Genomic DNA, 57,082 nt, shown 5'->3' with positions numbered 1-57,082 from the left:
CTTGGAGGCAGTCAGTAGGAGTCCACTTAACATGCGGTAACGCCAGTCTTTGACTTTGGATTATATGGACTCGAATAATATGAGGATATTTATGTTGAATACGTTGCATTATATTATGAATTGATAAAAATTAAAAATTTGGACATGTAAATAAAGACTAGGTTGTCCAATAGCATAGTCCTTGTTATGAGATCTGAATATAATGACCTCTATAAACCTTGGGGGTGCAAGTGAACACCATTAACCAGTTCCTCACTCAGACGAAATAACTGTCCAGTACTTACAAATTTTCAATTTAAAACAGTCTGTATCGAACCTATATTGTTCCCGACCGTAGCTGCTACCTTGACGTGGTGGTCAGGCTTGCCTATCGTGATGAACCAACCGAGATACATTGGCTGGAACATATGTTCTTGTAGGTTCTACCATGCCAGGCAGGTCGATTGGAGAACAGTAAAACTAAAAGCAGCAATTCAAAGTCTGAGGGCGAAGTCGTACTGCTGACTGTAGAGAGGTGTGACAGCAGTAAGGTGTTTCTCTCGGACAACCATCATCTGCAGCTATGCTGCCTTCTCACAAGGAAGGAAGAGGTTAGAAAAGGTCGACCCTGATGCCACACCTCACCTTACCTCACGGATTTTCGTCTCCGGCGGTAAGGCCCTTTGAAGAACGGAGCTAACACATTAAAAACCTCCCACAAAAAGGCCGTGCGCGACCGGCCTCAAGCGGTTGTCCCTTGGGCTCTGCGGTCACGCTCTCAGGTCGTTAAGACCAACATTAATCCGAATTCTTTTTCAGGTTCCTCAAGAAATACCCTTCCACGGTGTGGGAAGCCGGGAATTACACCAACCCTCATACCCGTAACAGCACACGAGGCCAAGTCGGTCACATTCAAATCCCTCCTACACCTCCAAATAAATCCCTTATCTCCACGACTAACATTTCTCACGTCCCTTTATCATCCCGCACCGCTAGGGTATACGATTAGAGTACGCGGAACGTTATTTCTGGTCTCCTGAAACCACGCTCTAAACTACACGTAGGAGCTTCCAACGTCCGAACACAGTGCCAAATAGGACAACAGGCTTCCTTAGCTAGGACTTTAGAATCTCGCGTCATCGATGTGTGCTGCGTCTCCGAAACGCGCATACAGGATCCGAGTAGCTTCACTCATTTGACATCACCATGTCAAAGCAACGAACCACCTCGATTTACGCTCCGTGTATCTGGTAGCCCTGATGCTGCTTCCCGTGGCCTCGTTGGCATAGGTATAGCATTGAGTCCTAGGGCTGAACTAGTCCTCTTAGACTGGGTCCCAGTTGACAGTCGTCTGTGCGCTGTCCGACTAAACGGAACAGTAAGGATCCGGAAAGATAGGGACACTCGTCATTGCCTCTTTATCGTCTCTGCCTATTCTCCCGCTGACTGCAGCTCAGATGATGTAAAAGACGAGTTTCACAGAAAGCTTTCCGACCTTCTCCGAAAAGCTAGGCGCTCTGATGTAGTAATAGTGGCTGGTGACTTTAATGCTCAAGTAGGTAAACTAAGCGAAAGGGAAAGACACCTAGGTGGATCTTATGGTGTCGTGGCTCAAAGAACAGATAATGGCGACCGCCTGTTGCAGCTATGCTCAGATAACCGCTTGTTCCTTGCAAATACTAACTTTAATCATAAGGAAAAACATCTTTTGACATGGCGACCCCCTAATTCGTCCCAACGTTGGACTGAAATTCACCATATCGCTATCAGTCACCGATGAACGGCCTCTATAGAAGACTGTCGCTCATTCTGGAGCACATGCTTAGACTCAGATCATGCTCTAGTGCGAGCGCGTATTTGCCTGCGTCTTACTGGACGTAGGAAAGACGCCGCAAAGAAACCTCTTAGGGTCCTGTTTAATGACAGTCAAACTAAGAGTATATTTCAGGAACAACTAGGAAAACAGTTAGGCAGCCATGTAGGTGGTGCCCACCCCGAGGTAGAGTGGAATGATATCCGAAAAGCTGTGGAGACAGCAGTGATGTCCGCAAGCACGGTAAACCATAATGTTGGGGAAAAACACTGGATTTCAGCAGCATCTACCGCACTAATAGCTGCTCGAAAACTCACTCCGTCCGGCTCTGAACATAACGAAGGGCGGAGTCAGCTTAGGCGCAAGCTCACAAGAAGTCTACGCAATGATCGTGAACAGTGGTGGGTAGCGAAAGCAAGAGAGATGGAAAAGGCAGCGGCAATAGGTAATAGCAGAAAACTGTTCAGACTTTTTAAGGAAACTGGCATTAGGAACCCAACTGTTGGCGAAACTATCTCAGAAAAAGATGGACATATTATTCATTCTCAATCCAGGAGATTGAATCGTTGGGCAGAACACTTTAGGGATCAGTTCAACTGGCCTTCAGCCACACTTCGGTTTCCCACGATCTCTAGTCTACCTGAATGGCAAGTCAATGTAAGTCCTCCAACTCTTTACGAAGTTGAAAAAGCCATAGGAAATCCGAAGGGTGGGAGAGCACCAGGCCTTGACAGGTTTACCCCTGATATTTTTAAGGATGGTGGTCCAGTATTAGCAGTGAGACTAACTGAGGTCTTAGGTAGAATTTGGGAACTGGACGCAATCCCATATGACTGGTCTCAATTACTGATTGTGCCAGTCTATAAGAAAGGACAAAAGTCCTCTTGTGACAATCACAGAGGAATCAGTTTGACTAATATAGTGTCCAAAATATTAGCTTCAATAATACTTCGACACCTAACCAAAGCTCGTGAAGAACAGACTAGAGAAAATCAGGCTGGTTTTCGACCTGGACGTGGTTGTATAGACCAGATTTTCACACTACGTCAGGTCCTAGAAAATAGACACACATTCAGACGCCCCATAATGGTATTATTTCTCGACCTTAAGGCAGCATTCGACTCTGTTGATTGTGAGGTTCTATGGCAGTGTTTGTCACTGAAAGGAGCACCAGAAAAGTACATCAACTTTATAAAGGTTCTCTACTCGAACACAGCTGGTCGAGTGAAGGCTTATCAGAATTGATTACCTCAAGTGGTGTTCGTCAGGGCTGCCCACTCTCTCCGTTCTTGTTTAACTTTGTCGTTGACATGCTTTTAGAGATAACACTTTCCACATCTGACTTTCCAGGGGTTGAACTTCTACCGGGAGATTCACTTTCTGACCTAGAATATGCCGGTGACATAGTTCTATTTGGTGAAGACGCTGACAAAATGCAGAGTCGGTTGACCACTCTAGGCAACAATGCAGGCATGTTCGGGATGCGATTCTCCCACTTGAAACGCAAAATGTTGCTTCAGGATTGGGTTGCATCGACACCCAAACTAGTGATGAGGAGTGAAGTAGTTGAGTGTATCGACCGTTTCACTTATCTTGGAAGTCTCATCAGCCCTCGTGGTCTGGTGTGTGACGAAATCTCAGCACGGATACAGAAGGCTCGACTAGCTTTTGCCAGCTTGCGTTATTTGTGGCGTAGGCGAGATATCCGTCTACTAAACAAAGGACGGGTTACTGCGCAGCAGTTCGTTACGTCCTACTTTATGGCAATGAGACACGGCCGGTAAGAATAGAAGATGTAGTAGGTTACTAGCATTCGAGCAGAGGTGTCCTCGAAGCATTGCTCGTATATCCTGTCATCACCGAGTAAGTAATGCAGTTCTTAGGAAACGGATACTAGGTAAGGATGACAAATCAATTGATGAAGTAGTGAAACCTCATCAGTTGAGATGGCTGGGACACGTGTTACCTATGCACAAACACCGACTGCCTCGACGTGCGATGTTCAGTGGTATACGAGTAGGTTGGAAGAAAGCTAGGGGTGGCCAGACCAAAACATGGCACAAATACATGAAGTCACCGACAAGTGGACTGAGCCATGTTGGTAGGTGTAGACTACCTGGTCGGGGTCCACGAGATGATAGCAACCAATGGTTAGAGATCTTGAATGACATGGCTCAGAATCGTTTGCAATGGCGCAGGTGCATCCACTCTTTGTGTTCTCTCAAATTCTAATCTTCTGAATTCTTCATGTCCTTTTTTTTCTTTCCAAATTTATTTCACTGGATTATACTCCTTGAATAACATCTTCAAACCCTAATGTTCCCGATTACTGCTTATACTTTCACTGCATCTCTGTGCTAATGTGGTTTGGCAACTCGAACTGATGTACGTACGTACGAAGTTCCACGTTGTTACTGACTGACTGACTGACCTATATTGTTGATTAGAATTAAATTTGGGTTTCGTCAGATGAACTTTCCTACATCTCTGTGTGCATATTCACACTGAAATTTCAACACAATACCTTCATTTTCAAAGGTCAGCGTAACTTGATCTATGTCATTTAATATGTTGCTTATGGTTGATATACCTCAATAGAAATTCTATTCAGGTATCTGAAAATATTTTCAGATCTCGTAATCACCGAGTACTAAGAATATTTATGAAATATTATGGTCAATTTATTTCATGATTATTTATAATCAGCAAAATACATTCAGTTAGTTTCCGCTTAAAGAACTCAATGTTTCAGCTTATGAATTGTTAACTTAACCACACAAATTCAAACATTTTCAGAGGGAGAATGTATGGAAATACAAATTACTTGTAGTTTACATTAGTCAAAGAAACAAACAGGGTTGAAATTAAAATAATAGTAATAATAGTGAGTAACTGGAAACAAATGTGCTTGTTGTGTCTACATTATATTTTACATAATACGCACATCAATAATTCTGTTCATTGTTCATTGTGGTAGGTATCCTATTCCCAATAGTTTGTTCAAGTAAAATCATCACAACTAGATATATGATTTAATAGTATATACCGAAGAAGAAGAAGAAGAAGAAATGAATAATATTTAGTTGTGTCTCAGATCTAATATGAGATATGAAATTAGAATGTACACGTATATTTGTCTGCAGAACTAGCTGACTTTAGAAAAAATATGTTTTTATTACATTTTTGAAATATCACAGTTTAGATATGTGTCAAAGTAGAATTTAAGTCAATGATGCAGCAGTGAATGAAGTAATTGTTATTATTTGAACGTAGTTACATCCATGTTGAGGATCATAACGCGATTTGTACCCAATAATCATCATTCTAAACTCCAGAGCACTTCCATTGGGATGTTGATCACACTTAATTTATGAAATCAACAAAGAAGAAACACAAATTTTTGTAATTAATAGTCCTCAAAATTTTCAATGAACAAATGGTTGACCATGGAATTTATTTGACTAATGATTTACTTTAAAGAAAGAGTAGTTCAGTGGATTACATACTCGACTTTTACAAACCATGCCAGAAATGCCGACCATTCATCGTCGAATTTAACCTGACTAACCGGGCAGTAACTTTAGCCTTTATACAAAGCTATTCGATTTGAAATTGGAACCTGAACTGATGTTTTAATTCTGAAATTCCGCAAATAGGAGGAAATGTTTATCACACGAATGATGGTTGTACGATGGAGTAAAGATGCATTATGATTTAGAGTAGAATAGATCGGTTCAACGGAGATTTCTTATTTTGCCGAACTCATTTTCAAAGATTTACGTTGGCAAATACGTTCTCGTTTGTTCAACATAATAACATTTACGCTGCCAACAACATTATTGTTAGTTTCCTTGATAAAAATAACATTTTTATACCGTCATCCATTTTAGTTCACTGTTACCATGGTTAGCGAGATTTTTCTCATCACCATTATTGTTATTATTATCATTTTGAAAAAATAAGTAAATGTTTGCAATTGTACAGCTTTGTAAATGAATTCGGCAACAAGAGAACTCTTCGCTTGACCAGTATTTCTTGTTTTGTGTCTCAATAGGTATATCTCGTCTACTTAGAAATTATAATTTAGGGAATTCTGTTCAACACTCGGTAAATTAAAAATCAAGTTTCCATGACATGCGAAGTATCGGAAATGTTATGTCACTTTGAAATTAGTATATGCTGCTTAGAAGTTAAGAAAATAATAACCAATAAATGTTTACACACTAGTTGTCGATATTCATCGGAATTATTCGAATATATTAGTGAATATTCAATACTAGTTCACTGTCTACTTTACTAACAACTCCATCCTGTTCTGTCTAGAAAATTTTATTATGGTTTATTTACTGATATGGTGCTTTCATATGATCTATTGAGGTCAACCCGAAAATAATGTTATTATTAATGCTATTCAAATAATCACTTGTACGTGCCAAACTGTACCATGTTTGGAAAATCATAAATCGCGCTTCTCGTTGCCCTCTTCGTCTTTTTGTTATTTAAGCTCTATTGTATTTTTCTCATTAATTATTAATATTATTATCCTAGAATCAAAACAAGTGAATTTCACCATGAAAGTTAGCTTTCCTATGAATGCGGTCTTAACTCCATTTCATGGTCAAAGGTACTATCTACTTACTTATTAATATTTTTAATAAAAGTCCACAATTCTATATAATTCTAAATAAATCAACAAAATTAACATGTCATGTTTACTTAAGTTGTATTCGGGTAAATTGTGTATATTGTGCATGTTGTCCAAAGATTATTTCATCAAAATTATGTTTTTTGTTATTAGTACAATTATTATTTATGAATGTTCAACATTCCATTGATAAGTAAGTTTCCGATCGGATTAATTAGCCGAGAAAAATGACTGTCGAATTTTCTATTGTACACTTCTGAATGAAAATCCATGAGAAAAATAATCGAGATGATGGAAAAGATTTGTAGCTCAAGTGGAGTATTTTGGTGGAGTTTCGTTCTCTGGGCTGGATGGGCTGGTCGTGAAGCTTTCATAGTTCTTCTGAACAACATCGCCACCTACATATAACTTGGAAAAAACGACCTCTGTGTGTAAGGATGGTCGAGTGATGTACAGGACCTTATACAGTTTAAGATATCGTGATGAAACGTTTGTGCACCGAAGACTATCTGTCAATTTAACAGCATGTGTACACACTTCTAATATCGTGTGATGGGTGGATCGTTCGAAGAACTGTTTACTTAGACTATACCAAGGATCTGAAGAATATAATTCAATGGGAAGAAAAAATAACAGATTGCGTATTTAGGGAAATTAGTCAAAAGCATAGGAGCGAAATGGTTAGTGTCATCAGTTTTTTTATGGTATATTCCTCGATTTCACTCGTACATGTTACATTGTAAGGGTAGTTCACTCACGACACCTTTGTTATGATTGAACATGTATTTATTTTAGCTTTCTACTACATATGTTATGCAAGAGATCGCCTCTTGAATCTCATTAATGGTGGTTACGTAGAATAAAACCAACGGTTGTATAATATTTGATTAAGAGAGTATTTTTGACAAAATTTGTGAGTCAGAGTTACAAGTAGTGATTCCTTAATTCCTTACATGAATTTTATTTTATTTTACATTTGTCAGTTAAACCTTAAAAATGTAGACTATATTATTAAAAGCTTCTATGCTTTAGGTAAATGAATCACAGCATTAAGTTAGTACAAAGTAGATGGAATACAACTATCAGTGAAGTCCAGCACGCACATTTTGTTGCAAATGGGACTCGTCAACCGGACATCGAAATAAGCCTGTTGTTTGATTTTCGGGTCGGTCAGCTGACACACTATTTAATAAGATGCTTTTAGAACTGAAAAATGTACTTATCACCACAGGATTTTCTAAGAATAGGTTGGTATTTCGGGCAACAATTTAGCTCGATTCTTGTTATTTCGTTCATCTATTACTATTATGTCAAATCGACATTTCATTTCATCGACACTTCATTTAATTATAACATGTTATAAACTTTTACCATAGACAATTAATCAGTTGGAATAAATTTAATAAGAAATATTTTCTGACTAGAGGAGAATGAATAACAGTATGAGTGGCTGGTTTCTGCAAGGAGTAGAAACTGCATGTTGTCTTTATTTTAATTTGATCCTAGTTGAAACACCACTGGAAACTAGTGAACACTACATAGCTGTTACATAGTAGTATGGGGCATATGTTACCACTCCAAGGATTAAATCCAGGATCTTCAGATCTCCTAGCATAAGCTCAATAATTAGAAGTATTGAGTCAGTTTCTAACGGTGCAATTTTAACTTCAGTTAATTCTATATATAAAGTGGCAGTTGTCTAATAGCATTTTTGACAACTGTTTCATACACACCATATCGGAACTCCAACAATCACAACTTCTCACTAGAACTTTAGGCACAACTAGAAATGAGTTAGTAGCATTTTCTAAAGCAACTTCCATTCACTTGATTCTAGCATATATTCAATTTAGTTTCTTTTCAAAAACTAATTTAAATGTACACTCTCACAGGCATGTTTGCTATGATATTTGAATGCTAATTTCCCTGCTTATTCTCATCAGTTTAGTAAATATTAGACATTAAAACAACTGAATGCCTCTAATTCAAATTTAGTTTACTCAAGGAAAATAGAAAACTCATCTGACGGAACGAAAAAGCTGACAGACAATCAGCATACAGATTTAAGTTGTCTACAAATCATCCAATCAATAGTTGTAAAACGATAATAGTTACTCGTTTCAATTTCGTTTCATCTTCATTTTCTCTCCTCATTTTTTGTTTGAATGTAGAAAAAGAAAATGGAATATTAAAATAATTAACAACAGATGGTACTTATACAAAATATCCAACATAATAAAATAGAGTAGACAAAGTTGGAAACAAAATGATTCAACATTGTACATAGTATTAAATCAAAGAAAAACAATTCTATCTTCTTGAAACAATCCTTTTTCACAGATGAATCTACTTAATTCCATTTGTGTTGTGTTTTTTCCAACTTCCTTCACTTTGCAGAATGGAAAGATATGCATATTATTATTATTATTATTATTATTATTATTATTATTATCAAATAAAGCAATACCGACTATGATCATAGTGGATGTTGATCGGTCGATTACACATTAACATGATAATTATTTCGTTGAACTAATGACAATTCCTAATATCCTACAATGAATAATTAGTAGAGAGCAGAGAAAATCGGTTAAGCCAAATTCTGTTTTATTTCATCATTGATTAAAACGATTCATTATATACATTAAAGAAAACGTGTAATAGAGAAAGAGTATGATTCAAAATTGTTTATATTGGTAGTGAATAATTGACTAATGAAAGTGAGAAAGTAGTTATTAACCAAACGATATATTGAAGCTTTGAACGTTGCAAATACTTCATACATACTGGTTTACTATGATTTCATCTTTCATCAATGATTAATCTTATAACTCTGAAATGATAAATCTATCTTGTACAGTAGTTGGACATTGGACAAGTCGAAATAAAGTTTATACATAGTCTGGTGTTTATCTAAAAAGTAAGAAGTTGATCGTCTTCCACAGATTGATACAACATTAAAGGAAATAGAAAGGGAAGAGAGTTAATTAGAAAACCGCCTAACTGTCTATAGTAAATTGATACCGCATACGGTTATAGTTACCTGTTATCAAGAGGTTCTGGAATTAGACGAAGAATACACTCATTTTATATTTAAATTTTTAACGATTGATTATGAGAGCCAAAATAGTGTTGCTGACCATTTTTGATCTGGTCCATAGTTCTTGTAAAGATATGTTATTATGTTCTGACTGGCCAGTTATTTGTAAAAAATAAAGCTAAAACCATCGTTGATAACAGTGTACGAGTGGTTAAAAGCACAAGTCTCTTGTATAAATACTATATAGTCGCTATACTGTGGAAAGCGTACCTTTTCACCTGGAACCATATTTTATAGCCTATAGATAATTTCATCCATCTATTTGTAATACCGTGAGATTAGTTATGGTTTCGGTGGACTCATTTGCAATCGATTCATGTAACTCAACACGATATAGACCGTGAATATTAATCAGTCATACTGTCTGGCGCTTAATACTGATTGAATTCTACCCATAAAGTTTGAAATATAATAACTAGGCTAAGTGACCTGTTACTCCAGTGCACTCTATCTTATGAGGAAGTGGTTTACAGGATTCTATGCTTTGATCTAATGTTTGTGCTAGTTTCCACTTGTCTATGAAGCATATCTCCAATATGAAGGGAACTGATCCTTCTTGAGGGTTTAAAGCCCAAGTAACCAGGTCTAGGGCTTGCTACCGATTAGCTTCAAACGCAGAACAATGTGACACTGAGTCACGCAGATTGGTCTCCATTTCGTAACCTGATTAATAGTCAGTGACTAATTAACATGACATTGGCTGCTATCAAGTGAATATCAATGTGAATATCTCAGTCATATAGAAGATCAGTCACAGCGTGAATGCTTCGTTGATAATTCCTTAAACTTTTATGGTGGGTGACGTTGGGTTGAACCACATGGAGAGCATCAATTCCCCTAATATCTGAGGTATACAATGGTCACTAGTGTCAAGTAGCACAAACATGAGTTAATTTAGAACTTTCTTACGATTACCTTTAGCCACGTACCGGTGATGTTATAGGTGTACCTTTTGCGATATCTAGTTTGTCCCAACTACATATTGTATCCCGCGTAAAATTTAACGATATTCATAAACATGGACACATGAAAAATTACGTTCATTCAAATCAATTTCTTTCACTAAATGAAACCAGAACCCGACCGAAAAAAACCCCAAAAACGATGTACACCTCAATTATATAGTAATAATAGTAAGTTGACCAGCTAATTGCTTCTGCATAACTTTGTACATTAATTTTCTTCCCTTTTTCTCGATTTCCATAACCAATCATTTGTTTACAGTTAGAAATTTTACATATTTGACCTAAATGTACACTTGCACTTGATTGAATTACCAAAATAAACAAATAATCTATTTCATTATAGACTATTACTTATTGAAAACTACCCATAAATACGATTGTGCAGTTCAACGAAGTAATGTCATCGAAAAAGTTCTCTTCATTTAAATGTCTTCATTCTTGTAATGATTTAATGATTTTCGTTCGTGGTCTTAATATAATCTATTTTCGCTTGTGCCAAGTTGTATTGTAGGTCAAGGAGTTTTTTCATAATTATCTTGTGAATGTAAATATCACTAAAAATAAAGTCACTTTTATAAATCATGAAATAAATTAACTACTGAGAAAACATACACTAACGATTTTCCAATTTGGCAAATTGTTTACCATGTAACATGAAAGTTTGACAACTTGATCATGGAATAGACTGAATTTTGTTGCTTTTTTATTGCTATTCGAAAAGTCTAATACACCATGTGTTCAGTGAATAGTTTGTAAAATAATGATATTTGTCAAAACTAGATTGAATACTTTTCGACATGTTCATGTACTTCACGCCAATTTGTCCCCATGAACTCGATCGTGTTTTGTCATAAATATGATTGTTATTGATGAAAAAATCATTTTATTTTTAATGAAATTATTCAAGATAAAGTTTGTTTTTATTATTAACATGCTTCTTCAATCAGAAGTGATTTGGAATTTTCCCTGGTATCGATTCGTAACTAAACCTTAAATCTGGTTATCTGTTTTACCAAAATATATATGAATATACTGTCAAGTACTTGGTCTATGAATGGTCACAGTCAGAAACATTCGATGTAAAATGATAACTGAATTCTTACATCATAAGTAGTGTAATATGATTTCATGCCATTTGGCTTAGTGCTTACTTTCTGATGATTGGTTACGTAACTCGAACAGTAATAACAATCAAAGTATACAACTTCATTTAGTGATCAACTCTTATAAAAACCAAGATGTTATTTCCGAATTATTTCAAAGGAACGAAAAGTAACTGTAATGAATTACTTACTGTGTACATTATAATTACAGAGTAATCCATTATTCATAGATTAAAACTATTAACATACCAATACATGAATATTAATTAAACTGTAGCAAACGAAATATGGAAAACCTAGAATCTTGTCGTCGACTTGTTGAAAAAAGATAATCAATAGTTAACTAACAGTACAAGTGTCTACTAAACTAACATTTAGAACATCAGAAACAGTTACTAACACCAGATAAATCAGTTGGAGAACCTGTGAAAAATAGAAAGAATTGGGCAACTATTTCGTCTTTGCATGGGACCTATCAGAAGTTGATACCTAAGATCACACATTAAGTTGAAACCACAACAAATTGGTCTTATAGCTTACATAACAAAATTGTGTTAGGTGGTTGAAATTCATTTGCCGGAAACCCTAAGCCCGGGTTTCCTGACAGTTGGCGCTTGTCAGCAAGGCGTGTCTGGAAACCTGAAGTGATTAATGTTCCCTGTGGAATTCAAACCGGCACCAACCAGCTTCCCAGTATGAAACATTTCCAATGAGCTGTTCTCTTGTAGAACTGAGATATTAGCAATTGGGTGATCACTAAATAGTGACTAGTGTCATGTTTATTTAATCCCTAATGAACTCGATTTTGAGTTAATTCGATCAGTGGGCGTATCGAAACTTGGTTGATAGATTTAGAGCAGCACTAAAGAACTAGACAAATATGACATCGGTCACTAATCAATGATAAATCATTTGCATTAACATTATGGCGCCAAGTTCCATTTCAGTGGTTCGTACTTTGTTGTTTCAGTCAAAATGCAATTACCTCGGTGTAAGTACATTTTATCAAAACAAAATACCATTAGCATATACAAGTTTAAAATTCATCCCAAATTACCATTATTACTATTACTGATTTTTTGACATAACTGTTAGGGATATTAGATCCCCAAAGCTCAATTGGTAAATGCCTTAATTTCGCAATTCCATTTTAAAAGTTTTAACTTTTGTTTTCGCGCCAAAAGCACCCATTTTCACCTTCATCTAGTATTTCCCACTTCGGAGGATCTTAAACTCTATTGGATCGTCGTATCTTTCAGTATGCTGTTTTGTAACGCTTCCCAAGGACATTCTTATACTGTATATATACGCTTGATTTGTGTTTGTTGTTGTTCGTGCTTCTGGCTGCTTGTGGAATATATTTCCTTATTCCGATCTTGGACTTCTCTCCCTAGTTCGCGGGACTGGGGTGCGTCGGAACAACCAGCTTATCGGTCATGGTGTCACAGAGTTTTCGTTCCGTTCTCAGATTAGGTGAACTCGTAATCTCTTCAAATATAGCAATAACATTTACTTCTGTCAGCATTCAAGAATCAGATGAAATGTTACTTAGACAAAATGCTTCTGTAAATAAATTAATTTCTCAAAAAATACAGATGACACATTTCGGAATGTTTCTCAATTTAAATAAATGATTTCTACACGATGTACAGATGGATAGACAGAAAGACTTATAAATTACTGCACAGTGGTTTTATCTTATTGTAACAAACCCCTTCAGCATTTTTCAATTCTAAATCCTCTTATGATCTAAAGTAAAAACATCATATTGTTTTAACTTCATATTTAATGCAGATCATCATTGATCGCTTCTAACCACTCACTGATGATTATTGGCATCATAAAATCTGTTGTCAGTAGGCATTATACTGATAGAAGTAAAACGTTCAATGATAAATCTAATGGTTCGAAGATAAGCTTACTATTCGTGGTAAGAATCATAAGTTTGCAAATCTGAAGAATGAAAGGGGAGAATGAATGTGATTGTACAAATATTCACCAATTCTCAACTCTACTTTAATAGACATTTAATTGCAACAAGAATTATCTGTAAAAATATTGCATATATATAAACTGTAGTGAAAGACTACCACTTGAAACCTTCCCGGTATACACCATATCAGAACAGAGATTGAGGGATGAGGTCACTACTATCTTGATTTACTCTAATTTACACATTGTCTTGATGAAAATTCCATTTTTCTCAGAGTTGAACAACTGTACGAGTGTAGTGGCTTAGCTTCGTTAATTAATCACTTAGGTAACCGTTATTATACAATGGTGTTTGAATTCAGAAAGCCATAGTAGAATCATTCTAGAGGTTAGGAGCTGATTATAATATAATGAATACATGGAGAAAAGTTAGCTTATTCAAAAGCAAATTTAAATTTTTCTATTTGACTTACGTATGCCTACAATATTTCGTATCATAGCGGTTGACAGTTGATAAAGTAGAAATTCCAAAAACAAATGATATTTGAGCGAACAATTGTTTTCGTTGACTTCATCATTAAGCTCTACAGTTATAAGTTATCACAATAATTCTGGACTTGTAACTGTAGAGCGTGGAGATGAAGTAATTAAAAAAATATGGTTCACTCAAATATTCATTGTTTTTGAAGTAGAATTTATTAGAACCATCTACTTTGAGATGTCTTGTTCCTTTCAAGCATAAAGTTTAGTTCATCTGACTGTCTTTGGCCATGAGGATTTTCGAAGATCAGTAGGCGAGACTAGAAACTATGGACGAGTCAGTCAGAAGCGCCTGAGTGATTCCAAGGTTACGGCGCCTATTTCAGTACCCAATGATCACGTACGACTGTCTCCTGATTGACCGAAATTTCTCAAGATCACTTAACATTCATTCAAACATCGTCCATAAATTATAATCTCGCCATGAATATTTCAAACTTCAGCACTTCTTTCGATTCGTCTCAATTTGTTCAACAATTCCATTTCCACCTCCGACATTGGTGACATATTAGGGTTATCAACTGCTTCAACGTTGTTTCCCAGTACATATCAAGACGTATGAATAAATTCACTACAGAAAAGCCGAACCAGTCACCTATGATATATTTGTTTTCCTGAACAAAGCAAAAAACGCAGTCACAAACGAATTAAACATGAATTATTAAACAAACAATGTTATAATCAGTTCACTAATGTATACATACATATAGTTGGACACTGTTATTTTTACAGCTGAAAAATTGTTATAATCTCACTTTATTACTGGTCAAAGTATAGGATCAATTGAACATGTTCATTGGAATTATTTACTCTTAAGTTATTTAAATGTAATGTGCAAAGTGTATGAAGGTGAAAAGTTTTATGCTTTAAAAACTAAAGTAAATATTAACTTCTAAACTAAAATAAACATTTAACACACATTTGTTACAAATGACATAAAACTAATACATGATTTCATGTAATATAACATTGAGATTGACCTACATCAAAAAAGAATGATACAAGATTAGTTTAGAAGTGGTAGACTGATATCAATTGAGATTCCTTTCGAAAATTGTGTAGGATTAAATGGATGTTTCTCTGTGGTTTCTTTTTTCTCAATTTCGTTTACCGTCATGTTTATAGGGGGTTAACTTGCGAACACTTAAGACATGGATTGTGAAACTGAGTACGGTAAAGCAGTACGTTACCAAAAACACGATGTATATTCGAAGAATTCATTCAAATGTACCTTATTCTCACATGATACTCAGTGAGGCTTTTACCAATCTCCAGACTTCTTATGTGGCTGAAATTTAGTCTATTAGAATTGATCATTCAATTCGCTGAATTTTCAAAACGAGATAGAAAGTGTTTTGATGACAATTTGATATGCTCGATCTGTTTTGTATAAAAATTAGATAGCTGGAGAAAAGTTGCTTCACCTTCTTTGTTATGAAGATGACATTAACCTAATCGATTTGATGGCTAACAATCTGACACATAATAGTATAATTTTATTGGGATATAATGATAGATGATTTGGTAATGCCAAGCAATCACTCACTCAGAGCAATCAAAGTATTCAGTGTAAGTAATGAGTAAAACACATCGAATTCTTTCTACAATCTACGTGTTTTCAAGTGGTCTTAATTTGTTACTTTTATAGATGATAAGTAATAAATTTCGTCAATGTAAACAATGAATTACAAGAGATTAAATTATAGAATGATTAGTTTGAACAATATTTTGTTCATTGTGTGTTAAGCTTCATTCTCCCAGCTTTATGAGTTGTCTTGTTAAGTGATTGATCTGTTAGCTATTAAAAAACAAAAAATAAATGCATCCATCTCAGGTTGACCAGTGAAGGAACATTGAACTACAAAGAAAAAGGTCATTAGTACATTGACGAAGGCCAAATCTAAAACCTAGACCAACTTGAACTAATGGTCCATTCTGTGGACACTACAATCTCGTACTCATATCATAATGCAATAAAGAATTTCATAGTATTCGATATGTATGTCGACAAAAACTGATTGTTCTAATAATACTCAAAATGCCTTGATAAGTTTTCATTCGACCAACTTATTGTTGATCATAGATTTTGTCATTGACTTATGTTTTACCATCAACCAGTACAATTCTAGAGTTATCATATAGATTTAAAGTAAACATTCTATCTATTAGAAAACAAATGGAAAACTAGGGATCAGTAGACAACTATTTTCTTAGTTTGGGATTCATGTTAGTCTATAGTCTCGAACTTGGTTGAAGTAGCTGTTCGATGATTTGTTGAATGAAGAAGATGAAAGAATGGAATCATATTATCAAGTTGAAAGATATCTGTCTCTTTATCCATCCATCAATAAATACACTGAGGATATATTTCCTACTCTTCGTTAGTATGATAACTTAAATTCAATAGTAATAACTGAAATTCTTAACATTATTCAGTATCTGAAGCAAAAAAATTCTGTCTGATACTCCATACATTCTATTATCAATAAATGATCCTCATCTCGTCGGATTATCATTCAAGATTTCTGATAGATGTTATGCTGTTCAGTAGGTTTTGAATTGCATGTGCATTTCAATTTAAAAGCAATCAACCTACTTATTAATTGGATTTCACACTAAACCAAGTGGGATGTGAATTCAAATTACCAACTGGTCACTCTGATCTCGATAACTGGGTGGTATCATTAAGCCTCACATAGAAACATTTCCCTATACCTCTACTATACGAACAAATCGTTGATATTTTAGAATGAACCGTACACTTATACGTAGTCCATTAAATATAACAAAACTCAATGTATGTTGTTTGTGTTCTACCTGCCACCTCAACAAAGTAATTGGTTTATCATCTACATAATTACGCTACGCTACACACTACACTTTGTTTTCTTAATAGACATTCGTAACTACTTATGCAATCAACACTTAATTATAAACAGATGTCATTATTCATGTGTGAACAGTATTTTACAATATATGGAGAGAGGGAAGAAGGAAATGAAAAGAGACAAGATAACAGAAATGGAACACCGACAGTGTCTCGATTCATGTTATAAAAAAGAAATGTACACAAGCAGATGAGAGAATGCACAAACAAGATGGGGAGCAAAAACACAGAGTACAGAATCAAAGACAAAACACTGTAAACAACACCTGTCGGGAAACGAAACAAAGTAGAAGTGAGAGAAAAATAGAAAACTGAAGAGAAAAACCAATAAAGAAATTACTTACACATGTTTACATATATTCAACAAACAACAGAATAAAAAGTATCAAATCGACTAACAAAATAAATGGTGATTGGTTTTTTATGATTTAGTTAAAATGTGTGAGTGGGAAAATTCAAATACAGTTAATGAGATAATAGTGACCAATATGAATTCAGCAGGATATGTGGATGTGTTAGACATTTTATGTTTTCAGTATATATTCAAATTTAACACCCATTTTATTTTATGACTCATCTTTTAATTTCTTTTTACAACTAACTAAAAAGATTCTGTGGGTTGTTATCTTTAATCCATTGAAGTATATTTCACAATCCCCTAAATATATTACTAAATAAAATAAGTAGTTGGAAAATCTTTGTGTGTTATATAGCTTTTACCTGGTTAATTGAACTGATAAATGCATTGGACATTCGGTTTTTATTTATTGAGCAGGTATACTAATTGAAGAGAATTTTTCCTAACTACTACGTGTTCCTGGTGAAATTTACTTTCGGGAGGAATCCAATCTCCACAAAGCACCGTAAAGCGTTGAGATCTAGTTCTGACCGATGATTAGCTATGAAACAGACATCACGGAAATCTAATTATAAGACATCGTCTACTGATTAATGTCATACATGCGATCCATTATATCCTAGCTCAGTATACTAAAGGTTAGGCGCTCATCACAATAACTGAAGGTTCTGCGTTTCATTCTCGGTGATTACGTGGGTACATACTGATCAGGATTTCCATAGAGTCGAGGACTTCGTCAAGAGGGGCCAAAATCTTGATTCAAAACTTATTTTCGGCTAAAATTAAATCAAACTTGTGATGATCGATTAAACTGAAACAAGTATTTTCAACACAGTTAGGAAATTCTGAGTGCACGAAGTGAAAAATTTATTCGTTTTTGATTTGTCCCCGATGAACTCAGCCGTTCGATAGTACATCATCCATTCAAGTCTCCTCTGAACAAGTAACCGTCAGCTTTGACCAGTAGAATAGGTTTTCATGTTTAACGTGGCAGATTGATCTTGGTTAGACAATCAGTGAAAATCAAGAAACGGTGAACATCATAACGACCTCTTTGTCCTACACTTTGAATTACTATAATTTCAACATTCTGAATTGGAAAATATTGTAAACTAACTCATCACCACTTAACTAGTACTTGCAATAGTAAGAATAGACTGTTACCAGTGAAAACCAGGAAAAATTAACCATGTGTTTTATTTCATTGAAGAAAAATAGAGACAATTCAACTTAAACTATTCTCTACTGCACACTCACAATGCCAATTCATGAGGGAAAGTGATATCAAAATATACGAGATTTGCATAACATTACCCATAATTTTGCCGAAAGTGTTGCTCTCCACTGGTTAATTTCGGATTGAATTTTGTAGAAATTCCAGAGAGGATGTCTGATTTCCAGTTTCTTTTAGGTGGAGGATGAAACAGTGACTCAGTCGTGAAACTAGATAGAAATCGTATAATGTTATGTTGGAAGTGTTGAGTGATGAATTAAAGCTCAGAGACTACATGTCATTTTGCTGACCACACGCCTTGAAGATACAGATATAAAATTATTCAATTTAAGTGGAAATCCAAGAACAAAAGTCACCCTATTATAACATCACAGTGTGTGTGCGGTGTAGTATAAGAATTATAAATGGGAAATCGTCCATATAACGCTATATTCCGATTGAATGCTTTATTTGTAAATATTCGAAAGTGAACAACCTTAGTAGTATCGGTTACCAAATATTGAAGCAATGAAAATCTAACTGTTCAAATAACTTTAATGGAGGTGACACTTAAAATGGAACAAATCTATAATAGGAAATCGTACAATTGAAAGAAACTGTGATTTTGAGAAATATACTTCGAAAATACTGCATACGATCACTGAATATTTTTAGATACACGCATCACATGTATAAAGAAATATGACCACGGTCTGTTACGCCTCGTGGAGGAGCATAGACCAACCAACAACATTCTACATCCAACTCTGTCCTACCCAACCATTTCCAGTTCTTTCCAGTTGCTATTCATTCTTTTCATGTCTGCTTCGAATTCCCGACACAGTGTGTTCTTTGGTCTTCCTCTTTTCCATTTCCCTTTAGGATTCCGAGTTAGTGCTTGCCTCGTGATGCAGTTTGGTGATTCCCGCAGAAATATAATTCATGACAAATCAAATGAAATTGCATGTACACGTTATTTTAAAATTCTGAACATCAAGTTCTGTCGAATGCCATAGAACCAAATTCAAGATTCTAGAACATATTTATTCCTATCGTTAAAGTACTCGCATCGACAAGCATAGTAATGATAGATTTAACATTATTCGCTATTAATATATTGATAACTAATTATTAAAATGAATATTTACTTATTTTACTATCAATCATCAGCAATTTTTCAAACGTTTCTGGTTCCGTCCATCCATATAGATATGTGATTCACTCGATTTCGATAACACACAATGTCAAATACTCACTGTTGAGGAGTCTCAAATTGACCAGAAACAACTGTCTAATCTTCCATGATTTTATATAACCTGAGTACTTCTTCATCAAGGATTAACACAAATCATGGTATCATTGTAAACGTGGGGACACGAAGAAGCCACTCCATCATGGTGCAGGATTCTGTACGAGTGGGTAATTACAACCCTAACAAAGATCAAACAATGGGGCTTTCAGTTTTCGTGATGGGGATATGTTCTTCAGATCACTCAACTATTGATGAGTTTATAGGTACCAATGTCAAGGTTGGACTTAGTGGTTTCAAATAAATTGAGCGTTGAGCAGAAAGTTAATAATATATATACTTTTTATTGTATCCCAATGAGTAGAGAAGTTGTATTACTCTGAAGAACTGGTTTACATTAAGCCACGAAAGGTAAGAAATACAATTTTTCCACTCATTGGGATATAACAAAAATATATTTGTTACTTAGACCACTCAGTTCTTATTGAACGGGTTACGATTTCAACTCCAACCATTCTCCAATCCAGTGTGGTAATCATCTAATACAGTTTGTCAGTAACAACATCACACCTAACATAATTGAATTCCACTAGTCATAACTTCTTAATAAAACTTCTGGTATCCTACTCGACATCAGTTACTCGTTAGTGCAGGATTCTCTAACTGGTGTCAATCAGCATTAACACTCACCTGTAAACTTATCTTGTTCTGGAAGCAAGACTCAAATTACATCACTCAATTAGAATAATTAAATATTTAAGTTTAGGACTCCAGAACTTTCCTGACTATTGATTATAATTTCTCATTTCCAAACGGTGTTTACCAGTATGAAGTTCGTATCATTTCACAATATGAGTATGGCAATCTGACTGCATTCAGGGGGATATATGAAGATGATCTCAGCAACTTTTATTGTTCATACGTTTACATTTGAAGAACAAAATGAACTAGTTAGTGCATTTTAACAAAGTGACTGTCAAAATGTCTATAAGACAGCTATTGGAAACAAATTTAGGTTAAAAGGAATTTTAATGGAAATCTCAATTTGAACATATACAGAAAACGGACACATTCAAATCGGTACATCAGTTTCAGCTCTGCACATTCATACAGTACGAAAAACTTCCCTGGCTCTGAAGTTAATCAGAAGAGCTAACAAGATCACCACTTTCGATGAAGATGAGCTGCAGGAAGAAATCACATAGTAAACATCTTGAGACCTGATGATTTCCTCATGAACTTTATCAGAAACATAATAAAACGAAACGATCCCTCTTTAAATAACAACTTTAATGAGATATCATAGATTGGTACCATAGTTTTGTCCTATCGTTACGGTACAACAGAAGAGCTGAAATGCATCTTGAAAATATACAAGGTTAAGACTTCTAAACAGTGACTAGATCTAGTCAAAATGCTTTAGTTTCAACTAAGGAAAAGATCTCATTTACACCCACACAGAATTGCGTTTACAGATGAAGTGGTCTCCGTTGTGATGTGTTCTATGTTCGGGAGTCTTCTCGTGAAATCTCAACTCGTACCAAGGAAGATTTAGGCTACACAAAAAGACCACTTAATAATCATGTAGAATTGGAAAATTTACAGATAAGATTGGCAGTAGCAGCACATGCTATGTACAATAACTATCAAGCAGAAACCACAAATATCTACATAATTCAGAAAGGATTCTCCGACTCTAAAGAAAAGTGAATAGCTGAGTCTTCTCAAGCAATATTAGATCTCTCTGTCCTTAGGGAAAAGAAGACCTTACTGTTCACACAACTTGAATCGATTATACAGACAATCACATTTAAGTCAGTTCATTCCTCATACAATTACCACATGCACACACATTCGAATTTCAAATCTGCCTCTTCATGTGATTAAGTAAACATTTTGTATACCTACCAGTATACATGCAAATGCACCGAATGATTTCTCACACAAAATCACCTTGACCGAAATGGCATGACATTGGCAGAATCAGACTTATTTTTACTTTTGATTTCGATTGAACTAAATACTCTTCATTGCTCCTTTAGATTACCTGAATTTGTCTTAATTTACCCAGACCATTTGTTTAACCACTCTGATGAAGAGGTTCACACTGAGTCACGAAACATTAGAGTAAACCACTGTTGTAAGAAGGTTTTCAATAGTGTCAATTCTTTTGTTCGCATTTACTGATTTGACGAATGTATCAATTTCTTTGATCTAATTCCAAAAAAGCTCCCGAAGCAAATTTACTTTTTCAATCAGACGGAATTGTCCAGTTAAAAATATAATAATCTTTCATTGGAATCACTAAAACACCGACACCGAAAACAAAAACAAGCAAATGTCTTCTTGGACATTATAACATATTCATAAGATTTGTGTTTTAAAGGCCACTTACCACTACTTGTCATGTGATGTTCGAAGTAATACAATATATTTATTAATGAGTGTAGCAAATGTCATCTGAATAGTTCAAATCGTCTAGTTGCATCCAAGCTGTCTGTTGTATTTTGTGCTTCTCTATAAGATTTTCAGGACTTATAATCCACTCGATTACCAGACGAAAGGAAAAGGTGAAGAGTGAGCAGCCTTGTCTGACTGCAGCCTTCATTTGAAATACATCTGTCAGATGCTCTCCATGCACTTTGCATAACAAACCAAATGATTTTGCATGTACATGTTATTTTAAAATTTTGAGCATCAAGTTCTATCGAATGCCATAGAACCAAACTCAAGAATTGTCTCAACTCTGGCATGCAGGTTCATCAAACCGACGGGTTCCAAGTAGGACGGGACGCGCGTCCTGGATCCCATTGCTAGCCATCATGCATCTCTGCTTATTACGCTTGTGATTTAAGTCAATATCGAGGCAATCCGTACAGGTTACATGTATGCCAATAAGAAACTGATCAATTGCAGTCCCAATCATCACTAGGAAGATTCAAACAACCAATACAAAAATAAACTATTCAGTACTCCTGGATTTCACTAGTTCGCCTACTATTGATTTCGAATCCACGACTATTTGGTTGAAAGTTAAGTGAATTAATCGTGGTCGGTCAATGCACGGGGCTTTCAGCAACATGGTTGTTCACACATTGTTGACTTCCTGTACAATGTTAGTTATACTAAAACTCAAATATTGGATACAAACAACCAGCTTCTGTCTGGAAATAACCAGTATACTGTTACGAAAAACAGTTTAAAGATCCATAAATAATTGGAGTCCTGGAATCTCAAAGCTGTCGTATAATGAGAGACTGGTTAGAATAAACAAATTCCCTTTGTCATACTTGTGGGATATTAATTAGACAAAACAATTGAGTGATTGTGAGTTGTGCAACATCCATACACAGGACTGCACAGAATTGGTTCACTGACTTCCGGTTTTTTCCAATCTTCTATTCTCTATATCATTTAACGGTTTCCTCATTGATATCAGACCATAATTAGTACCGTATTTAAGTAGTCACCATGTATTACCTGAGTAAAAGTTTAATCATTGAATTTTATATCAGACTCGCCATTTTTGCTTGTTTTCTTTGGCTTACTGACTTCATTTATTGTGTTTCCAGTGTCATTTTAACTCATCTATCCAAAATTCTCTTATTTTTTCAATGAAAAATATCTTATAGTATTATGACAGTGGATTAGTGAAGATTTTGTACACAACCTGAGACTAGGACTTCATCACAAACTCATATCGACTGGGAATCACATTAGACCTGTATTAGGGAATCACTAAATATCTGTTTTGTCCTATTGAATCTGTCTTACACGAGATTATGCATTAGCTTTACTGAACAGTTTCAGACTTACATGTAAGTATCACTAAATATTCACTGGCTACCAGTGATACATTAGATGACATCAGTCTGTAGGAATATGATGCTTGATTATGTTGATGGATATTTCTTGTTAAAAAAAAGCACCTACGCTTTCTTGAATAGTTTTCACCTATTCTTTAACCCCCCCTCTCTCTCTCTCTGTGGAGATGTAGATTAAAATTTCGAGGCAACCAGATATACCATGCTTTAAATTGTAGGACATTAAAAACGAAATCGGTAACAAGGGATTTCCGAAGTGATTACTTAGTTCTTTTGCATTTGTCTTCTTACTAGGTTATCATTCAAAGTTGATTGGGTGGTAAATTTTGACTTACGTAACTACTGGTGATGATAAATCTACTCTGAGTGCTAGTCAAGAAACTTCGACATGAAATTCTAAATGGATTGTGAAAGGAGGATTTTGATTACCAGATTAATGAAACACACATCTTAATGTATATATATATATCTATATTATCAACTACATACCATGTGTTTTTATTATAGTTACCATCATACAATTGTACAAGTATGTTGAACACAATCTGGACAATAAATATACATCTAAATATGTGTGCTTGGTAATGTATGTATACAATTTATTTTTCCTAATCATTCATTGGTCGATTTGCGAATCAACTACAAAATAAAATTAATCTGAGTGGGTGATACAAACACAAAAATCTTACTCATCATTATAATTATGATAAATCTTATTCATCATTCAATTCATTTACACTTGATGTTTACTATTGTACTTGTTTCATGTGTAGTAACAGTGAGACTTGAACAAATTGCTTGTAATTAATTATCAACGTGCTTTTATGCGGTCACATGAATATCATTTATGAAACTGACCAGTTGTTGTTAAACACATGAAAACTACATTCGGATTTCATTTGTTTTCTGGATAGATAAATAAATAACTTTTCTAATTACTTCTTAAATTGAACTGATGCATTTATGCAACTCGAATTCATTACACTTGGATATTATTTGGATTAAAGCTGAACTACATACATTTTTGCATTCACTTTACTCATCCACATCATCACAATCAATATTGTTGTCGTCTTCTTTGTCATTGCCAACGTCATCATCATTATCGTTTTTACCCTCAACCATATCTAAAATATTTTTCAAGCTATTTTCCTTACTGAGATCATTAGTACGGTTCAACTATATTTTCGTGACATATTATTTACGAGTTTACGTGATATGCATTAAATATCTACTAGGACAATGTTTAACCCGATACAGGACTATTATGACAAATAAGGATGTCATTAATTATCGGTATTTCAAAAACAACCATAGAATCCAGTTGTCATCAAGACGACATACTCACTTTCATCAACATCCCTCATGGTATAGAGAGATAAAAACTGTTTCTGATCGCCTGAAATCCTCAAAAAATATGAATTATGAAACAGCTATTTCTGACACTGCTCATAATGAATGTATAAATACTGATGAGTATGATTCCAGTAAACATTTCCGATGTTATTCATATCGAACAACCAGTTCCGAAAGTAGTTTTCATCGATTTGAATTTACCATGCAATATTATGCTATATTTGTGTACCTATTATTCACTTTATTCAATGTACAATGTATCAATGGTAAACCTACTTCATTGTCTAAAAATGGAACTTTTGCCGAAACCACTTCATCGATTTACTCTTCCGACTTGTCATCATCAACAATATCGCCAAATTCATCTTTATCTCCACCCTCACTAGTAATATCGTCTAATCACACAATGGAAGCATCAAGTGTGGATGATTTATTGTTACAGTATTTAGATTTATCAACTTTTCAAACATTAAGTTCTACTCATTCAGGTCGTAAAGTACCAATAACAAATGTGATTATGCGTCCACATAGATCTAGACGTAGCTTATCATTTTATATGTCTAATTTAGATACTTCACCATTGCTTTTAACTCCGTTCGCACAAAATTATTCAATGAAAGCAAGATTTTTAAACATCGATAACAATGGAACTATTAAACTAGTTAAATCCTATAAAGATACATCTGGTAAGTTATTGCAATGTTATCATAATATTACTGAGTTATTAGTAACTACTTGACCCTTAGTTTGATGTATTAATCAGTCTCTCATTTATCATTGTTAATTATTTAGTGGACAATTTCAAACTGCTTTTTCAATGAACGCTTTTGAAATGATGCGTATTGGACTAAACTATAAGGTTTCGTGTTCAATTTGTGTCAGTCCTCAATGTAACTCAACCATCAAGCGCTAACTCTCCTAGGTGGACCCTCCATATCCACCAGCCTGGTTAAAGAACCGGACATTCACTTTTCGTCCTCTCAATTTCGTAAACATTTACACGGTGAGAAGGTAGTACGTAGCACTTCCCTGGTAGTGACTGTATACACGTGGCCACCCTCGGACGTACCAGATCATCTTTCGAATATGAGTTGGACCAATTAATTACGACCTGAGTGCTAATTTCCTAATATTGGAAGGTTTGAAGGGAATTAGCAGGAAATCCTAGATCTAGGACTTGTATCGACCAAACGTATCTGGAATATTGAGGGAACCAGTGGATTTCATCATCATCTTTATTAACACACATCATAGTCAGAGACACAACCACGATCGACTCTTCCTTAGGGCTAGGATGATTACACTGATGATCACCAAACGGTAACTAATATTATGTTCACATAACTCGTCTCCAGATCACCATGTTCACTACAACTAATCATGTGGAAACAAATACAGTCCATCTGCATGTTGAACCACTCAGATTAGGGGTTACATCTCAACTTGATCGACAAAATTCATAAAGCACTAATAGACCAGACAAAAATGATATTGGTTACTACTCACTGACAATAGTCACATGAGTCTGAACATTGAACAATCAAAAAAAGGTACTTTTCATCAATCCACCCTGGTTCTAAATCTTTTTTGATCACATTTCAATCGACTGGTTTGACCTTTCTGTTATTTTTCGCATTAGCAAAATTGAGTGTGTGTAACAAGATTGTTCAAAAGTCAGTAGTAGACCGAGTAAATGGTCACATGCTTCCTATACTAAACATTTTGTTTCACAGGTAGAGGTGTGAGAAGAGTGTGATCATTTTTATGACTCAATATGAGATATGGTTGGAGTCATTTGGGAATGAATTCATTGGATTAGTGATTCTTTCTGTTCATGCATGACTAACTTGGTTAAAATGTGTGTTTGTGTGTTTTAATATGATTCCCATTTAGTGTCACCTCGGTCTAATCTGCTTTACCTTTAGTTTCCAACCCAATTAATACTTTTAAATAGTCGACAACTAAGACGAAAACGCGTTTCAGTGTTTTCAATAGATCATTGATTTGATTTTAATCTGTGATAGTAAACTACTAATCTTAACTGTGTAATTATCCATCAAAATTCCTCAGCTAACACATGTGTATTTTCATAAAAGTATGTACATTTACTTGCATCGAGTTGTCACTGTGTGGTGATCAATGTCACGTTTGTTTAGTCCTTTCGTGCTGACTTGACATAGCGTGCACCACGTTTTGATGTAAGGTGGTTGGAGTTAATCAGATTTCTATTGTGTTGGCACTCATCAGAGGAGTGTGCTCACAATCTTGAGGAACTGATGCTCTCTTACATCGAAATGTCTTCGACACGATGTCGACTTACTTGAACTAATGACTACCTTGCAATCTGGTCGATAGAACCCGGTCAGCATTATGGACTAAGCAAACATCACACTGGTTACTACTTCACGATGAATAAGTGCAAATTTCTCAGTTCTACAGGAGACCAGTAGCTTCTAACAATTCAGTGGTTGGGTCTCGGATTATGAGGTTGGGTGGGTCAGTTTCGAATTTCACAGGTAGCATTAGCCATCTCAAGATTGTGGATGCATCTTGGTGAAGAACACCGACAAACAGAAATCTCAGGTCCAAGACTTTCTGACAACTATCTCCAACTACTTTACACACGTGTTTGTACTCCAACAATATGTTCCGTAGGAATTTATTCCCAACTTCGTAACACAAAACTAGTTTGGTTAATTTCAAATGGTCCTCAGATGTTTACTCATAAATTACACAAACATTTACTGTAATAATGCAGCAAATAGTGTGATGTTATGGAATTTCATTCTCGATAAAATATAAGTATCACTTGATTATCTCATTTGATTAGTTGCTTGGTGGTGTGGTAAAGAAATATTTGAAACAAACTTCACTAATCTACATAATGGGTAAAATAATGTATTTAATGTATAAGTAATTGCCATAGAAGCGTTCCTATGATAGCTGGATGAGTTGACTTCTCCATTTGGATATGAGGAAATGTATGTCTGAACATTTTTTGTAAGAGTGCAAAATTTATTGTCAATATCCCTATTAATGAATTGGTTGCATCCCTAGAGAAATATCTGTTTCTCTTACGAACATCCAGTGTCTATCGTAGTTCTATATTTAGCGGGGACAAACACTGTGGTAACTTCAGGTAGACAGTAATAGAGAGGAAGAATTTGAAGATGATCAAAATTTAATCTACAAAGCACTTGTAACGTTATTTCTATTTTATATTCAGATGATGTTCCGACCTAAATAGCAGGAAAAAGTTGGACTTTAGGAGCAGCAATAATGGACGTTATCAAGTTGTGGTTATTCTGTTGTTACTCACCAACAGTTTAGATTGCACATCAGTATTGAGTAAGACAGTAAGCTTAGAATAACCAATACTCATGTAGTCGAAACTCAACATACATTAATGGGATACATAGGAAGGCTATCATAACTAGGTGATTGTCACTGTAAGAATCAGTGAAAGGACTGTAAAAATTTCAGACTTCCATTCTTGGGCGTCATTTTTGGGCAGTGCAGTTTAAATGCTGTTTACATCCGGTAGGTCGATAACTCGTGTTGTTTTCGTGCTGGTTCAGACTTGTGATATAACTTGTTTGTTAAGCGCTCATTTCTATGTCCTACTGTAAACCACACTTTTTATATGACAAGCAGATGGTGATGTTAGTTGTCTATTCAAACCGGAATAAATAGGGAAATGTTTGAAGCTGTAATCTGAGGAGATAGTAAGGGACATCATTTAAACTGACCAGTCTGTTTCACCGTTATTTGACTGGATCTAGATAATCGATATTACTGTTGCATTTTGATGGAAAACTAGTTTGAATATATTTTACTAAATGTGTCAGTAATGCGTTGATCACTTCCTCTCTAAAAATAAGGAGTTGTGAAAATGCATATCTAAAGTATTTTTCGTGTCAATCAATTCTTTCACATTTCTCGAATTTCTTATTAGCTGAAACTATTACATATCACGCCTAAACAAAGTTCGGAATGAATATTAGTGAATTCTGAGGCTAAAAACAAGGTTTGAAATTGTGTAGCAATCATTCTTGTTATATATACCATCGGTCATTGTATACTGGAGGCTCTTATTGCGACTAATACCAGGTATTTACAACCGATAATATATCATTTATTCAACTAGGCCTTAGATAGTCTCGTTACCATTGATTCAATGAGGTCCCATCATTCAACTGCTAGTGCGAAGTTCGGTTGGTCGCTTAAGGTTTCACTTGTATAGTAGTCGATGAATATACTCGGTGAAACTAGCTTGTCTATTGAGAGTTTTTGACTAAATTAGCAAATTGTTGAATCAGCCCACCAAACACACCTGATTTACAAATCTACACCATCGAGCTTATATTACAACTTCAATCACCATCGTTATATTGCATTGAAATACAAAGGCACTTAACCTGAACACACTATTTTTAATATTCCTTATTCAGACTATTTTATGCCTTTGAGTTTTATTCGTCAAAAAAATGATCGAAATTGAGAAGTAAGTAGGTTAGTGGTTAGAATATTCAATTTTCAATCTCTCAGTAGCAAGTTCACATCAAATTGAAAATAAAAGAATCATGAGTGGACAGGTTTGGCTCGTTATAATCTCCGACTTTTCAGATGAATTCAAGGTCTAGGCAGTGTGGCTTTTTATAGACGAGTGTTCAATCTCCTATTTACTTGAGAAATCACATTAGTAACAAGGCTTAAACAGTTGTTTAGTTATTTTTGGTTTTCTGTGATTCCTCTGTTAAAATGATATCATGATGAAAGCTACATTTAGATCAGGAATTTTCATTTTCAAAGGCAAACTATTTCATTAATGTAAGAACACACAGATTTCATCAAGTGGAAATCTCTCGTTCACTCCTTAACTGTACCGGCCATTAATTGTCACGAAAACATTATATTATTTTATCTGACATTAAACGTTCTTCTGGTAGTAAGTAGAACTAATTGATATGCTTAACTTGTTCAAACAACTGCCATCACAGTTCCCCATGAGGATCTATGAATTATGAATTTTGGAATATTATACGGTGATTTTATTTCTCGCAGTTATCAGGTGATATCAAAGTTATTCAGTCCGTTCGTTTCGGTTGTGTCTCGGTTGATATTAGACCGTTCACTGGCCCTAAACAAACAAATATTGTTACCGTAGTCTGAATATAACGTCTGTTATTTGTTCAATATTATGAATAGCATATATTCATTCTTTTACAACTAGACACCAAACCATGAGAAACTAATAGTTAAGAAGTAAAATGTGGAAATAATACACCCATGTGTGAGTAGACCTTGCTAGGTGAAGAAAAATTGCATTATATTACGACTGTATAAATTTTAAAGATACGTTGATATGGACATTAATTTTTCAGAACTTCGCCATAGATCTATAGCAGTTCTTTCCTCAACGCATTGCTGAATTTGAAGTAATTAATACTTGAGTAGTTTACTATCGTAGACTTTCTCATGATTCATCCATAAGAGAAGCAGTCGTATTTGTTCGGGATTATTTCTACCTTGAAACATATAGATAGTTGGATCCATACAGTCAATAGCTATAGCTTCTTTCTCAATGAACGTAAGTCTGATACTGTTCTATGGCTAATTCGTGTGAAATCGTTTAATGATTACAGACAGTTGGCAGACAGCGTCTAAGTTTGTCATGGTCTGGATTCTCCAGGATGGTATATCTGTAATAATAAGTACAGTGATATTCCTCTTGAAATGCAAGCACTTGCTGTTCATTGTTATAACTGATGGCATCAAAACCAAGAATTATGGCACCAGATGAAAAAGCTTGTGCTTCAGCTGAAAAAGTCTGATTATTATTTTTGATTATATCAAAAGACTTATTTCTCTTACTCAGTAAGCATAAAATGATGAATTGATAACTGGATGACCGTTTACTTGTTAGAGACGAAGATCACCAGTGATCTGGTCAGTTCTGAGCGATTTTCGATGAATTCGATAAAATGTGCACAGACCATTAACTCTTCAAATTAGCCTGGTTTAATTGTCCAGAATGTTTGATGTACTTGACAGGTATTGATTTACTCTGGTCATTATCAAGTGTTATTTATCCATAATATGGAGAGAGTGTAAAGAGATTACTAGGTAAACTAATTTTCGCTTTAACAACTGAGATGCATAAGTGCATAAGTGTCGATCTGATTTGGATAAACTATTTGGATGTACGTGGCTGACGTCATTTCAAACAGATTACAAGTATAATTGAAACACTCTTAGAATGTAGAAGAATTTTTCACACTTACTCATCCATTCCTACCCACAATAAACACTTGACGGTTGAGTTAAAAGTCGAGGTTTCTGCCTAATCCCCACTTTTATGTATTAACAAATGAACAACCACACTGAATTATCATCGTCATATAATTTCGCTAGTTTGTATTTTCATCTCATTCCTCAATTGAATGATTTGTCCCAATAACTACATGAGACTTGAACAATAAAAAAAGCCCGATTAACCTTCGTTAGTTTATCTTTCTCTTGATGTGTTATTCTCTTCCGTTATTTTTTCGCTTTCCTCCACCACAATAGATCAAATTATCAGGGAATATAAATCAAAACTAACAGTTGGATTTGACATTTAATATAAGCAAATCCAATAGTCTACAATGTTTAACTAATCAAATAAGAAACTCTATTTTACCACTTAATTATAATCACAACTTATTAAAATAATATTTACCTGGGTAAATCATGCTTACATATACGTGTTGGCTACGTCATACAAAAAACAACTTATATGTTAAACGTACATATATATATATATATATATATATATATATATATACATAATTGCATCACGATGAACAAGTGCACCCGTGGCAATGATAGTGGTAATCGGTGCTGTTCATGTGGTATAAAAGGTATGAAGTAGCGACGGGTTTCATATTCATAGTATCAGGTTATCAAGGAACTGTGTAACACAAATTTCACTTTTCGTCTACCAATTGGGACGCTTCTTCCTGTGTAGTCTATTTTCTGTTAGAATGAATATACTTCACCCTTGAAAAGTATATTCATGTCAATTTAACAGTTTATTCAATAATTACCGTAAATAAGAGTATATCTTGTTATTTTTTTCGAACAAACAACACATGATGAGCAGTTACATCATCATCACTGTGATAAAATTAATGCTGGTAATAACTTGAATACTGTGTGATTTTTGTGATCATTTTACTGTTAACTATTCACTCTGATTGTATGGGCAGTTCCGTGGTTCTATTTGAATTCTTAAACATTCGTTGTTTAATATTCTGAAATTAGGTCAAACCGAAAGTCAGAAATCCAACTAGTCATCACTATTGATTCGGACGAAATCGAAGCATGTAATTAATTGTGTTAAGTGGTAAATGGGGTTTCAGAGGATATGTTGAACTATTTGTGTTAAGATAGTTAGCTAAAAACTGTTTGGCTTCAAGCACACCAGTCCTCAACGATCTTACCATCTTGTACGACTGGTCTCATTACCTGCCTTAACATGTGCTGATAATTGACTACAAAATTGTACTGTCACTTATGAACAATACTCATGTCACTTTCAAAAATTCTGCCTATGGTTACAAGCAAATTAGTTACTTCGCAAAAAAATCAACTAACAGTTGCTCTCATTTTAATTGGCTAACTTAAGAGAAAGCATGTTAGTTTTAATCACTGGTTTACAAGTTTCAAGCCAAATCGGAAAGAATACTTACCTTAACAAACTGTATCGTTCAAACACTAGTGTTACATTATACCGATAAAGAGTCCATCTGGTGACGAATTGATTAGTAGATTTAGCTCTTGAGTATTACATCACATTGATTTTTAAAATATTCACATTGTTGTTCGTATGATGGCTCATTTCTTCACTTGAACTAGGCAATTATCTCACTATATCAGAAATTAAATATATGAAATAAATGTGATTCTCTTCCATTCGAATTCGTTGTTGCATAGCCATAGTATTTTAAATTTGTCTCAGAAAGAACAGAATCGTGTGATGTACATTTTTCAGTCTACAAGACAGTAAACACAAACTTATCAAAGTTACTGATTCATTGAATCAGGTCGCATCATCGTTATAAATCTCAGCAACTGATTGTCACTATCTCAACCAAACAAATAGAGCCTTCGGGACAATTAATATTGAAATTCGAATGCATGTGAATAGTAAACGATAATCTATAGTTTGCATCTATGGAAGTCATTGTATCGGGGGATTGTATATTCATAATCACTCGCATGGCAACTACGAAATACGTTATTTTAATCAAATCTTGATATTCAAAAATGAAGAATATTTGAGCGAACAATTGTTTTCAATAACTTCATCATCAGGCTCTACAGTTATAAGTCCATAAATATAATATTTTACAAAGGCCAAAAATAAGGCATGTATTAATGAATTTGACAATGTTACGTGTTAAAAATGGTAAACGTTTGCATCTGTTACGATATATATATACTTCAAAATTGTATTATTTGACAAATTAGAAAGGTCATTCAATAAAGGTCAGGATGATTTGGAGCAAAGTGTTCAGTCACCATAAGTATAATAGTATGAAAATGCAAAAAAAAATTGTGTGAATAAAATGCATAGTAGGAGAATTTAATCTTGTCAACTGAGATAATAATAATAATAATAAGATTGTTGTGTGAATATAATATGTAATAAGGGGGGTGTTATCAAGGTAATTACGATCAACGAATTAGGAATGATGAATGTGAAGATTAAGATAGAGATAATCAAAATTAATGATAATAAGGTAAATAAGGTTAATAAATGAAATAAAGGAAGGAGGTAAGAGGTTTATAATATTCAGTCTAGGTATTCGATGATCCAGTGGTAGGCCACGTTAAAAATAGAGGCTGGATATATTTCTTCTGGATACATAAATTAGGTCTTCTGGAGTTGATCCCGATGGCTTCGGCTATGTAAAGCAGTCGTAATACATGCCTTGTTTTTGGCCTTTGTAAAATATTATAATTATGGACTTATAACTGTAGAGCCTGATGATGAAGTTATTGAAAACAATTGTTCGCTCAAATATTCTTCATTTTTGAATATTCTATGGGGATTTTTAAACTGCTGAAATCTTGATATATTAGGAATTCAGTTTTATTTTAACATAATTCACAGTGATTGAATGAAAATCGACTGGTTAGATCATCGTTTGACTGGTCAGTAGTGTTACATGTATAATAGGTTAGAAACCATGTGTGTTGGAGTTAGTCGGGGCCGTTTGGTCAGGTATTCTTCCATTTACTGTAAGGAAATAAAAGAAACTACTGTTTTCAATACGAAACTGTGTAGGAATATGCACAACCTCCTCAAGTGGATGTGTTTATTACTACTTACATATAGTCTATAGGATGTGAGCTTTCACGAGGTACTTGGGTTTGTGGCTTACCTTAGCTAATAAAATAGTCTTTTTAAATATAATCTGAGAGGTACTCCACTGCAATGGATCAATCAACATTTGTCTGAACCAGGATAATAAGGCCTTTAACCAAACCACATGCATCGCAAGTTAAACACTTAACTTTGCACCTCACGATTACTCATATTATTCTCATGTGTCACTGACCAATTTGAAACTCTATTCGTTTGACTATAGTTTACAAGAGTCATAGAATGTCAATAATTCGTTGCTCAGTGAATATTCAATCAAACAATCACTTTCAAACAAGAGACATGATAAGTTTTGCTTATCGTCACATTAGTTGTCAGAACAGTTCTCAATCAAATCTGAATTCATTTCTCGCAGTTTAACTTGAGGTGATGTGATCACATTGGGGAGACTTGTTTGCAATGAAATATAAAAGGTTTACACCCTCCTTCTTCTCACCTTCTCAAGATCAGTCGTCATCAACAGTATAGTCCTGTAACGAACCTGCAGTATACGATATTGGTATCGGTATTACATAATGACAGAGAAAATATTCGTGTATTGATTTCATTAACAACTTGTTGATCGGATATATCGTTTTCAGTAAATATGAAACTATTCAGTTGAAATGAAACCAACGTTCACATTAAAAAGTTTCCAATATTTTGCAATAAAGGTCAAATCCATTCTCCACAAGAAATTAGAATCTAGACTATGCAAAATCAACCAGTTTAATGGTGACTGCAACATGGGAAGAAAGTAAATAGAAACAAAAATAGTAAACATTATTGATTTGGCTAATAAAACCAACATAAAAATGCTTACATCTTAGTGGTTATTTTTAGAATATTTCTTACATGCATTGATCATGGAATGATGTATACTTTCGGCTTTGGTCAAAATATAAACAGATTTTTTGAGTATGGAAATACCACTTACTGGAATCAGGTCCTACGCGGTTCCATTGTAGAACAATATGACTGTCAGTAATATTTGCCTTCCAACAAGCAACAATCCTATATTTACATGGTATGTGGTAATTCTATGCATGAATCTCCATCATACTAACTAGGGACGAGCTGACTGATCAAACGCTAGTCATTATAGCGTATGTCGAACTGATTCCGAAATCCGACTGGTCATCAGTTGCGGCTTCACATTTCTGGTATAAAATCAAAAATCTGTCCTAGCTTTATTAGCTTGGAACAGTTGTAATGTCAGTTATTTTCATTTTAGCTTAGTGTTAATTAATTCATGAATCTTAGGGATTTGTTAGTTGTCATCAGCACATAATGAGTACAATGTCAAAGTAAAACAGAAATCTTATTTCAACTTACTTCAAATGACATTAGTAGTTAATTTGGTAATAGATGTGTCATATTTGAAACGAAAGTCACAACAAATGGTGAATGGTTTGTTAAAGACTATCTCATAATGACAGGAAGCGACTAAAATAAGTGTCAGCATTCTGGTCTGTTGGTTGATTCAGTTTATCCAGTTTCGATTCAGTATCATGCGCTACATGGTCTAAATAATCTCACTGATCCAGTCAAAATATAATATCCAAGCCGCTGAACAGGAGGGGAACATTCATACTTATTCCACTCTCGTATTGATCAGTGTTATCTGTTTCCAATTATGTTATCCATTCACTCGACCACATGAACATACGGTATTATAAATAATGTACACAAATAACATAGAATACACACAATCACACTAAAAATGTAGACGGTAGTTATAAATTGTAACTTGACTGAAGTAGGAAATGTTAACGATTAGATCCTGAATTAGTGGTTTCGATAACAGGTAGGGTGATGAGTGCACATTGTTAAGGAGTGACAAACGATTACAAGACAGTTGTTTATTGTTTCCTCAACAACTAAAAATGAAATGTTCTATCGTCGCTTCAGCCAAATGTTATTTTTTGTAAACCCGATAATTTTTAGACAACTATAATGTTTTACAATTATTTCTGTATTAGGAAATATAAGTTACAACATTTATCCTGACAGAACCTATAATGAATGAGTTCACCCTTATTCATTTCTTCATTCATGCATTAATCATTTTTGAGACAAGAAAGTAATTCGATAGTGTTTAGTTATTTGTAAATTACAATCTATTTCTTAAAGTGCATACAATTACAAAGGTGAGAGGGAGAGTGTGTGGGCAAAATGTCACAGACATTTGTGTATACATTTCATAAAATAATCATACCGGATATCATATAATTTAATGACTTTTTATCATTGAACCCGAAAATTTCTTTCATTACCATTTAATTAGTTGATTTTGCATGACTAGGCATTGTTATTTAACTTGTAATTTTTTATTGTGCTAGTTCTCTATCTAGTTGATTAGTTAATTAAAATTAATCAAAATGTTTTAATTTATTTGTATCATACTTTGTGTACTGCATGTCTGATATTAACGATTGTACAATGAAGAAATAGATTCTGTGGGTTTTTCTCCCATGTTGTCTACTCAGCCAACCAATTATTCCTTCTTTGTATTTACAGTTGCATCACTCATTTTCTCGATATATTTTAACACCTCTTGTATTCAGTTGTGTCATGTACACAACAAAAATAATAACTAAATTAGACCAGTATTGTTCCATTGTACTTTAGTGTATGTGTGCATACAATGAAACACACATCTAATCTGAACCACAACAAGTGAATTGTAGACGAGATGCAATCAAAAGCCAATTTGATTTAAAGTTGGAAATAAAATACACTTACAGAGATGCTGAAAATTTGTCAGGATATAATTGTATACATTCGCTTGTGTACGTGTATGTAATGTCTACGTGTCAACACACTGCAAGGTGTGTATCTAGTTGTGTGTGTGCACCGACACAATGTTTTTCTTTCTATCAATTTCGCTTATAAAACAAATTATCCTATTTCGGTCTTATTCAGCTAATAAACCAACAATCTGATGATGTGGGAAATAATGAAGGACCCTGGAAACAGATAGTTACATGGAGGTCAATATGTATCTATATACATATATATCCGATAACTGTAAACTAAATACACATGTATATTATATAGCACGGGAAGGCGACGGAAAGAGAGTGTGAAATAGTAAGAAGAAAGCAGTCTGATAGATTAATTATTTCATAACACCATGCTAGAATGTTTTTGAATTTTCCACTAGGTAGAGAACGTTTCTCGTTCAGTGTTTAGTGTTTTATGCTTAATGTTCGTTAGTACTCCAATAGATAAGTTCACATTTCTCGCTTTATAAACATTTAATTATCTCGTCTGTTATTGTCAATGTGACTTTTATGGAGCAAATCAGAAATAGGAAGATAAGATTGATGACAAGCAAAGTTATAAATGTTTTCTTAAAAAACAGTATTCTGTCAACATATTGATAATTTTGTTTAGCCTTAATCAAGCACTATATAAGAAGACAGAATGTTAACACATCTGGTTTATTTTCATTTACTGTCTCGGGCCTCCACTGACGACCACCAATGATACAGTTGTAATGAGTGAATCAATCATATTGAAATGACTGTTTTGTTGTTTGACGTTGTAGAAAGTGTTTAAATGTGATGAAATTCTTCAAATTCATTTTCACTGTTTAAGGCATGATGACGTAGTCAATTGTTAGGGATGATTGATTTGATTAACTAACAGGTACAAGAAACAAAGTAAGACTGGGCCAACAGCTGTTTTACATTCGATTCGATTCTATTCAGTTTGATTTAGACAACTGATTAGTATCACTAGCTCTCACATAAAATGTGTGTCTTAATTACAACAAAGAAAGCTGTGATTAAAATGACCCATTGTGTCATTGCATAAAAATAAAGGGAATTTTGCAAAGAGAATTTTCTTTTCGATGAAATCATTTACTTAAGCTGCACATTCGTATTTATAGTTATATGGAAAATATGTGTCTACGGAAGGATAGAAAAGATTGCATTATAAATTGATTCGAGACTCTTATTATCAAATCAAGGGGTAAGAGAATAATATAAGTTTGGAAATAATATACGGGTCGGAATAACCAGAGATATTTGTCCACCTGACAGATTTGAAGAAAAACGACATACATAAAAGTCATAATAATGAAAACTGAGTAATAATAAAAAAAACTTGTATGAGGCGATTAACAAAACGGTTGGATCATTTTCAATTTCAACCAAGTTGAATTTTTCTCAAAGATTTGAACTCTTATCGGTTACCGTTATCATCGGGAATGTTCTTATAATTTAACGTTAATTGCTGAGTACCGCCATTTATTATTCACCAGGTAGATTGAAGTGGTATGTTAGAATATTCTAGAATACCACGATATGTTTATCAGCTTGTAGCTACGTAGCAGTGCAGTATATTTGCATCTTATTTCGACTCAATTTTTCTCGATCAATGAAGACTTACTTTCTTCACAGTCTATGGTTCAAGATTACTAAATTAGCTTTCTCTCTTCAAGATTCATCTGACCCACAGATCAAGTGCTATTTCTCTTTTAATTCACACAGACACGTATGGTTTTTACCAAAGTAGTAAACAAACAAACGAATTCTGTAGGAGATAATTATGATATCTCCAATGCTATTTAATCAGGGAGTTGCTTGCCAATGCAATCTATTTTAGATCTTTTAAATTTTTCATAAGACACGTTGATGAAAATCAAAGAGTATGAGAACTGGATACACGTTACCAAGCTGTCAATCGTGATACTTTCAGTGAAAAACTAGTCCAATCAAGACTACAGATCATTAAGTCAAAATGTGATTTCATTTTATGTGATTATCAGAAACAATTATGATGATTATACTGTTATAGTACCGGGAAAATTCACTTATCACTGAACATGTAAAAGTTAGTGAAACAGAAGTTCGTTGTTTACACTTACATACAAATTACTCCATCAAATCTTCCACTTACCTACATTCAATAAACTAACGTAAATTTGGAAGGAAATATTACAGATGAGAAAAATCAAGTTCAACCTAATGTTAATTAAAAGCGATATGTCTGGATTGTAATTGTACACACGTACACTAACATGTGTGTAAATGCACACACACTTGATTTACAATACCCTGGATACAAAATAAACTATTAAAAAATATCACGTTAGAATGATTTCATCTAATCAGTGCTTGTTTAGTATATATACATACAATAATTCTGAATGGCATGATCCTACGGGAGAATGGCTACAACTCGATTTTGTCTTAAGAAACAAAGAAAGGCTTATGTCGTTGTTAAGATATTTGTTGCTTACAAAAATTATTTTGTATCTCTAATTACATGTACTTACAGACGATTGTTATTCTTGCATAAACCGATTCTCGAAATGTTAGTTTTTGATAATCTAGTCTACACTTTTGACTAGGAAATAAATGAAATTTGTCTGAAATCACTATTATGTATTATTTTGTTTAAAACTTTAATTACAGATTAGAAATAATAAAGCCACCCATGTTAATCACATTTGTGTGCTTTGTAAAATGTGAATTAATTATGTAAATCCTGATTAGTTATTCAGTATTCTTTCATCCAAAGCCTTTATTGATCAGACGAATTACGAAAATGAGTGATTATAACACAGTATTTTATCTATGTAGAGGGTTTGTAGCGAGATCCCACACACTAATAAGACACGTATGTCTAGTGCTCCCTAGTTGTCGATGGTCGTCTAACTAATGTTCATGACTAGTTCATGACATAAACTATAAAATCTTGTCTGTTTGATTCATTAGTGAAGTATCCTAAATTCTCAAGTGATGTAACATTGAAATTTTAGTTGCTAAATGTTTATTGTAGTTGTAGGGTTGTGTTCAAATTCACTCGATTCATTATTTAGTGTAAAGTTTCGGTCTATTTGTTTTGCGGGTGATGAATTACTATCAGATATCCGTTGATAACATCTCTTAACCCATAAATGGTGTATTTTTATTGTGAGAGTAGGTGTGTAAAAGTGGCTTGTTATTTTATCACTAGACTGTCAAAGTAAAATTCAATATACCAGTTTTATGTAAGATCATGCACCATTTGGTGGTCGTTTACCTGTGGTTTGGAGTTTTTTCAGTTGAAAGCATTATTAAGCTATTTCGATAATGATCTCATGGTTTAGATATTTTTTCACAACATTTTACTGTTCAGATAAAAGGAGTGGAATCAATCCACCAATATCTAACAACATGACAGTTTACAACATCGAACAGCAATGTTTCGGTAGAGATAGTAGTCGTCTTGTTTGGATTGTGTCTTCCGAAATTCTTAATATCATGTTAATTACCAATCGAAAGCCACTTAATCAAGAATTTTCATTGATATCTATTACTATGTTTGGTTGTTTCAACGTTGACGTAAAATAGCTTTGAATGTGTATGGGATGTATTTAATTGTGTGTAACTAGTCAGTTGAATTGTAAATCAATTTACTTCTGAGGACAAACCTCCATATGTCTTGTACATAGATTGTGTTTGATAACCCCACAAATCATAATCTATCACAACTTATCACATCAATCCATCAAAAGAACGTTTCAGTAGTAACAAACAATTTCTTTATCATCGGTTCAGTTTCTCCTTGACAAGTGACCCAGACTATGTAACTAGACAAGGTTGATTTTATTTATTAGTTCAGTCTTTCATCATGTGATCTTTATCAATCAATCAATCAATCAATCAATCAATCAAAATTCTTCCATGTTAAGGTATGTACACGTAATTGTTCTTACACTTACACTTATCATATATTGAATCAAACGTCTGGTGCAATAAATGAAACACATCTTCCGCATGGTTCATTCACTTATTTTACAATCATTTGAAGAGGAAGAAATCACAATTTATTCTTTTTGTTCAGTTGTCTACATACCAGATTTTATTATCTAACCAGAGTCCCAGAGAGTGAGAGCTTAATCTAATTATTTGTTTCACATTATTTAATTCATGTCTGGGGTATTGAAATTTAGAGTGAGGATTGTCGATTATGATAAGATAAACACAAGAGATGCCTTTTCTCATATCAGATAGTTAAAGAGTGTACACGTTCTATCATTTTCCAAACTCAGAAATGTACGCTTCTCACCAAATGTGTAGTGGTTTTCATATTCGGTAGTGAGTATTGTTTTTAACAAATATGGTCGTAAACTCATCCAATATGTTTCAAGTTGTTCTCAGAATGATGAGGGAATTTAAAGCAACTTTCCACTAAACAAAGTTGCAAGGTTGCATTGGGAATATTAAAGTCAATGAGAACGTTTTGTGATTTGCATATTTTCAATTAGTAATCCGACTGATCTATAGAGAAGCTTCTCCCATCTCATTATGACAATTCACAACACTCTCATCTTATTTTTGATAATAAATGTTCTTACGTTTGATGTGTTGAATCGTGTTTATGCGATCACAAGTGAGGTGTTTCAAATCAATGGTAACATCGATTGCATTTCGGCTGACTGTTTTCTTTTATGCGTGATTTGAATGTAAAATTAAAGGGCATGTAGATTAGAGGATGGAATTAAAGCAATGTTGAATCACTGTAGGCAGGTTACATGACTGGGTACAAATCGCACGTCAAATATTCCACATTCTTAGAACATAGTGGAACATACCGTATAATATCAGTAATCGCTCAGTAAGATTAATCAAAAGAACAAAATTGTGTACAGAATAGGTGTGACAGTAAGTACTGTGCAGAAATGCTTTTGAAACATGAAAGTGCCACATTTTCGGATGGGAAGAGAAGATTTGTTAAACTGATTTCATCGAATGACTGTCTCGCCATATGTTAAAATGGAAACGTAAGTCATTTTATTCCAATCGAATGGTCTTCACTTAATGTAGTTTTCAAGAACTCTGAAGGTGTTGAGTTCTATCTCTAGAGTGGAGGTTGATGACACACTATTGTATGTTTCGAATGAGATAAACCTAGCTGTCTAGTGTCCCTTGATATTCAGTACTCCTCCACCAATCACTCAGTAACGAAGAAGCTATTTTCAAGGTGAAAGTTTCCAAAACTCTATAGTTTGAGAGAACACTATCTCTTGTTTCACTTGAATTGCTCATTCTGAATTCCTTCTACTGTTTTTCACTATTTTTTAAAAAATTCTTTTATCAGAATAAATGTCATGCCATACTCGAATGAATTGACATGATAAATTTATTTTGAAGTGATACATATACTCATGTTTTACATGTTATTAATAAGAGTTTACATCGTCCCATTGTTTACATTTATCATTGAATTCGATCAGTACTGTAGTTATATGTGGATACTGAGTGTGTTGGCTAGATCTAATCCTTTTGTACCACGTAGTTTTAGAGTATGTAAACAAGCAAAATGTACTGGGTTCGAATCGTAATGTAAACATCAACACTAGAATGTAAGTAACTAAAATTGATGAGTCCCAAGTTGGATAAAACGCACAACCTGGATTCCACTCACTGGTCGCAATCCACATGATCTCTAATACATTTTTTTACAATTAGCAAAACGGCATATTTAACAATGTCGCATGGTGTCTAAAGCTATCCGATCTCCTTTTTTCATTTTCATGTTTTGTTTGATTTGACCATGTAGTGGGTGGTACAACCATTTTCTCAAATGAACAAAAATGTTAAAAACAAAACTTTTACATTTTACTTCTAATCGTTGTTGTCAAAAAATAAATGGGATTTAAGATGTTTTTGTCGCTTCTTACATTAATTATTGTTTTTATCATGATTATTGGCACTTAGACTAAAATTATAAGATTAAACTCTGCATCTAAATATGATGAGATAACAATCATGGATAGTAACATTCAAAAAAATGGAGGAAAATTAGTGAAAATGGCAACAACGATAACAATAACAGTAATGATAGTGATGATGATAACAGTATGGTGAAAACTCATGTTCATGTTTAAATATACGAAGATCAAATGGAAAGTAGATTGATTGTAAGTAAATTGTTGGCCTTTAATCTGGCTACTGTTTTTACTGTTAGTCGGAAAATAAATTTATTCTACAAGTGTGACTGCTTAATGGTCGATCTCTGTCCTCAATAGAATCAGTCGAAGTGAGAAAAGAGCATATCTCCACATATATGAAACCTTCATGGATATGGGTGACCAGTAATTATGCATACATGCACTATGTATTATACGACGTAATTTATTTCATCATCCACAAAATCGTTTCATATACTTTTCTTGTATTCGAAGTAACTGTGTTATGTGCAAGAGTGATTTGATAGAATATAACTTCACTTTGAGTAGAAAAAATCTAAGAAAACTTATTCCAGATTATCTCCGGTTAGATAACTGCAGAAAGTTGGTTTTTGTCGAGAAATAACACAAAATCCATTGGTAATAATGATTTGATTTTGATGAGTTTTAAGGAAATTAACAAAATGAAAATGTAATACTTACCACTGTTTGTCAGTTAAAGGTGAGTTATAAACATGATAAAATTGTCTATGTTTGTAGAATTCAATTAACTTATTGTATCGGATCACGTCCTCTTCAGCTACACCATAAACTAATTGTTCTGTTAATTTCATCACATAATATATGATATTCATAAGTACATCTACGTAAATGATGACTGAATTAAATAAACCTGACAAAAAGTATGTATTTCTCCGATTGATTCTTTCGCATGATATAATTCCATGGAAGCCTAAAATAAACCTAAAATAGTATATTTCTTACAGTGAAATTAATTCTGGTGTAATCCACATATTGTTTAACAAAGTAAATGGTATAGAAATGCTCACCATGTTTCAATATGAACTGCACATACCAATTCATTTGAATGTACAATAGTAGGTGCGTTAAGATAGAGAACCGGACAGGTTTATTCACGATTTAATATATCCCTAACTATCTGTTACTCAAAACTCAAAATACTATCATTAGTTTGATCTCACTTCATCTACTGAACATGAGATACAAGGTTAATATTATGAACCTAATCTAAGCAATTGACAAACGGTGCAACTCCGCCTTACTAAGATTTGTAAACGTCTTAGCAATTAGAGGGTTTAAAGTCGACCATTGAATATAAAAGAGTCTGTGATTAATCCACAACGGCTTTAGTAATATAAATAAACAATGCGAATGAATGTTTTACACTTTATTAACTATGATTAGCACACAACGAGTGTAACACACAACTGTTTTCTCTCCCCATGTTCTTGTAAATCCTCCTTGTCATACTCAGTGATAAAAATATCTCCACTGGTCTCAATCCAATATTTAGATTACTTCTGAGAGTCTCCCCAAAACTGTATATTGTTTCACTTTCCAAAAAATCGCAGTCCTGTAATGAGAAATTCATTTCTCATCTTTTCCATTTGTGAATACTTACTTTGAAAATCATGAACCAACTGAACTTATTAGCTTGTGCATAACTCAGATGAGTCCTACCAACATTTATTTTCTCATCTCGAACAAATCAATTGTACAAATAAATATCATTTCATTATGACATCCTATCCAATTCTTTCAAGTGTATTTGAGCACTTATCATCCATCCAAATACTTGCTTGCATTGATTGTTGATCAACTTCTTTCCTCAATAGTTATGGTGAATTCCATTTAGGATTTCAATATTGATGTGTCCACCATTTAATTATCTAAACCAGTAGTTCACTAGTACTGATTTAAACCTTTCGACATCATCTTTCGTTGAAGTCAGTAGCTCTAACTTTTGCGTGAAAAGGATTTTCACACTGAGTCTCAATGCCCGTTTGATTGATCCGTTTCTTAATGTCACAAAACTTAAGGCGTAGTGACAAGTTCCCAACTCAGGACAGTTGAGATCAACACTGGGAAAATTGTGTTCATACTGACTTCAGTTAGATGGAAATAGTATTTGTTGAGTCTGTCTGTCCTGGCTTTTCTTCAACTCAGTACGTTTCCTTTCTTTTCTTGTATCAACCACTATCCTCACGCAGTCCGAAAATTGTTCTTTTAAGCTATCAGGAAGTTCTTCAACAGCACAAACTCTCTCATTTACAATATTTTAACATTGCAATAATAATATATGGATTCCGAGAACCGATTTGGTTTAAAGCATACCATTTAAAGGTCCTTCCATTTGGTCGAACTCTAGAGGTACTAAAACACTTCTAGTATATTTTTGGATACAGACTAGTCTACATACTCTGTTCTATAAAATTAACATTTATCTTTTCTTCACTCAACCTCGCATTGCACTTCAGATACTCATTGAGAACCTTCAACCTTGACTTTTGCTCCACAGATTTCATTCAGTACAGTGAAAAATCTCATTTACAAATTTGGTAAAACAAAATGAATAGAGACAAGTCTTTTTCCAACCAGTTTTCCATTATGGCTCTTCACTGATATACATGTATGATTTATAACAATAATATAATAGTGATAACGACAGTAATGATAGTAATAATTGAGTAGTGGTATAACATTATAGTTATATAATTTCACAGTGATCATAAAGTAATATGAAGTGTTTAATTGAGTAGTTGGAAGAAAGATTATTGTGACAACTGAGGTAGTTATTTGTAAAAGTTGAAAAACTCAGTTAAACAGTGGTTAGATTACGTGATAGTTAAAAAGAATAGTTAACAGAATATTTTGATAAAAAGTCAATTCCATGGTAGGAACATGTAAAAACACGAAAGGGAAAGGAATTAGAAATTTATTTGAATGAATGGGGTTAGGCAAAGTTCGACTGAAACACACTCATATATATCGATGGTTAAAGCAGAGAGAGTGGTTGTACTACAGTTCTTTCTAGTATAAAGGTGAAGTCTGTGAACATGGATTCCGATAGATTCGGCAATATGCAAAAAACAAGCTCGGAAACCTTATGGTGAATACCCATGACAGTCATGAAAAAACACTAAAATATGATTTATGCAAATTTATTCAAAATGGTGTGTGTGTGTGTGGATTGGTTTAAAAGATTGGCAGAACTTTCCGGCTTTAAAAATCACTAATCAATAAGTAATATATATTCTAATGAACCTATTTTTGTATACAAAGTTAGTTTGCCTCATTTTGTGCTCGTTCTTTGCAACTGCAAACGTTTGGGATTTTTAAACGTAGTTTAAGTACTTTTGAAACACTGGACTGACATTTTTCAAGCTTTAGTTATAGCCGATAATTCTCAAGAAAGAAAAAGAATCTAAAAACCAGAAATGTATTTAGTCACTATGTATTGAATATATCAAATGAAAGAGCACATACTCCTATAACCCTAAACGTTCATTCATATTTTGATCTTTTAATTTTATCGTTTCAGAATGTCACTAGAATAGCTATTTCGCACCATAATGATGATGATCCACACGTTCTTTACACTGTCATTGCAGATGCTCAATTTTGTTTACATTACTCACTTACTTGCTCCTGTTACTCCTCCTGGAGGAGCATAAGCCGACAATCAGCATTCTCCATCCTGCTCTGTCCTATGAAATCCTTTCCAGTTGATATTCAATCTGTTCATGTTTGTCTCCAATTCTCGGCTCAGTGTGTTCTTTGGTCTTCCAGTTTTCAGTTTCCCTTCAGGATTCCGAGTTAGTGCTTGCCTCGTGAAGCAATTTGATGGTTTCCACAATGAATGTCCTAGCCACTTCCAACGTCTTTTCCTAGTTTGTTCTCTCCCACATTAGGTTGTTGTTGATGGTATCCGGTCAACGGACATTTAGTATCTTGAGTAGACACTTGATTATACATGCTTCTGCCTCTTTGATGATGGTTGTGGTAGTTCTCCACGTTTCATCTCTGTACAGTAGGATTGTGTTGACGTTCACATTGAAGATTGTGACTTTGATATTGGTTGATGGTTTTTCTGAGTTCCATATGTTCTTCAACTGTACGAGTGCATCCCTTACTTTGCCAATCTTTGCATTTACATTTGCATCGGATCCTTCTTGTTCATCGATGATGCTGTCCAACTACGTAATACTTTCGCACCACTTCCAGAATTTCTCCATCAAGTGTGATTGTGTTGGTGATGTCTGTGTTGTATTTAAGGATCCTACTTTAGCCCTTGTGTATGTTGAGGTCTAATGCTGCATACAGAGACTGCTGATACACTGACTGTCTTCACTTGCATTTGTTGATGTGTATGGGATAGAAGGGCCAGGTCATCTGCATTGTTATTTGTAAATTCATCTACTTTTCTATAGTTTGTTGATAAGTAGCAAAATACTACTATTAAGTAATTTAAATTGTTTTCTTCGCACATTTATCTACAGTGATCATGATTAATAACTTTGGAAATGTCCTCTCCTATAATTTCACTCACAGATTAATGAATTATTAATGTGTATAGACATTTAAGTTGTAGTTTTAACCACAATTTCATCTCCTTTTTCATAAATAAAGACATAAATAGAGATAATGAATTAATTTTTTGAAATTGTTTAGCTTTTTTTGGCGGAAAATAATATCCCACTATACATTAGCACGAAAAAACAAAGTAGACAATTGTTACGTTTAATTAAAGAAGTATTATTTGTGTTTACAAACGAAATAATGAAGATTAATGAAGATGATAATATGAATAATTCAGTTTACAATGAATTGATTTTGACGATAATAATAATAATGATGATGGTGATGGTGATAATGACAAGATTATTAATAGAAAGTAGAATGACCATAATGTCATTCTTAATTGTTTCTAGACAGTAACATAAAACAACATAATAAATGACTATCGTTTTTACATACACGAACACCATTCTGATCAATGTGGGAACGGCCATAAACTAGAATGGAATAAAACTCTCGGTTAGGACGAGATCGTCCTAAAATTGACCATTGTTATTTTCAGCTTTCATAAACTTCTGACTTGAAAGAAAAGTGGTAATTGTTGACTTCAACTTAACTCTTCAAATCGTTTAGAGAAGAACTCTTGGTTTGAATTTTGTACTTGTTGGCATTTGTCAACAAGGTCGATTTGAAACTAAGAATCTACATGTCTGTTTGGGAATTCAGGCTTGCATTACTGACCACCACAACAAATGTTATTTTCAGTACTCTATTCAGATTCCGATTAGCCGGTACTATGAATGGACTATTTGCACGATGTGGTAGACCCCTATACAACACTCTTCATTTAGCTGAAAGATTTCGGGAAAATGAGAGTTGAGCACAATACATGTTACTATATCGCATCTCACACGCTTAGAATCATTTTCGAAGCACAAACTCCTCTTATGTGAAATCATTTTCTGAACAATTCATAGTCTGAAACTATTGTTGCGTTATGTGTTTGAAAATCAGCAGTTAGAACTAGACAAAACAGCAGTGGTTGTGATGATGCAATCACTCAGTGTGTAAATGTCACAGTCCTACAATTGGTAATCTGAGTTACATATAGCTCAGTAACAACATCTCTGACTGTGATATCCAGTGTTTCCTGTCGCTTACTTTCACTCGCTAACACCAAACGGCATGCACTATTATGTCAGGTCATTTTACCTAGTGAGTGTTTCGTAACGTAATCAGCATTAATGGTTAATTAGCTTGAGATTGGTTACATTTAAGTGAATTCATGTGTGGCTATGATCGCACACTAGAAAAGGGCAACAAACTAAGTAGAAACAATAACTCAGCGACCTTCCACTTGATTTACGTTCATGGGTATACAGGTCTCTGTGAATTACCCACCTAGACTATCCACCCCACGACGGCTTCAGAGCGTGTCGGAAATCGTGATAGAGGTATCGAATGGACCATAGAAATACAATATGAATTTGAGTGCATAACTAGTGGATTTCCTAGTCGAAATCTTGTTGATAAGACCAAGTGCAATTTAAATGGTTTCTTTTTAGAAGAAATATTATACATGGATGATAATTAATTTAGGAACACTAATCTAGAAGATCCTTTATTCAACCCTAAGCGTTATGTATGGTTTCTTATAATTTTAATCATATTCTTCATTCCCTCTTTATTTCACAAACTATTATATGAATGGACATCATGTATCAATTTAGCCTTTTATCGTACTAACTAACCAGACAGATTTTGTTCCATTCGAGCATAGATTGATCAAAGTGTTGACTGGATAACAATAATCAAAATATATAGCATTCATATACATTCGGTAGATATACTAGATTTTGAATTGACTAATTCCTACTGTCTGCTTGCTTTATTTTTGTTGATAGTTGTGAACATCTTGTCGTATGATAGACCATGAAGAGATCTACACAGTTCATCTTTCAACTGAAATAAAAACTATTCTTCTTTGGAAAAATATCATTTACACTAATCAGACGTTTATTTGTTTATGTAATATTCTAATCATATGGAAATTAACTCAAAAGAAAAAGTACACTTGCATCTTATTAACATATTTCTATAAATAGGATTTAGGAAATTCATAAAACGATTATTTAAGTGATATTTGTATTTATGATGTGTTCACATTAGTTTCAGATTATTATTATTATTATTATTATTATTATTATTATTATTATTATTATTATTATTATGACATATGTTTATATATAATGTATAGGTCTTTTCACGGAACAACCATTGATTTTTGTCAGATAATATTTCTTTCCAAAAATTGAAACAACCAAGTTAATGGCAATTGATCGAAAACTCTCTAAACGACTAAAAATAACAGTCGAAAGGATAGTGGATACTTCTAAATCCTTGTCCGGTCAATATGGTGTGTTGAAACAAGTTGAATTCTGAGATTGTTAAGTGGTTCAAATGCCTGCCCTTCTCTGAACCAGGTATCGTGTCTAGTAGCAATGGATCACTGATTACTCCAGATAGGGAGGGGCCTAGGTTTATAAAACAAGTACAACTGAGAGAAATACCAGTAAGTCAGTATGGGATGCTGTTCTAGGTCTTTAAGAACACATCAACTTTCTTCCTGAAAGACTCTGTGGAAGTTGTTTGGGCCATTTCAGATGGTGGGGAATTCCGCGACTTGTCTACTCGCAAAGAGTAGAGAGTATTCTCAAAATCCAACTCCCAGATAGATCTCCGTATGGAGTAGTGTTTACTTCACTTTCCATTTCTAAACACAGCTAGTCTTTTGCCTGAAGCCTCAGTAATACTTTTGAGAGACTTTCTTTCATAATATGATGTTTTGTATGCAAAATTATTAGTCATAACATCTGGTATACTTATAAGTAGTTCAAATGACCTTCAACTAAAGAGATCAAAAACATTCGTCTTCGACTACAAACATAATTCCGAACATATTCTGTATTGATGGGGTCGTGATGTAAAACTAATACACTTGTCTCTCATTTAACTGAACAGTGGTTCTGTAATGAGGTCAAGCCATAACTTCCAGGAACAACGAATTGACGATTTTGTTCTACTCAAATAAGACAATTTTTTAACTCTAATAACCAGACAAACATACTGAACAGTCTATTTGTTTTTAATCTAGTGACCACAAAAGTTAGTTTACGTTTAAATAAACGTTAGTTATTAGTTGTGAATTCTCCTTCGTCTTCCCAACACTGGTGATGCTGTCCACAACAACGATGGAAGCTTCACAAACAAATAAACCCCTTGAGAATGAAACACCTTCCAAAGCATCCACCTAATCTACAAATTTTCTCCATCATTTCAAAATTAGTCAATAGACTTGTAATTTAAATTATTGCTTAAGTAGACTTAACTGTTCAGCGCTCAATGTGAATGTCCTTGATTGGTGCATGTGGCATTAACTGACCAATATTTCCTCAATTTTGTAGTTTACACCGCTGATTGACTTCGTTTAATGAATTATTTAAGGTCGGCAGGCACTGGATAACTGTTTTGTTCTACTACGGAACTCCTCCTAAGTGTATATCAACAACACAAGCTTAGATCGAGCCCACAATCTTCGGCCATCACAGCAACTGGTTAACCTTCAGATCACTGAATCAGTACTACCCAATATTTTGCATTCGTAACTCCAGTCAATTCGTGATTCCTGTCTCACACCAGAGATTTTTCAGCACCGGAAATTTTCTTGTAGGGACTAATCAGTACTGAGTACATGATTGTTATAGGGTGGAAGGTAGAGATTGGTCAATATTTCCTAGTTGTTATACAATTTTATTAATCTAAAATTACTTTCGGATAAAACTATTTCCATTCATAACTAACAAGTGACCAACCTAAAATAAAACAAATTCCTAATCTATCTGTGAATGAATGTAAGCTTATCTATCGTATCATTCAATTTGTCATACACTCATAATTATAGCAACAAATATATTAAATAAGTTTCATTTATTTTATGGAAACGAAATTATTACCATGTTTTAAAATCTTTATCACGATTATCAGAAAGAATGTGTTATCTTTTATGGCTGTTACTATATTAGATAAACACAAAGATCCACATTACCCTCAACTCAATCGCCTATTATTGAACATGCCCATTTATTTATTACTTGTACAGTTTTAGAACCAGCATATTGAACTAACATAAAATATGCACCAGAGTTATTGCTACAAAGTGGTGGTCTTTTTTTCTGAAATTTATTATCGAATGACAGAAATTAAGGAAACATGTCGAAACAAGAAACTGGCGTGACAAAAGTGAACAAAAACTATGTGTGGGGATTTGATTTGTTTAGTTGTTTGCAATTTGCTTTTTTCTCTATATACCTACATGTCAGCCACTATCTTCGTTGGTAGTTGTAGATACTTTAACAAGTATTTATTCATGTGAGTATTCTTCTTTTTGTAAGATGAATTATCATTGGTTAACATCACGGACTAGCACCAAGTGAAGGACCGTTGATAACCAATGGAGCGTTGAATAACTGTTTTGTCACAACTTTCGTATTCTCAACAACCTTTATTTAAGACCACATATGAGATCTAATCCAGGACCTAAACGTCTGCTAGTGGGAATAATACTATAAGACCACTGACTTGAAATCCAACGGTTCACGTTTTCAGTCTCAACTAATTTATCATAATGAGTGACTATCATTCAACTCGACTGATAACAACTATCATATTCCCCATGTGGTCAACTCCACAGATCAACGCTTCATTATAACAACTCATCATGATAATCAACTAACTACCGCCCCATCGATAATGAATATGAGAATTTCTCAAACTGATTAATTGATTGATCAGAAAAATGTGTGGATTCACTTACTTGATGTATTTATTTTCATCTCATGTTAGTGGATAATTAATTCCCATTTGAAATTTGAAGATGTTAACCATAAAACATTAAGATTAATTAGATAAGTATTGAGAATTAAAGAGTCTTAGTTCTATCGTTAAACAAAAAGCGCTCCCTTACCCTTCGAAATGGTTAATTAGTAAAGTCGTGTGATTTCACCTTGTCCTTATTCAGGACTCCAATTTATAAGTCTCTGTTGGTATGTGTACATCATATATGGATGCCTCGATATTCCCTTCTAATTACACGTTCCTAGTACACTGGACTGTGACTAATAGTGGAATCTAGGACGTGCACTAATTCTTATTCGGGATTTCTCAGTCAAACACACCTGCACTCCAGTGTTGTTGTTCATATTTTAGCTCCTTACCAACTCAGATTATCCCGAAGCACTAGGACTTGAACTCATAACATTTGTCACGGTCTCATGAGAGCTATTAACGAACAATGGGAAACGCACACTTCAAGTAAGTCGAATCAGGTTTTCTGGATATTCTGGCTAAACTTATTGAACAGCTACTAACTTATATCTAACAACATTCACTAGTTACTTAAGTTCATGGTATATCCGAATCTGAATCTATTTCATTGTGAATAACACCTTAAAAGAAGCTTAATGTTTACCATTGAGTATCACAATTTACTCAATTGTATCTCTTTTACTTTCAAAGCAATTAAATAAGACGTCAACTTGACACCTTGCGCATGCTTGCTGAAATCAGTGTTTTCAGTCACTTTTATTCCTTTTAAATTCTCTAAATCGGTTAATATTCTTCCCATGTAAGCATCACTAACAGTCTGTCATGTTGAGATTTAAACCGTCCAACAACTAGAAAATGACAGACACTAGTGAATCAGTGAAAATTAGGTGAAAGTACATTATCTCATTTTGTTTTGGCTTTCATTTTGTTAGTTTCTCCAAGAGAACGAAATAGTTGTTAAGAAATAACTGACATACTCCAATATTTGTGAAACCATATTCGTTTTGTCTTTGCGTTTCTTTCTTGTCTATATATGTTTGCGACGCTAAATTTTGTTGTCCTTTGTTCTCCTGTCCAACTAGCACTGATTACGATTTCGATAATTGCTGAGTGGTCAACGCCAATGAACAAAGACAACTTACTAAAAAGTTACTACAACCACGTGATGGATCGCGAGTAATCCTGCGTAAATTTGCCAAAAACATATGTATATGTATGCATCTGAATGGGACAGTCTATACAGAGGTATGTAACTATTTAATTATGAAGTTGCCTCAATACATTTTGGTAATTTAAGAATCACTGACCTTGGACAGATATCTGCATCAATTGTTATGAAAATATTGAACAGAATAGGCAGTGTTTTCAACTTACTGATCCCAACTGGATAAATACTATAAACTGAAACGCAATCAGTGCTATTCTGTTTTGCTTTAGCTTCTTAGTTATGCGATTATTATTCATTTGGTACCAACAGGCACCGAATATGTTATAACTTGTCGTTTGAATGCTTATTGTCTTGGTTCTTTTAATGCTACTTTTTGTATCTGGTTGTCGCTGATTGTTATGTCGGAAACGCTTACCACTTATACTCGGAACGAGGGACCTCTGCAGTTCACACGACGCGGAAGTAAGAAGATAAAGACTGGTATAAGTGATGATTTATTAACCCCAAAACACGACGACCCTATTAGAAAATACACTCATTTATATATTGATTGTACACCCATTTTGATTAATAATTAGAATGAAATCACATTTATAACAAATCACATACTGAGCATAGTTCATGTCAATGGAATACAAGAATATCGCATATTATATAGAATAAAATATCATACGAGAAAAGAGAACAAATACTACATTGAGTAATCATTATATTGAGTCAAAATGGAAGTAACCTTGAACTAAACTCATAATGAGTAAATCAATCGAAAATTGACTTTTCTTTCCATCATATCAGAATATATATGCGCCACACAAGTCACTTGATTTGTGTGTGGACTGTGATACTTCCCGGGTGCCCAGACCTAAGCAGGAGTTATGCTATTCAGCTGCATGGTCAGATTTCAACAGTTCATGAATAGTGTTGAACATCCTTGGTAGGCGTTTCCCTACTCTTGTTTCAATCTATTTAATGAGCGGTGACATTTAAATAGCACTTCAGAATATTCATGTGGTAGTAAGTGACTAATGAGCATCGAGTTGAGTCATCATTTATTGAGGAATTCGTCAACCTTAAATTTGTTTGATGATGGAGTATAAGTTGGAAAGTGTCAATAGTCTGATTCTATATCAATCATTAGTTTAGTACCAATCTATCAAGGCTAATGTGAGTTTGTAAACATCCAATCCACTTAACTACCTCAACTACTATTTCGCTGAATTGATCCACTTTGTTCATTCGTAAAGTATCATCTCATTCTTCTAAGGCGCAACACAAATGCGAGTCTCTGTTTTGGTATTTAAATGTTAATCTTAAAAGACTCTGGATTTAACCAGTTTACTTTTCCAACTGGATTACATATTCTATGTACTCTCGACGTTCACTGGAAATCCGATTAAGTTATCGATTCCCGAAAAACTGATTAGGGTAAGCACTCATAATGAGTAGTATTTATCGTTCTCAGGTTTGATAAAAAGCTTGATAAAACTTCACAAGACTTGACAAAACAAATAGAAAGTAGGAGAATTTGAAAGTTTTTTTAATTCAAATATTTACACACTCAATATCCATTGAAGCCATATAATGAGAAGTTGTTTATTTCATGTACATTTACTCATCATTTATTGTCTTCTTTACACAGCGTATAATTAACCAGACACTAACCGATAACTGTGAATGGCACCTCAGAGCATCAAGGCATGGAATAGGCTTTGAACGCCGACTAACTGAAGACGACATCACCGACGAATCTCAAAAACACTTCCTTTCTAATCCATTTACTAACGCAACAATCTATGATGGAACGTCTCCAACGTTAAATGTAATTGATGAGAAATCCTATACATTAGCTTCCGGTTGGACTCACCAACTGTGGCAACCTGAAGCGACGTGGCAAGTTTATGGATTCCAGCCAAAAGGATTACTAGCTGTTATTGAAAAACAAAGAAACTCCCCAAGTTTCCAACGTTTCGTTTCAATGCATAAAGAAGGTTCCAATCAGTCGGACGTAAATAGCACCTCAACAATATCTCCATCATCCTCAAGTAATACTGTGAAAATAGGTTCACAAGAAATGTTAGTTTTAGAAGCGCCTGCCTATCACTTCAACACACTGCATCACAAAGCAAAACTTAAGCACTGTAGCATGCTGAAAAATAAACTTGCAAAACTCGTACAAACAGAATTGCTTATGAGTTTACAAATCCTAGATAAATATAGACAAGCATTTCGGGATTTCAAACTTCTTATTAACAAACATTCAATGACTAATATTAATAAGGTAACATCAAATACTCTAGCGGAACTGCTAGATCAGTGGTTGATGCTCCTGGACTATAAATGGCGCCAGACAATTAGATTAACCTACAAAACAGACTCAATGTCCAATTACCAAGTGGACAATTGTTCGTTGAGTTTCAAATCATCGTTCGAGATAAACACTGTTGGTAATGATAGTGATGATAGAATACTAGTTAAATTTTATGAAACACAACTGAAAACAAAGATATATTATGATCTATTTGAAATTGTACAGGATATAGTCCAGTGGACTGGCGAACAAAAACGGCATTGGCTACAGAACCCACGGGTTATGAAATTATTTCATTATTTACATATCAAATGTCCATCGCCAAAAAGTTGAGGCAAGCCTCATTCATATTAAGACAATATCTACCAAATTACTCACCAGAAGTCATTCATTCCAAGAATAATTTTCATTTTGGTCTCATGGGTAACTTGGAGCCAGCAACATTTAAAAAGCTCTTAGCACATGACATTAAATTAGCTAACAAACTAATTGACCGGGCTGTTTATATGAAATTTGAAGAGTATTATTTTTGGCCGATATTACGACATGTAAATACGAAAGCGATCGTGGAACACTCGATTTTCTTTGAAAATGATGTGCGCAATGAAATCAAACAAATGCCTTCGAATAGCATGTGCTACAGGCTATTTATGAGGAGCTGGAAATTTTATAGAGAAAATGATTCACCTAGATCATGTTTAAAATAATACCACTTCCTAAATTTACAATTACATTTATGTCAAACTACTACATAGCAGTATAAATCTCTTCACTAAAGTTATAGATTTTTATTTGGTTGTTCACTGTTTTCGCAAGTATCATTTTCACAGTATTTAACCCACTTAATACATTTCAATCAGTTGTTTTTTTTTTAAATTTAAGAATGAACTGTGATGCATTTAAAACCATGATCATTTTTGTTGTGTTTAATATTACTACTATTACGACCACCATTAGGACTATTGATATAATGTTGGACAAGGACGTTTACAACTGATACTCTATTAACATATACACACTATCTTCGTATTCAATTTCATTTGTACACAAGTACTATTTCGTCAGTAATGTTTGAGTTGAACACTAATTAAATGTAAATGGTCATTAAGTTTAAT

General features: G+C 34.1%; 1 protein-coding gene across 1 annotated transcript; it reads left to right on the top strand.

Moving 5' to 3' along the window:
- The first annotated feature begins 23,900 nt into the window (after positions 1-23,900).
- On the top strand, positions 23,901-55,395 carry MS3_00007101 (uncharacterized protein). The gene is made up of 3 exons (XM_051215358.1): positions 23,901-25,650; positions 53,574-53,736; positions 55,299-55,395. Exons 1-2 carry the CDS (start codon positions 24,564-24,566, stop codon positions 53,669-53,671), a joined length of 1,185 nt encoding a protein of 394 aa, XP_051073666.1. The 5' UTR covers positions 23,901-24,563; the 3' UTR covers positions 53,672-53,736; positions 55,299-55,395.
- Positions 55,396-57,082: the final 1,687 nt, after the last annotated feature.

The sequence above is a fragment of the Schistosoma haematobium genome, chromosome 1, assembly GCF_000699445.3.
Source record: "Schistosoma haematobium chromosome 1, whole genome shotgun sequence".
In the NCBI taxonomy this organism is placed as follows: domain Eukaryota; kingdom Metazoa; phylum Platyhelminthes; class Trematoda; order Strigeidida; family Schistosomatidae; genus Schistosoma; species Schistosoma haematobium.
Note: the sequence above shows the minus strand (reverse complement) of the source record. Positions and strands in the feature narration are given on the sequence as shown.

What these genes read in the sequence shown, in the direction of transcription:
- MS3_00007101 (XM_051215358.1), top strand. Translation starts at nt 24,564, where the DNA reads ATGCATTTATGCAACTCGAATTCATTACACTTGGATATTATTTGGATT. An exon ending in ATCCTATAAAGATACATCTG is followed by an intron (nt 25,651 to 53,573) that starts GTAAGTTATTGC and finishes CTGTCCAACTAG; the next exon opens with CACTGATTACGATTTCGATA.